The sequence below is a fragment of the Phoenix dactylifera genome, chromosome 8 (assembly GCF_051530095.1).
Source record: "Phoenix dactylifera cultivar Ajwa chromosome 8, Ajwa_hap1_PhDact_Kaust_v1.1, whole genome shotgun sequence".
Taxonomy (NCBI): Eukaryota; Viridiplantae; Streptophyta; class Magnoliopsida; order Arecales; family Arecaceae; genus Phoenix; species Phoenix dactylifera.
In genome coordinates this window covers 7,022,501-7,087,001 of record NC_143197.1, presented here as the reverse complement: position 1 = coordinate 7,087,001, position 64,501 = coordinate 7,022,501, and the positions used below count along the sequence as shown (strand labels likewise).

General features: G+C 37.9%; 6 protein-coding genes and 1 pseudogene across 16 annotated transcripts in view; 4 read left to right on the top strand and 3 right to left on the bottom strand.

Moving 5' to 3' along the window:
* The first annotated feature begins 4,324 nt into the window (after positions 1 to 4,324).
* On the top strand, positions 4,325 to 17,250 carry LOC103701015 (uncharacterized). Of its 3 annotated transcripts, none has more exons than XR_603121.6 (11): positions 4,336 to 4,715; positions 5,005 to 5,157; positions 6,041 to 6,256; positions 6,409 to 6,591; positions 7,721 to 7,942; positions 8,649 to 8,765; positions 8,857 to 9,000; positions 9,317 to 9,418; positions 10,451 to 10,519; positions 14,704 to 15,104; positions 15,451 to 17,250. XR_603121.6 is itself a non-coding variant. In XM_008782943.6 (10 exons), the coding sequence occupies exons 1-10, from the start codon at positions 4,536 to 4,538 to the stop codon at positions 14,935 to 14,937; spliced, it is 1,620 nt and encodes a 539-aa protein (XP_008781165.4). In that variant the 5' UTR covers positions 4,325 to 4,535; the 3' UTR covers positions 14,938 to 15,241. The 3 variants fall into 3 exon arrangements, 1 of the variants encoding a protein (XP_008781165.4); XR_016396135.1 differs by having other exon boundaries at positions 4,370 to 4,715; positions 5,005 to 5,138; XM_008782943.6 differs by lacking the exon at positions 15,451 to 17,250 and having other exon boundaries at positions 4,325 to 4,715; positions 14,704 to 15,241.
* Positions 17,251 to 20,014: 2,764 nt separating this feature from the next.
* On the top strand, positions 20,015 to 27,926 carry LOC103701018 (importin subunit alpha-4-like). The gene is made up of 10 exons (XM_008782946.4): positions 20,015 to 20,388; positions 22,745 to 22,841; positions 22,933 to 23,024; positions 23,118 to 23,249; positions 23,372 to 23,557; positions 23,688 to 23,851; positions 23,978 to 24,056; positions 26,040 to 26,168; positions 26,414 to 26,541; positions 27,291 to 27,926. The coding sequence occupies exons 1-10, from the start codon at positions 20,167 to 20,169 to the stop codon at positions 27,670 to 27,672; spliced, it is 1,611 nt and encodes a 536-aa protein (XP_008781168.1). The 5' UTR covers positions 20,015 to 20,166; the 3' UTR covers positions 27,673 to 27,926.
* A 3,574-nt stretch (positions 27,927 to 31,500) lies between these two features.
* LACS1 (AMP-dependent synthetase and ligase family protein) lies at positions 31,501 to 40,881 on the bottom strand. Of its 8 annotated transcripts, none has more exons than XM_039124382.2 (20): positions 40,556 to 40,881; positions 39,746 to 39,906; positions 39,150 to 39,213; positions 38,961 to 39,050; positions 38,789 to 38,845; positions 38,588 to 38,636; positions 38,303 to 38,379; positions 38,150 to 38,189; positions 37,955 to 38,049; positions 37,187 to 37,354; positions 36,900 to 37,010; positions 36,678 to 36,765; positions 36,509 to 36,575; positions 36,357 to 36,432; positions 36,036 to 36,153; positions 33,946 to 34,191; positions 33,735 to 33,874; positions 33,470 to 33,652; positions 31,930 to 32,049; positions 31,501 to 31,766 (listed from the first exon to the last, which is right to left on the bottom strand). In XM_039124382.2, exons 2-20 carry the CDS (start codon positions 39,892 to 39,894, stop codon positions 31,719 to 31,721), a joined length of 1,986 nt encoding a protein of 661 aa, XP_038980310.1. In that variant the 5' UTR covers positions 39,895 to 39,906; positions 40,556 to 40,881; the 3' UTR covers positions 31,501 to 31,718. The 8 variants fall into 8 exon arrangements, with proteins under 8 accessions (XP_038980310.1, XP_088558746.1, XP_088558750.1 ...); XM_088702620.1 differs by having other exon boundaries at positions 38,961 to 39,053; positions 40,556 to 40,860; XM_088702624.1 differs by having other exon boundaries at positions 33,735 to 33,862; positions 38,961 to 39,053; positions 40,556 to 40,693.
* A 3,963-nt stretch (positions 40,882 to 44,844) lies between these two features.
* LOC103717603 (uncharacterized) lies at positions 44,845 to 45,525 on the top strand. Its single transcript, XM_008806059.4, has one exon. It carries the CDS (start codon positions 44,845 to 44,847, stop codon positions 45,523 to 45,525), a length of 681 nt encoding a protein of 226 aa, XP_008804281.4.
* Positions 45,526 to 55,931: 10,406 nt separating this feature from the next.
* LOC103717604 (pentatricopeptide repeat-containing protein At3g62890 pseudogene) lies at positions 55,932 to 60,257 on the top strand (annotated as a pseudogene). The gene has a single exon (XR_015967861.2). The product of XR_015967861.2 is annotated as a pentatricopeptide repeat-containing protein At3g62890 pseudogene (transcript).
* Positions 60,258 to 62,169: 1,912 nt separating this feature from the next.
* LOC103717577 (insulin-induced protein) lies at positions 62,170 to 63,742 on the bottom strand. The gene is made up of 5 exons (XM_039124386.3): positions 63,343 to 63,742; positions 63,150 to 63,274; positions 62,860 to 63,048; positions 62,689 to 62,740; positions 62,170 to 62,584 (listed from the first exon to the last, which is right to left on the bottom strand). Exons 1-5 carry the CDS (start codon positions 63,610 to 63,612, stop codon positions 62,489 to 62,491), a joined length of 732 nt encoding a protein of 243 aa, XP_038980314.2. The 5' UTR covers positions 63,613 to 63,742; the 3' UTR covers positions 62,170 to 62,488.
* A 696-nt stretch (positions 63,743 to 64,438) lies between these two features.
* PGN (Tetratricopeptide repeat (TPR)-like superfamily protein) overlaps positions 64,439 to 64,501 on the bottom strand; it is a 3,155-nt gene continuing 3,092 nt past the window's right edge. Inside the window, exon 2 of the mRNA XM_008806061.6 lies at positions 64,439 to 64,501. This exon is cut by the window's right edge and continues 1,561 nt beyond it. The gene's annotated coding sequence lies outside the window, so the exon portion shown is untranslated.

The window sequence follows — 64,501 nt, the reverse complement described above, 5'->3', positions numbered from 1 at the left end:
TAGTATGGTGAAAGATTTGAATTAGACAAATTTTATTGTATAGCGAACCATGTAATGTTAAATAGCGGGCTGTATTCTTGTAACTTAATGTTTATTATAATGAAATAAAACGTATGCTTATATGCAAGCATGCATATATGCATGATTAATTATGTAAATTATTATAGTGATTATAACAATATAATGACTAATTTATAAAACCCAAGCTTTACAAACCAGACCTCGCTGGAAAAACCTCTCCCAACAAATGATGTGGCAGAGCCTTCTTGAAATGATTTTATTTAAAACACGATCACAATTGTGCCCATGCTCAGAATTCCAAGCATCATTACCATATCAAAGATGAACTTGGCTACTAAAATTTCCTTCCAAGCTATAGAAATTTCCTACAGCTTGGATACAAGGCAGGTGCTGCCCGGCTCACGTATTCATCCCCTCCATGTATGAAATCACAGCTCATGGGCTCCCCTTAACAGTCCAAGAACCCAGACCACAAATATTGACAAACTTCTGGATCACCCTGCTCCTGCTGCAAGTGCAAATGTTTTCTTTGTGTACTTGTTTCAACAAATAAGCCTGGATGGGTTGTCTTTGTTTCATGAGTCAACACAAACTGTAATCATAGCTTCAGCACTGTTCATTTCATCTGAGTCCTTGTGCTAAAAAATAAATCAAAATATCTCATGCATAAAACAAGTTACAACATCTTTTTAGTTATTAGGGGTAAAGGCATATGATCGAGTGAATTTTTAGCATCTTTTCTTCATCAATAAAGTAATAAATGGTAGAAACTAGAAAGAGACTGAAAGGCAGTCACTTTAAAAAAGAGAGAGAAAGAAACAGACTCCTTCAATTCTTTGAATCCCCAGATGGCATTCAAATACATCTCTAGTACGTACAAGTGTCCATACACCAAGAGACTTCATCAGCAGGCAAATTTAGCATCTCTAATGATTTCTGAAACAGTTGCTTGCTCCTTGTTTTGTAGCCCACCTACTTAAATTATCAACTTAAAATCATATAGTTTACATCTCTTTAATCAACTCTTTTAGATAAACAATGAATAAGCTGACCCATGACCTTTCCAAGATACTTAAGCGTGAAGGCTTTAGAAAGTTTGAAAGCTTTTACTTTGACGCTATATCATGCCTATATCTCATGGTATTAAATTCATGCCAATAGGTTCCGTATTTTGCATTCTCACTATATCTGTGCAGAGGAGGTGCCACCAAACTAATGCCATCTGCCTCACAAAGACTGACAGTGACAATAAAATTATATTGGAGGAACATGGAGTCTGGATAAATTATAATCTTTAATTTGGACTTGTCCATCACCCACACCACCATTCATTGGGAAACTGAGATCATTCCTCAAAGTGGATGGGATGGATGAAGATTTCTCTGCATCATATAATTTCTTAGTGTGACACAGTAGCATCCATTGGATTGTTGCCAAGGTTTTTTTTTCTCAAATCTTCATCACTAACATCAGCTTAAACCCAGTCATCAGAACTAACTCTGGACTTGAACTAATTTTGGAACGATAAATTCAGCAAACACTTTGCCGGCTAGTAGCGTACTCGAGTGAATAATTCCAAACTAAGCAGCTACAATGACAAAGCTGATCCTATATTTACAGTTCTGTATAAGAAAGGACCGAATCTGCTGCCATGATTTAGGAGTTCTAATGGCTATTCTTAACTCCTTCTGAAAGAGGGGATTTCAAACGCATAAAACGAGTCGCAGGCGGACAAAGTTGTCAAAAAAAAAGAAAAAAAAGAATAAGAAACAAACGAAAGCAAACACAAACAGTATTTTCTTAGGTGAGTTTGTGCCCCACCATTTGTGTTTGTTTAGAGCCTAGCTCAAATGCTGCAACCACAGAAGACAAAGAAGAGACACATGGTCACCACCAACGCGAGCGTCTCGAATGCGACGACAAAGGCCCACAGGATGCTGTCGATGAACGAAAAACCGATCCCCGGCCACCGTGACACCGTGCCAGCCCAGCTTGGGGCGAGCCCGGAGAGGTCGAACGATGGCCACCGGAAGATGGAGCTCGTCATGCTCCAATTAAGGCTGGAGACGGTAGCTCCCATTCATCGGAGTATTGACTGAGGTGATGAAGCTAGATCCTCCCATCTCTCGTTCTCACCGTCTTCTATGGGTCTTGGTATTGGTATATGCGATCGAAGGTTGGGTTGGGTCAATAATCACATCTAGGGGCTATTAAATCTGCGTCTGTGATGGTCCCTAGTTATAAACTAGCCTACATCCCATTAGGCAATCAACTCTAACTAATGTCAAGTAAAAAAAAAATTATTATTAACATTTATATTCACATGACAAATAAAAATCTCTAAATAAATTGATTTTTTTTTAAAAAAATTCATCATTAATACCGATCGAGTGTGACCACAAATTTTTTTTTTCTTTAACTAAATTTTGAAAATGCAACACAACAATAATATCACATTTTTTATAATTAATAGAAGGCTTATTTTAACTAATCGAGACATTAGCTTCAGAGCTAACTAACATAGCCTAGTTGAGCAATAATCTAACTATTAAGCAAAAAATAAACTAAACTTATAAGTAAAAAAGCAAAAAAAATAAAAAAATAAAAAAATCTCAAAAGCTAAAGAGAACTAAAGAACTAAATTATCCAGAGTATATATAAAACTTACCGCTTTGCTGGGCTTTGTTGATAATAAGAACTCTATCAAGAGGGCTTCGCCGACAATAAGGACTCCACTAACTTATGTTGCTGTAGTACTCCATAACTAAGGATTCCAAAAACCAGCCTCTTCACTGATCTCGAGAATTCACCAAGGCTTGCAACAAAATCCACCATGCAAAAAAATATTTGGAGCAAATATGAGTTAAGATGCACTTAGGAGAAAGCAATATTTGTTGATTGATGAATACAGGGGATACATAATGAGTATTTATGGACTTTGAGATCTCTTACCAGTAATAGGATTGATTACGTCCTCAAAATTTGAAAGTAAGTCAAAAGTAAGCTCACCATTGTTGAGCTTTTAGAAGATATTTTCTTTTGATGTTGAACTAATTACCCCGAAAGGGTTTAGACGGTTATTATATTGCCATCGAATGCCATCTAATGAGACCGATATAATGTTGAACTAATTATATTAACAATCGGATGCCATCTGATGGTGATACCGTCAAATGCCTTGATCTGCATCTTCGAGATTGGATTCAGCTCCATGATCCTTGAACAATGCTCGAGACTCTCCAGATGTTTGGCAGGATAAACTCATGTATAATGGAGTCCATCTTAGTTTTGATTGCTTCATGGGTAAGCCTTCCAAAAGTTTTTTTTTTTTTTTTTGACGATGACCTAGGTACCATCGATTGGCTTTTCAAGGTCTATTAGATTTGGATCCTCCTGGTTTTGATGGTGAACTGTGATAGTCGGGTTTTTTTCAAACAGTGAACATTGAACCATTGAATCTATACTAATGGTGAACTTCATGCCATTGTTTCAGAGTTTGGCTCGTTCGGCTTTGCTGTCGCTATCAAACCCTTCAATTTGGTTCCAAGGAGTTCCAGAATATAGCGTTGTTTTAATTGGAGCCAAGGTTGCTAACTACAAGATCAAACTTCTTTAGATCTTTGGCTTTCACCTCTAATTAGCTACACTTTATGATTTTAGGTCTTCTTTGGCAGAGCTTTTGGTGGATCAAAAATCACTTTCTAACATTCCAAAAGTACTTTTGAATGGAATAAAAGTGTTTGCTAAAAAAATCAAAAAGTTTTTTTAGCTTTGCAAGAAAACTTTAAAATGAAGCTTCTTCGGAAAATCACTTTTAGCATGTGTTGGAAAGCTATTTTGATTTATAATTTTTTGTTGAACCGAAATACCCATGATAAAGTATTACAAAAACAAAAAATGCCTCTGTACAACAAAGAAAACAAGAAACCCCAAAATTAGTTTCTAAAAAATATTAAAAAATTTTCTAATTTAATTAGAATGAAGAGATACAATGAAAAAAAAAAAAATGGAAGGAGGGGGAGGGATACAATTCATCTAGAATTGAATTCAATGCGAGAGGAATCAAATTTGATACGGTGGATCTAACATTCGGACACTGAAGGAGCATCACTCGTGAAATTCTAAACCAATCAATAGGAAAAAAAAAAAATCAAATATCAAGCCAACCAATCATAATAATTAATAATTTCCATCATTATTAAACTAAACTGCCTTTTTTTGCCAACCAATCAGAAAAATCAATGATTTCCAGGTCCCCTTTTGTTTTTCGCTTCCCTGAAGCCGAAAGGGCAGTAACTCCTGCGGGATCGGTTCAAGAGCCGATCGAGACGAGCTATGTGGCTTTCCTAAAATTTTGGGGTTTTAAAGCGGACTTTCCCGCTCCGGTTCATCCCTCCACCCGGTTCCCACGGCCTCTGCCCTAAAACACCTGAGAGCAGTCGCTCGGAGGAGACAAGAAGCTTTCCTTCTATCTTCTACAAATCCCAGGGGGATTTCCACTCCGATCCCCATCCATGGAAGCCCACGTGGCTCTCAGCTGCGGCAGGCCATACCTCGCCGCTCTCTCTTCTTCGAGCCTCCCGAGATCGGCGCGGCTCCCAATCTTTCCCATCGCTTCGTGTCCATCTATTGCTCCCAACAATTTATGCTGCAGAGCTTCTCTGGCTGCAGATCCCAGTGTGCCCGTGGCTGAGGTAAGCCTTCTTCCCGGTTCTCTGTGGAATTTTCACAAACAGAAGCGGTTGTTTCTATCTATACAATTCTTTTGATTAAAAGAAAATCATGTTTTTATAATCGGATTGAAACTTTATGCTTTTTTTTTTTAAATCTCCAATAGCAAATCTTATAGGAAAAACTCTTTGTTTTTTCGAGCTTATAATGTATCGCATGACCTACGGGTCTAGGTTTTGCTGTATGTTTAGCAACATGATTGAAATAAATTGTTCATGGAGGCTTTTATTTTTTTATTTTTCTAATTCTTAGATAAAGAAGACCCATATTGAAGAGACTGCAGACATGGAATCGTTCAGCTTGATGAATTTGTCGCCGTTGGATGGCCGTTATGTGCAAAAGGTCAAAGATTTGCGGCCAATCTTCAGCGAGTATGGGTTAATCAGGTATCGTGTTATAGTCGAGGTGAGATAATTGTTAAAACCTGATTTATTTTCGGAGTATTGGTTGTTGATGGTGGTGTATTTGTAGCTTGGTGGTGTTATTCTCTGTTTTGAGTATCTTGGAGCGCTGACAGCTTCGTACATATTTGTTTTTCCTTGTCAATTGTTCTTCTTCCAAGTGAATCGTTGATTTAGAAGGGCCTTGCGATTAATGGTTATCTTATCTCATATTCCTCCACATTTTTGCTACTGTATTAGTTAAATAAAGCCATCCCCTTGTTGTATTTGAGGCAGTTTTGCCAGCCCCTTTCTTTTTATTCTTCGAAAATAGGCTGCTAGTTATAGTGTTTTATTTTAAGTGGTCTAGAATCTAGTTTAGCCACTAACAAGGGAAAAATATGGTTTTAATATTTTTGACAGGCAGCATCTCTCACTAATTCAGAAATAACTTGATAGACACAATAATGCATGATGATCAACAAAGTCCTTTTAAGGAGGGTTTGCAATCTATACCTCATTACTTTCATTTATGACCTGTTTAGGACCTTTCAGTGATCTTTGGCTTGTTAGATAGAAAACAACAAAATATTTCAACTTTTGTTGAAGATATTCTAGGGACGGAACTGAGTTCTGATGCAATGAAAACATCCGGTTAATTTCTCAAAGTTTCATTTGCTATTGCTGGTATTTATCAGGCAATAATCGTTACCTATTCTTTTTTCTTTTTTTTTTGTTTTGAAGTGATAGATAGTAGATTCTAGATTCTAGAGTTCTGTTTGAAGTTCTCAATATCCTGTAATGAATGTGGAAGAAGGATTTGTATAATCAGTGTAACTTTGATGGGATAGCACTTCTTGAATTTGGTATGTACATTGTTTAAATGGCGTTGAATTGGCTCCTTGCAGGTCAAATGGTTGCTGAAACTTTCTCAAATTCAGGAAATCATAGAAGTCCCAAGCTTTAGCAGCGATGCTCAATCTTTCTTGGAAAGAATAATTCACGAATTTGATATGAATGAGGCCCTAGAAGTGAAAAAAATTGAAAAAGTGACCAATCATGATGTCAAGGCAGTAGAATACTTTTTAAAACAGAGGTGTAAATCCTGTCCAGAGGTAGCAAAGGTTAGCTTTCTGATTTTCTATAAAATGTCCATAGTTATCTCATTAATAAAAAAATAACTAAGATATGTTACCCATCATTTTCTTTTAATAACCTGAAATGGCTTAAAAATTTTTCTCTGTAATTTGATATTAAATTGTTTCTTTTCTATCAGGTACTTGAGTTTTTTCATTTTGCCTGTACATCCGAGGATATAAACAATCTAGCCCATGCATTGGCATTGAAAGAGGCTTTCAACACTGTTATATTCCCTGTTATGATTGAATTATGCAAAACTATACGTGACATGGCAAAGGAGAATGCACATGTCCCTATGTTGTCTCGCACTCATGGGCAGGTATGCTAATCATTCAAGATAAGAGAGTAATTTCTTGCATATGTTGTTACCGTTGGTTTTTTAAGAGTGCCAGTTTTATTTTCATGTTAAAAAATTGAAAATCAACATTAATTTTGCTTTCAACAACTAACGTTGATCTTGTCTTTGAGGCGCATATATTAGAAGAGGTATTAATGGAAGGGAGGGGAGGGGGGGGGGGGTGCGCTACTTACCGGAGCAAATGAGTGGAAATAAATAATAAAAATGTTCCAGCCAGTAGATGCACCTAGTGAACAGCAGATTCACGCTACGGTGTTGAGCTATAAGATTGTGGCTCACTTGTTAAGTCTGCAATGACATTGTTACTCTTTGATGTTAGGGTCTGAACCTCAGGCATGCACTATGTGGGTGAATCTAATAGTTGTCAAAAAGACAAAGTAAATGAATTCTGGTTAACTTGAATCCTTCCTTAAACAACATGTGTTTATGTCTATAAGCACATTCCCTACTAAGCTAAAACAAAATACAAAATGTAATAGTAGTAGCAGTAGAATTTTGCAAGTCATTTGTAACAATAATGGAATCTCTTGCAAAAAACTTATGGAGGAGAAGAAACTTCCTATCTCGCCATATATATAATGTATGACATATAAACTTATATACATTTTACTTCATCGTACTAGAAGAAGATTGGGTTTCACGCACTTTCCCTCCAAACTAAAAAAACATGATCATATTAGCTATAATTTAAGGGCCAATCCTATACTTGAAAAACATAATGCAAAATATTCTTCGTCCAACTGATTTAATTGATCAAGCAGGATTGTTGTGAACATATTCCCTATAACATTATCAGATCCAATGCAATAGAGTTTTTTCAACATACAAAATTTGATGGGCTCTGGAAACATAGAAATTGTACTGTAATAGAATTCAATTTGATGTCCTTCAGAAACTGTTTGTTGACACATTCAACTTTGAGATCTCTAATTTGTTAAAATATTACTCTATTTTGACATAATACTTGTTCAATCTCCCCAAGTAGATGGAATAGCTTTCTGATCATGGTGATAATTATTGTAAGGAAGATTTTTGCTTACCCGACTAAACATGTTTTGTAATTTATGATTTTTTTTTTGTCATCTTGTAGCCAGCATCTCCTACTACTTTGGGAAAGGAAATGGCAAATTTTGCTGTTAGACTAAGTGAGCTAGGAAAGACTTTCACTGAAGTTCGAATATTGGGAAAGTTTGCCGGTGCAGTTGGGAACTACAATGCCCACAAAGTTGCATATCCTAATGTCAACTGGCCAAGAGTAGCAGCAGAGTTTGTGAGATCTTTGGGAATAAATTTCAACCCTTATGTAACACAGGTATATTTTTCTGTCCATTTCTTTGTATATTTTGTGTTTAAGGATTTTCCTTTTGTTATTCGTGTCATTCACTTCATGTTTTTCATTTTTTTACACAATTTCTAGGACTTTAGGGGAATTTGCTTGCCAAAAAGGTAATGCATTAGTCATCCTCTCGAAATTATCATGAGTGAAACAATTTTAAGGATAGATGAATGATTCTTTCTCTAATGATACCCATATCAAATCTACAAATTATTGTTCAGATATGTCAGTTCTCAAACAGCAACTCTTACAACTCTAACCTAGTTGTCTACATCACAGAAATGTGGGCTTATCCATTTTTTTTAACTTCCTTATTTCTTTCCCATTTTCTCTGTGTGTGTGTGTGGAAAGGTTGCATGAGCTTGAGGCAATTATAAGATGCGCTGCCCTTTGTCTTGCCTTGTTTGTTGCGGTGTCATCGTTTTTAGGTGGGCCAAACTGGCTATTGTTATCGTGAATGGCCCAAGTTGGCTTTGTACATTGTTGAGCTTTCACTGCTACAACACTTCATCCTTATTAGTTGCTTTACTCATAGGGCTGAGGAGGTGGACTAGGCCTTTCATGTAAACCCATCTAGACATCCTTCATTACCGGAAAAGGGGTTGCATCATCCTTATTCCTTAATATAGTCCACATACTGCATTTATGATCCTCAGTTAATTGGTTGCTTTTTCATATGCAGATTGAGCCTCATGACTATATTGCAAAGCTTTTCAATGCAGTCACTCAGTTCAACAACATTTTGCTTGATTTTGACAGAGACATTTGGAGCTACATATCATTGGGTTACTTTAAGCAGGTATCTCTTTTGCTACTCCCACCCCTACGTTGTTAATCTTCTTTTTATTTCCCATGAATTTTTTACTTAGATCCTTTAATCTGCTACACAGATAACTAAGGCTGGTGAAATTGGTTCCTCCACTATGCCTCATAAAGTCAATCCTATTGATTTTGAAAATAGCGAGGGTAATCTATGTTTGGCTAATGCTGTTTTATCTGCCCTTAGCATGAAGTTGCCCATTTCACGCATGCAGGTATTGTTAAATGATCTTCTCTCTTTCTCCATTCTTTATTCTTAATTAACAAACATTAGCAACTGAGAAATAGGCATTATGCTTCCTTGAGCTATATTTTGGCAGTGCCGTACTGCCTTATAATCTGGAGCTACCAAATGTTTTGGGCATATGCTCCTGTCTGTAGACTTTGTTATTAGCTTAAACCTTCTAGATTGTGTCCAGTTCATCAATTTTAGGATAGGTTCGTTACCTATGCTTTTCACTTTGGTAAGACAGCTTTATTGGTCAATATTTACGGAGTGGTGTAATTCTTACTGTTTACAATGATTAACAGCGGGACCTTACTGATTCAACTGTCTTGAGGAATTTGGGTGTTGGCTTAGGGTATTCTCTCTTGGCTTATAGAAGTTCACTAGAGGGAATTAAAAAGCTACAGGTAAGCAATTGGCATTTTGTCTGATTGAGAAATTTAGACTTATGCTTTAATGATCTGGTTATCAACTGAACTAATATTGTGATTTTTTGCTCTGTACTTTGTTTTTATGACTATGTTCTGGAATCTGGCTTTGGTGATACTTCATAATTTATGTGTTCTGGTCATGTAATCAACAGCACTACACACCAATTTGCTGACTAGTTCCCTAGTACAACATCAATACTGTATCGTAAAGTGTTTATTAAAAATCTAAAACATCCCTCATGGTAGAAATGTACATCATGCAGCTGACACATCTAATCCCCCGTATGCATCCCTTGTTCAACACCCTATCATTTGGCATAAATGGCAAGCACACCAATTTGTGTTAAGAGGACATTTAGTTCCCCATTATGGTTATAGAATGTTCAAGTAAGAGGGTAGTGATATGACTAGTGGTGAGCATTTTCAGTGGCACCTCTTCCTCGTGTTAATCTTTATAGGTTGTACTTTAAGATGGATGAACCCATATCTGATAGTCAAATTATTTATTATTGTTGAATATTAAATTTTGTTTTACTGAAGCATAATGGAACATGTGAACTTTGACTCTTAATGTCCATAAATCTAATGAAGATTTTTCCAATATGTGTGAGGTACATGTATGCTTTACAAATTTCTTGTATGTGCCTCTATGCTTGCATTCTGTGCAGTCTTGCATGCTTACACATGCCCTTGCTCATGCATGCATGCATACATGTGTGTGCCTGCACATGCAGATACACACAGAGATAGCAAACGCTAATTTGGATCTAATTGTTGTACTTCCAATGATCGCATTTATATATTATTCTAACTGTTAATAATTGTTACAGGTGTATTATTTGGCATCCATTAGTGGCCAACCATGCAATAGCCTAGAACATAACTATTTATTCTATGCTTCTTCTTGAATTACTTGAATAACCTGTTGGGGCATCTTTCAATTCTATGAAACACTTGTTTTTTGAATTAGTCTAGCACAATGTAGAAATAATTCTTCATTATTTGCAGGTGAATGAATTTCGACTAAATCAAGACTTGGAGCAGACATGGGAGGTCCTTGCTGAACCAATACAAACGGTGACATTTTATATCACTTTTTTTATTTATTTATGATCAAGCAAATTTAGAATTGTAGCTACAGTGTCCAATGTTCTCAATCATTATCATTATCTATTGACAAAGATGGTTCAGTTTTTATCAAGAGATAAGCACTTAGCATTGCAATAATCCAACTCATTAAATATTTGATCAGCATCACCCATGTTATCAGTGAAACAAAATGCTGGATATGGATACATAAATATATTTCTATCAGCTATTTTATCACAATAAATTTTTCTGATTGACAAATAATTATAACTGGACTCATCTCATAATCATCATGCACAGACACCTCTTAGTCACATATAAGTTTCCATTAAGATAAGGAAGATTTACTACATTTGAAAGTGTTGATGATATGGATTTGTTTTCTGCGCTGAATACATACAGCACTTGAGGATCCTTACTCAGCTTAACTCAACTAAGCCTTAATCCCAAACTAGTTAGGGTCGGCTGCATGAATCCTTTTCCTCCATTCCGCATTGTTTAGGGCCACATTTTTTGAAAGATGTAGCAATATCAATTCCTTACTACTTCATCCTCTATGATTTTTGGTCCGCTCTTTTCAATTATTATGTATCAAATCACTTCTTTGTACTTGTGTATCTCTTGGCCCACGTTATGCATGTCCAAATCATCTAAGTTATCCTCTTAATTTGTCATTAATTGGTTTAACCTCTACTTTTCTACGAATGATTTTTTTTATTATATTTTCTTATATTACTACACATTCATCACAACATTCTTATTTCAGCCACACTCATCTTGTGCACATATCTTTTTCTAACTGTCCAACATTCTATTCTATAAAGCATAGCTAATTGTATGGCTATCCTATAGAATTTTCACTTCAACTTGGTAGGTGTCCTATGATAACGAAATATTGAGTTACACTTCGTTATTTTAATTAACTTGCTTGAATCCTATAGATAAATCCTCTTCAATTTTTCCTTTGTTAAATTAGTTGATCCAAAATACCAAAACTAATCACTCTTAAAAACTTCATGATTCTCAATTTTCAATTCCACCTTCATCTCTATTTCTAATTTGTCTAAAATTACAGTCCATGTATTATGTCTTGGTCCTACTGCTTAATATCCTTAAATTCTAATGCACTCCTTCATAATTCCAACTTATAATTAATTCCATCTTAGTTTCCCCACTAAGATTATATCATTTGCAAATAGTACGCATCGAGGGATATTATCCTAAATATACCTAGTAAGCTCATCCATAACTAATGCAAACTTAGAGCAGATATTTGGTACAAAACCCATTGTGTTGGAAAATCCCTAGTATTACCACCAGTAGTTCTTCCACTAGTAATCGCTCCATTAGACATACCTTCAATCACATTAATATATCTAAGTAAAGCTCCTATCTTTTCTAAAACCCACAATAAGACTTTTTTAGGGATTTTATCATATGTTTTCTTTAAATCAATAAAAACCTTATGAAACTATTGTCTTTTTTCTCTATATTTCTCCATTAACCTCTAAAGGAGAAAAATAGTTTTCATACTCAACCTTGTCGTAAAACCAAAGTGGTTCTCTAATATTTTTTAATCACATCTCTATCTGTGCCCAATCACCGTGTATTAAAATTTCATAGTATGGCTCGTAAGTTTGACACCATGGTCGTTAGAAAAATTTTGAGTATTTCCTTTATTCTTACAAATTGGTTCTATGGTGCTCTTCTTCCATTCATCATGCATCTTTTTGGTCTTTAAATAAATTAATCAATTAAGTTAATTCTACACTACCTAAATACTTCCAAATCTCAACCGGGATTTCATCAGGTCCAAGCTATTTTCATCTTTTTTATAGCCTCTTTTATCTTAGATATTCTAATTTTATATGTATACTCAAACATTTATATCCCGAATGGAACTAGATGATCCATGCTCCTATTCCATTATACAGATGAAGCATTTTGGGACTTGATGATAGCTAAGTTATACAAGTAACTAATAAGATTATTAGAATGAGGTTTGTAATATAACCTGACATTATCCACAAATACACACGAACACAAGACATGTTAGTTTAAAAGCACAAACATATTTTCCTTTTCTAGAAACGCCACTTGCTATAGTGAGATGTAGGATCCTACTTCTCTTCATGGCTTCAATGTCCGCAGTTGCGAATATCAAATAGAAATCCCATGTCTTAACCAACACTAAGGGGCTGTTTAGAGCCCTCTGGGTGGTGCCGTAATGCAGCAGAGTTATGGGCAATCCATTTGCAGGGGCTCCTGTGCCATTGTTTGGATGGTGCTGGTGATAGGGTAGGGGTAAAGGCAAAGGGTGGAGGCTTGGGCGGGAGAGCGCGATGACGATAGAGGGAAAGAGGCCAATGCAGGAGGCGAGGGGCTGAAGGGGTTGGCGATGGGCGATGGTGGTGGGGGAGGGAGTAGCAGTGACAAGGGGAAGGGGGTCAGGCAGGAGGTGGGGGAGATGAAGGGGTTGATTTTGAGCGGTTGGAATCGAAATGTGGATGGAGTCGAGGGTGGGTGGAGAAGTCGCAAGTGAGGGGGAATAGAGAGAGATCAAAGTGGCAGAGTAGCCTCGGATGCTTGTTTTGGAGGTGGAAATCATGTGACAAGAGCCTTGGAGGCATTTTGGTGAAGAGTTGAGAGGCTGGAGCTCGTCCTGTGCCCATTTTGGCCGCAGGTCAAGCTGTTGTATTTCAGCCCCAATTTGCAGCCTAGCTGCATTTCCACCTCCAGCATTCGAGATGCAGGCGGCCAAATAGGTGGGCTGGACTGCTCTTGCATATTGACCTGCAGGGATCCAAATAGCTCCTGAGATTCATTGAGCTGCACAGACAGATCATTTCAATCACTTTCAAAAAAAATTATGGATTATCTAAAATTGGACCCATATTCTGTAAGCATCATGCTGCTTTATATGCATATAGTCACGTACACATATAGGCATAGATATTGTAAATTCAAATATAATTTTTATTGTCATTTAAGTTGATTTATTGTTGGATAAATGTCTGTTGGAATGTTAGCCCCTTCAGCATGGTCAGGAGATGATAAGTGATTTTATATAATGCGGCAGTTAGATATTCCTTTTGTAATAACATATTTCAGAAAGGTTGCCATAAATACTTGCAGAGCAAATAAATCAAATGAGATGCAGAGGCCTGCTATCCTTGTAAAGCAGAGTAAAGTTGATGACAGGTGTTGATAGGTCTGGGTAAGATTTAGGCATGTTAACCAAGGGTATGATTAGCAAACTAGTTTTCTATCTATGCAGGTGAAAATTTGCATGGCTTCCATATAAGAAGTCTACAGATTTTCAATCAAACTCTCTCATTTTTCGGTAGATAGGTTAAAGTTGCTACTCCTTGTTGGTAATCTCAGGTAACTAAGGCCGTATCTGCTCATGAGCAGTGAGTTCGTGATGCCTGGTTTAGGTGATGTGGTGTTATGGAACAGCCAAAGGCAGTTTTTATGGTCTGAATAGCATCAATTTCCCTCTCTATTCTTATTTAATGAGCATGTTATAAAAAAAATGTTTACAATCTGAAATGCTGAAACAAGTCAGTTCGGATGTGCCAGCTTACCAAGCTAGCTAAGTCTCTTGGTGGTTGCACCACAGGCCTGGTTTCAGATTGCACCTTCACCAGGGTTTGTAGGGGTAGGGGTGTTGCGGGAGGGCTAACACAATGTATGTTGCAGCTCTGTGAATTCATTTTCTTTCTTTTTTGCCAAAAATTATCTAGTCTATTATTGGATATTACACCATGGATCTGTTGGATCACTTCATGCTAATGACATTGTACATGGACATGGACAAAGTTGCTGTTTCTAACCTGGCTTGCAGCCCAAACTAAAACATTTTTCTACCTGTTATTAGAACCTCATTTTTAATCCTTTCAGGAGGCAGTTAAGAATTGGAAATACCTTATTCCATTTATTAAGACTTCTCTTTGGATTCGTCCTAGGTATCGCTGCTTGACCTCACCCCAGGGGCACAACCAGCGACTCTCCATAGCCAATTGCAAACCTGTCACGCTCTTTATCATAGTGAAACTTAATCTGATAAAAGCTTTTGCATTAACCAGGGAATTTTTCTTTACCCTCCTGGCTTTGTTTCAGAATGACCATAGTAATTCCCTGGTGGGATGTGTCTGCTTTCGTTTTTGCAGGTTATGAGGCGGTATGCTGTTCCCGAACCATATGAGAAGCTGAAGGAGTTGACAAGAGGAAAGGATGTTACCAAGGAGAGCATAAGAGAGTTCACTGAAGGTCTGGATTTGCCCCAGGAGACCAAGTCACTTCTTTTGGATTTGGCTCCTCAGTCCTATCTTGGAGAAGCAGAGAATTTAGCTAAAGTGATCGACGATGCTGTGGACTTAGAGAATGGATTTAAGCTTCTATAGATCAGTATCGTTGGATGTTACTGTAGTCCTTGACTTCAATAAAGGAGCCAGGCTGGTATTCACAATCTACCCTGCAACCATAGGTGAATCTTTTCGGTCTGTTTTTCTTCTTAAACTGAGAATGTCAACACAAAGAAACAATCACGAGCTGCAAGCAAATTGCTAAGGTGCAATATTTATCCTTCATTATGTTTTCTTTTTTCAAAAGAAAAAACTGTAACTCTTGTTAGTAAAATGAATCGAGGTTCTCTATCCACTTACCACTTACTTCGATGTTTGCTGGAATATATATATAGTTTTTATATTTCTTGACGCTGGTATTATCTGAATTTTTGCTATAAACTAAGGCAATGAAACTTGATTATGTTTTAGTTACATTGCATGATATCATCATGACTGTTAAAAGCGCAGCTAGATGGCCTGAAGAATATACATGTGATTGTTCTTGTTGCGCTTAATTCATTCACTTCAACTGATATCGTTGGCTATTTGTGTACATGAAAATTTCAACAGCTTCTACTGCATGGAGATGGAGGACCGTGTGTTGAGCGTCGATTCCCAAATTCGAATCACCATTCCGTGTGGGCCCGCGGACACTCGGCGCGCAAAATCAATGGCATCAATCACTGACCCAAAAAAAAATAAAAAAAGAACTGGTGATACGAACAGCTTCAAAACAAGACAAGAAATGTGGGGGCAACAAAGCAAAAAAAAAAAAAAAAAATCCCATCTAACACATCAATCACTGGGCGTTGGTCTTGTAGCAAAGATTTTTGTTATACGATCTCAAAGTCTAGGGTTTGAGATCCTTTCAGTGGTCTATATATGGTGTAACCAGAGATGAGGAAGAAGAAGAGGCACACGAGTGAGTGCTGGTTGGATCTTGCCACCGAGGTCAAGCCTAACTTGTTCTATGCATCGGTTCAACATCTTTAATTCCAAGCTTTACTGTCAAGAGTCATGAACACAGTTGGGCACTTATGGTCAATTAAATTTACAGCATTTGTGGAGTATATAGATTCAATCTCTGGTAACCTGTCCAAACCAAACTCAATACAAAATTATAACCATTCCAATTCACACCCTATCTGATCCAATACGTTACACTGATAGATTAGAGCTGCTTCCAAATTCTACTCCTGAACACAAAATCAGGATCCGAAGTACCTCTTGATGGGACCCATAAAGAGTAAGGTCTACTGATACCATCATAATAATGTACGACAGGCGTCAGAAAGTAACAGGCTAACAGCTCACAAAACAAAAAACGAAATGTGGAGGAGATTAACAAGCCTAGGCATGTTTCCCACGAGTCCACGACACGTGCCACATACCCCGGTCGGGCGCCACCTAACACTCCTATCCGCTAGTCACCGCCACCAGTTTGCCATTATCCCGCGGCAAGACCACCGGAGAACTCAAGGCCAGTGCTCCCATGGTGCTTTCGGAAACAAGAAAGGAAAAGAAAAGAAAAGAAAAGAAAGAAAAATGGAAGCAAAGCAAGAAAAATCCATCATTTGATCTCCGGAATTTGAGACAGTGAGTTACAACTCGCCGAGTAAAGATTAATTGCACCCCTAGCAATAGCCTCATATGGTGCAACCGCAGAAGACAAAGAAGAAGCACAGCATGGCAACCAAGGCAACAGACTCGAAGGCGGTCACGAAGGTCCAGAGGATGCTGTCGACCATCGAGATCGGCGAGAAGTTGATATCCGGCCAGCTTGGAGTGAAGAAAGAAAAGTCGAACTCCGGCCAATGGAAGATGGACCACGACATGCTTCTGGTGAGGTTGGATAGGTCGAACTCCGGCCATCGGAACATCGACACCGGCGAGGATAACAGGGTCCTCCCCATCTCTCTAGATATCTAAAGAGGATACATGATGCGTTGTAGGTGGATTGTGCTTATCTTATATGGGAATGGGGACACAGATTGATGTAGAATTTTCCAGTTGCGTGGTTATGTTTCGAGAGGAGAGGGTCCCACCTGGTTCCTTTTCAAACATGGTGATATTTTTTTAAAAAAATCTGGGCCCTGGTGGGTTTTAAAATTCTCCGCAGGCTACCACACCAATCCTAATATGTCGGGCTTTGTTTGTTTTAAAACGCAATGGTGTGATGGCCCACAAGTTGCCAAAGTCTCTTAGAAGTCTTCACAATCACATATCGATGAAAATCTTTCCAAGTTGATTAGGTCTACCTTTTAGATATTTATCTTTTAGTTGTTCTTATCATTTGTAAAGCTACTACAATAAATATCTGTTGATTCTCTTCGGTATGTGCTGTGGTCAAGGTTAATAAAAGTTTTCTTTTAATTTCTCCTCCTTTGTAGTTTTCTCTCTTTTCATGTTTGTGAGTTTACCCCATAAAACTAATATTAGAGCGAATGACTCCCTTTTTCCCACTACTAGAGCTTTATGTTTTTTTTTTTGCCACTAGAGTGTAAAAAAATATAAAATATATAAATAAATCTACCTCATTCTATCAACTTAAGTTTTTGGGATAAGTGGTGATTTTAACATATCCTATCAACTCCTACTAGTTAACCTGGATATGAGTGGCTTAAGAACCTTATTCATCATTTAGAAGGAACAAAGATGATTAAGTCAAAAGACCAGGAGAAAACTTTTTAGAGTACTGACCTGAAAGGAGCCAATCACTGATCCAAGCCCATTGTATATATTTGCAAATTAGAATTCCAAGTGCACCATAAACCATAAGGGTGAAAAGAGTGTGTGTGGGGCAGATGTAATGCAGCATGTAATCATTTTTAAGCCACAAAGAAATTAAGGTGCCACATCATCTGTTTAACATAGAACTAGTTAGCAGCATTCTATTATAATATGAAGGAAACCACCAACTGCAGTACCATGAAAAATCAAAATTGCAAAGGGGGGGAAAAATAGTTGACATATGTTACCTGAGAAGTTGTGGTACATCAAAAACAGTACCTGAAAAGGAGAGGATAGCTAAGCTCAAGTCACATACCTAACTACTGATGCTAATGAGTCATTTCTAGTATGCTAGTTCAGTTCACGTAGCAGAAAATTTAGATAAACTTGCAAAACAACTTTTTTAATAACTAGCTGAAGGAAAAGAAATAATGATTAGCACTGGATCTTGTAGTTCTCTTACACATTTTCTAGTGCAAGAAAGGGGATATGCTAAAAAGTCCTCCAAAATGAAGAAGCCATGCACAGGTGCACCTTTGAGTAATTTTATGTTATATACCTTGTTGAGACCGAAGCCCAACGCATCTCTGACGTAAGAGTTGTAACATTTAGGATTGGAGCCAGCCCCATGTCAAGAGTTTTAGTCATAGAAGGGATGACCTGTGGAAAGGGCTGCCTCGAGGAGGGCAAAGGATAGAGTGTTTTAATATTAAGTAATGTTTCTTAAGAACCAAAATTTCTTCTAAAATTAATATTTTAATAAATCAAATATCTTATTTGTTGGTACATAATCAAATATTTATTTTAAAAAATCATTCAGCTAGCATGTAGCTAATGTGTTAATCATTTTGAATTAATATTGTGGTGTGTTCCAGAAATTGACTCAATTGCTTATAATTAGAGCAACTTTCCAACAATCAAACATCTATAGTTGGGCCACATGCAAAGTAACTCATAGCAACTAGACTCGGATGTTGCACAATTATAAATTATTAAATAGTTTCATAATGAGGCAAAGTAAAATGCCAAAGTCAACCAAGCCAGACATGTCTTAGTTTTATGCTTGGTGATCTAAAATTTATGCTGTTGTTTTAGCTTATTAATATGTAACATAAAATGGCAATACTAGGATAATATATATTTCATGCAAAAGGTGCACTCGTCACTCGCCAAAAATCACTAATTGAGAAAGATATGAGCAATCGACAAGGAAACAAGTGAAAGAGTGATGTACCAAAAAAAAGAAGAAAAGAGTGACACAAGAATCCACTGAAAGTTTTCTATCATATTTTTTTGTCACCTTATTATTTTTCCAATTTGAAATATCAACATAAACTTCAGGATGTTTTGCTCAATATTTGTTGCTAGCATTGCTTACTAATGCTCATCCATATCATGTTAAATGTGTATGATGCTAAATATTAGGATTTGTTTCTTCACATATAGATTACTTCGAATGATTGGTGTGAGCATAACATAAAAGATATAGTTTGTTATACAAAAGAAATAACATATAGTGTAAGATTAGCATGGGTATATGGCGATTAAAAAAAAAACTTGTAGGAGTCGATATGCAAGGAATAAGCATCATGTAAATGGTGATATTATATATTTGTTGGTGAGCTTGAAACAAATAGGACTAGCACGCATGAAATGCAAGGAACGGGCACTATATAAATAGCGAGATTTGGGGGAATATGACATGATATTTCATGACAAAAAAAAAGAAAAGATATCCACTTCAATAAACTTATGAGTAAGATTTAAATGTAAAATCAAGAAGATATCCACTTCAAATGAGATATGTCATATAATTAACAGATACGAAAAATATCCACTTCAAATGATATGATCACAATATGCGTCAAAGATAAACGTTTCAATGGGAGAGGAAGCATCAAATCTGGATTCGATGAATATTTGCTCATAAATAAACAATCTCGCTTCTGATTTCATAGCCAACCTTCACTATATCTTTCTTTGCATAGCCTTTCTACAGAGATTGATAAAAAGAAAAGATCAAGGGGAATGAAGAAAAAAAAAAGTTCAAATGATATATTAATCATAGCTATCAGATATTCTTTTTCTCTCATTTTCACATCTTTCTTAAAATATATTTGGATAAAAAAATGTGAAAAAAGAATTTTCCCTTGATAATTCTCATTGCTGATGATAATAAAAGCAAGAACAAGATTTGTTGCTATTTTAACCCACCCCATGGGTATACCAATGAAAGAATTTTGGCCCATGCAATCGGCCCAATGGGACTGGATTTGAAGGAACTAACCCAACTGATAAAGAATGAGGCAGAGGCTACGCGCGTCGAGAATAAACCTAAAAACAATTTAAAAAATCTTTAATATTTCAAATATTTTTATCCGACGCCACCCCACTCCCTGGTCCCAATCATTGCTTGGCTTCAAATACTACCCTTCCGGAATGAACTCCCGAAGGCCATAGAAAAGGAAAGCTCTCCTTTTCTCTTCTTCTTCTTCTCTCTCTCCCCCTTCGGTTGGACTTCGATATCAAGAGAGGGAGCGCGAGAGAGGGGAGGCGATGTCTCTGCGGCCGACGACGCGGATGGAGGGCAGGAAGAAAGCGTACAAGGCGGGAGTTGACGCCGACGAGGCGCGGCGGCGGAGGGAGGACAACCTGGTGGAGATCAGGAAGAACAAGCGCGAGGACAACCTCCTCAAGAAGAGGCGGGAGGGTCTCCTCCAGGCTGGGCAGCAGGCCACGGAGACGCCTTCCCAGGCCCCTTCCGGGATCGAAAAGAAGGTGCTTTCTCTTCCTTTTGCTCGATCCTTTTCTTATTGCCTACGATTTCGATCCTATTTTGTTCTTCCTGGCATTTTGTTTGGTGGGATCTTGCCGTTCTATTTGGAGTTGATTTATGAGAATCTCTCTAGGATGATTTGACCCCGAAAGATCGAATTTTGGACCTCTTTATGCATTCAAAATCGCAACTTTTTTGAAATTGTTGAGCTTGATAGTGATTGCGGCAATCTCCATTAGATCCTGAGCGTAAAGCAGGTTTATTTTTGAGAAAAGTGGTAGTTTTAATGTTCTCTGTGCTTAACGTTCTGTATCTTGATGAGGAAATCACCACGTTGGTCTGACATCATAAGCTTTTTATGCGTCTGTAAAGCATTGATATTTCTTCTTTTACAATGTACGCTTAATATTTAAGCTGATGAACTTCGATAATATGCACGCTGGGGAGGGATAATATTGATATCAACAGGGAAAATTTGGTGGAGATGCAGCACTAGATATAGAATTTTGTAACTGGCTTCTCTGTACTATAGTTTGATGGACAGTTTATACAGTTCTTTTTAAATTGTGTGAATGGCAGGGTGAGATAGGGTTTATTGACTATAAAAACTTTATTTCATGCTAGGGCTGGAAACTGGTTGGATATAATCCAATTACATCTGTTTGCATATCCAAATTGGATTGGATTCGGATAGAAATTTGATACGTTGTATGACCTTGGGAATTGAATTAGCATTCTCAGGTTTGAATGGCAAGCCTTCAACCACCAGGTCACCACATGGATTCTTACTTTATATAAGTAGTTTATCTTATTCAAATATCATTAATATCATTTGATGTATATTGTGATATTTCATGTTTTAATCATCATTTTATAACAAAGATCCTTTTCTCTTTGATAAAAAATGAAACATGAATATATTTTACTTTATTCTTTATGATATTTTCAAAGTTTTATTGTTAAAAATATTTAAAAATATTAACAGCTTTTATGTATTCCTATACTTATATATAATTATTTCTTACAAGCCCTCTAAGAATAGACAATATGGATGTAAATAATATCCGACCTATATCGGTATTCATTTAGAACAAAAATGGATGTGCCTATCTGATTCATATCCGTATTCGGTTAGAATGAAAATGATTATTAATTTTGGTATCTGTGTAATATCCATATTTGTATTCGTATTTGTTTAAAAACATGGATACATATATTGATATACTAGTATCTTGTCCATGTCCGATCTATTTTCAGCCCTATTTTGTGCTTATTTTATTGTTTAAAATGGTGGTATACTTTTAAGAGAGAAGGATGTACCTCTCGCCCTGAAAGCATATCATACCTAATATGTGCAATAAGTGAAAAGAAAAAAAATAAAAGGAATCTCCTAAGATTTTGGAGGCACAAAAAAGTGTCAAAGCGCAAGGGACATCATAAGAAGCTATTGTAATGCAAAACATGACTCCTTTCAATGAATTGTATTAAGCTGGTCTCAATAATATTAGGATAAGTAATGGAATTTGTTTATAGATGTTTTCTACCAATGTCACGGGCTCAGATCCCAAAAGCTAAAGTATGGCACTTTTTTATTAGTCAGTATGGAACTATGACAATATCTCCTACCCCAATCTTATAACGCCCTCGTCATAGTTGGCTCCTACTCGAGAGAGGGGCCTATCTATGACTCTAGTCCTACTCAACCCTATCGGTGCTCCTTGAACGTGATATGCCCTATTGAGGGGCTCACATGACTAGTAAAGGCTGTGATACACATTGGATTTGGATCCGATACCACTTATCATGGACTCGCAATTCAAAAGCTTTAAGCTATTTAGAGGAGCACCGGCCCAGGCTAATAAACCCATGGGGCACCCCTTTAACTAGTCAACATGGGATCGTGACACCAAGCAACCTAACCTGCACTTAGAGGTTTAATATCGACAAACTTCTCTATTCTCCTATAATCTAACCTAATTCTCTTTTAGCATAAAGGTCAAAGTGGCATATGTGGTAACTATCATAAATCTGAAGGCCATTCATCTGGGAAACTCCCTTCCCCAACCTTTCAGGCATCCTCATGAATCATCATCAAAATGGGAAACACCTACTAAATTTCACAAATATTTAAACTGCATTCTTGTATGTTCCAAGAAAAATTACTTTAAAAATCAATTCACCATGTATTTTTATGCATCACATAGAGTCCAACTTCAGAAATCTCCCATTGGTCTCTTGGTGATTTTATCGTTAGTTGATTGTTTTAGTAACTTACAGAATGCATAACTATCATTTATTTCTATCTGTTTTTTTTTTGTCCATATTCTTGATGTTGATGGTCTCTATATGTTCTGCCAGCTGGATAATCTACCTGCAATGGTACAAGGAGTATGGTCTGAGAATGCTGCTATGCAGTTGGAAGCGGCGACTCAGTTCAGGAAGCTTCTATCAATTGGTATTTATACATAAGTGCTGGACAAAATGGTTTGTTTCCATCAGGAAACTGAGTCTATCTGTTATATATGATTAACATACTTTATTTGTAGAGAGGAATCCTCCAATCGAAGAGGTCCTTAAGGCAGGTGTTGTCCCCCGGTTTGTGGAATTTCTTTCAAGGCATGACATACCTCAGCTGCAGGTATGTTTTAACTGTTTTTTTACGTATTTCATTTGGGGAGGGACCCTTTTTAATGTTGACAATAAACTTAGCATTTTGGTTTTTTCCACCCAGTTCGAGGCTGCATGGGCACTGACCAATGTCTCTTCGGGCACCTCTGAACATACACAAGTTGTTATTGAGCAGGGCGCTGTTCCAAAGTTTGTGGAACTTTTGAGTTCACCAAATGATGATGTTAGAGAGCAGGTTAGTTTGTATTTGTTACGTTGTTTCTCATATGCTGATGCAGGGGTTAATCACTATGGACGCTTGCTTTTCATGTGCAATGTGAGATCAGTGAAAAACTATTTTTTGTTATCTTCAAACAGGCTGTTTGGGCTTTGGGTAACATAGCTGGTGACTCGCCAAGTTGTAGGGATCTTGTTCTGAGTCATGGCGCCCTCCCGTTGGTAATGGCCCAGATAAATGAGCATTCAAAAATATCAATGCTGAGAAATGCTACATGGACGTTGTCTAATTTTTGTCGTGGGAAACCGCCTGCATCTTTTGAACAGGTTTGGGAATTATACTAAATGGTCCTTTTCTGAGATAGATACTAAATATCCATTACTGTTCTTAGAAATCTATAATTGTTGGTATGTACATTGGCTCTTTTTAATTGTTTCTTTTGGTTGATTATATTAGACAAAGCCCGCACTGCAGATACTTCAGCACCTTATTTATTCCACTGACGCAGAAGTTCTAACAGATACCTGTTGGGCCCTATCTTATCTTTCTGATGGAACTAATGACAAAATTCAGGCGGTGATAGAAGCAGGTGTTTGTCCACGTCTTGTTCAGCTTCTCCTGTAAGATGCTAATCAGCTTTTGTACTTCTTTGGTTCATGCGGTCTTCATATGCTCTCTTTCTTTCTTTCATTTTCTGCTCCTTTTTCTACTTACATCATAACTGATCATATCTGTATTCCTTTTAGTCATCAGCCCCATACAGTTCTCATTCCTGCCCTCAGAACAGTGGGGAACATTGTCACTGGTGATGATGCTCAGACCCAGGTATGAACTGTGCTACAGATTCAAGAAAATAAAGAGAGGCTAAAATTATTTTTGGCTTGTTTATTTTTCATGTCTAAGTTGGTTGTATCTGTCTTTCCTGCTTCTTTTCAATTATAGAATAAGTTGGTTTGCCAGTCCATTCAGTACTTAACAGAATGTTGTCATTGCAACTTCAGGGAATTGATGGGAGATCAGTTTTTTGTGTTATTCTCAGCTGTAATAGGCGTTTGGTTCAATCCTTTGAAATTAAGGAACATATACTTGCAGATTTCTTGTGTATTTTCACTACATGAAAAGTGCCCATGGGGCCTTGCTGATAGATCATTCATTCACATATTTTGTATCTAAGACTAGGATCAAAGTGATTCCTTAAATATTGAATTAACTTTCATAAGTAGTTTGCTGATAGATGTTCATGCCCATTACGAAGAAGGATATTGTTAATGTGCAAATTCCCCTCACAGCCTGTTCAGATATAGGTTAGAGTTTAGTAACAAAGTACATGCTTGGAGGTGATGGCTTTGCTCAATAAACCGCTAGAATTAATTACGTGTGAGGTACGACAAAGCATGGAATGCCGTACCGGCCCGTACCGGCCGGTACGGGCCGGTACGTACCGGTCCGGCCGTGGACCGGTACCGGAACGGATAAAAAACCGGTATTTTCCGGTTTTTTATCCGAACCGGCCGGTTCGGAGCCCGTACCGGCCCGTATCGGCCTCGTACCGGTGCGAACCGGCCGGTTCGCACTAGTACGATTTTTTTTTTTTTTTAGAACCACAGCACCGCGCGCTGTGGTTTTTGAAACCACCGCGTACCGGCCGGTACGGGATCGGTACCAGCCGGTACGTACCGGACCGGACCGGTACCGTACCGGTCCGGCCGGCCACCGGTACGCCGACCGGTACCGGTACGGCGGACCTTGCGACAAAGTGATGAGACCAGGCATGTATCTCTAATGATGAAAGTGGAAATTAATTTACTTGTCTGGCGCCAAAATGAATAGCATCACTACATAGTTGTTGGAGAAGATCGATATGTGTTAATCTAACTTGCTGACCTGAACATCAATCTTGTAAATTTGAACTCAAATGCTGGATTTGTTGTTGGGATTTGGTGATTTGGTGGAGTCATAACCTTAGTCGCTATTTGGTTGCAAACCTGAATTGAACTTCCTGGGCCTTGGTGCCTTTGCAAATATCCAGTGATTAGTTTTCACTTGATTGCTTGTAATGGAACTTTGGAGTGGTATTAATCATACTTCTTCCCTCTTATTTGCATTATAATAGCTACATGTAGAAAATGATTAAAATCTTATGTTTGAACAATCAAATGCTACTTGTAAAATCAGTAAGTGTTATCTTTATTCAAGTGACCCTTGGTTTTCTTGTACGGTCTGTGCTCTAATGATGGGTATTTTAGGTACTAGAGTATCTTAGATACCTACTGAATAACTTACTCCTAATTGGGATTTAAGCCACAACCTTCTTATTCCCTACCAACTGTCCATGATATCTCAAGAACCAGTAATACTAGAGCTGTTTGACCTTAGAGTTGGTTAGAGTAGGTCCAGGATTCAGATGTGCCCCCAAGGTGGGGGAAAGGATTCCTTGAGGGGAGGGGTTTTGGGGTTAATGGTGTGCCACTTAAGTGCAAGATTCATCAAATTTGGTTTCACCTATTTAAATTGGACCATTTATTTAAACCTATTGATGATTCCGATGATACATATCAGTTTGATACCATGTTTCAAGTGCCAAAACTGCCTTTATGGTGCACGCTTTTAGAAAGCTGACACCAAATAGTTGGGTCACGGTTTATTGGCTAAAGTTATGCTTATGTATATACATGCTTACATGCACATATGAGCATGCATCAGCTTTCATATCTCTGTATGCATATTTGTCCATACCTTATTGATTATCCCTTTTCTTAATTTTTCTCTATCTTATCATTAAGACTAGGATGTGAAACATGTTCACAGTTTGTAATAGACAATGGCGTGCTACCTAATCTGCTCCAGCTTCTCACACAACAGTACAGAAAGAGCATAAAGAAAGAAGCTTGCTGGACAATTTCAAATATTACTGCTGGGAATAGAGCTCAGATCCAGGTAGTAAGCTACTATTTTTATATTTTGTCACATGATTCTTTTATATTATCTGCTTGCTGAGGTCTGACTGAAGAAATGTATTTTCATAATGGGCTTAGCCTCTAAGACTATACTGGCTACGCTATCATATGATTTGTTTTGATTTATCTTTACTGACACAAACAGTTGACATCTATTGCTATATTGAGCTCTATCAAAAGGACAAATAGTTTGAGTATTTATATGTGCATCCTTTTTATGTTCAGGCTGTGATTGATGCAAACATCATTGGTCCTCTGGTACAGCTACTACAACATGCAGAGTTCGATATCAAAAAAGAGGCTGCATGGGCTATATCAAATGCTACCTCAGGGGGTTCCGATGAGCAGATCCAGTATGGTTCTACTTTTTCCTTCAGTTCTAAAATGCCTTAGCCTGCTATGATGTTGACCGCAAGATTATGTATCATCAGTTTAGCATTCATAGTACAAAAAAATTGGTGAAAACAGCTGGATACTGAAAGTCTATTCCATCTTCAGAAGATATAGGGCTGTTCTGTTTATGCTTATTTTGCTTTCCTTATTCTCAAAATCTAGACTCTGTCCTAATTTCTCAAGGTGTTTATTCTTGACCTTCTACCCCTTGATCATAGCTGGTAAGACTAACGGACATGTCTTAGACATGAGTATGTATAACTTAGTGTGCTATTAATTTACCTAAGTATATTACATCCTTCATACTTTTACTATCAAAAATGTTTAGATGATTCTTTTTTTCTCCTTCTAACAATGTATGATTACCTTCCATCCACTGTGGCAGAACTTTCTATTCTTGATGCATCTTCATCATTACTTTTTTTTCCTTCTTTTGTTTTTTTTTTCCTTTTTGAGTAATGTTTGTAAATCATGCTGACTTTTTTGGCTATTTGCTTTTTTCCTTTCCTCTTTTGGGGTTTTTAGGTTACCTTGCAGCTCCTAGACTTCTGCCTTTTCAGTTTTCATATGATACCTTCGCTTGCCACACCACACCTACACATGCACGAAAGAAAGAAAGAAACGAAGAAAAATATGGTGTAAATTTGCAAAAGATTGACCTTCTGGGCATTCTCTCACAACAATTGCTTTTTCATGGCATTTTTTGCAGTTATTTGGTGAGCCAAGGGTGCATAAAGCCACTTTGTGATCTTCTTGTCTCTCCAGACCCTCGAATTGTGATTGTATGCCTTGAGGGCCTTGAGAACATACTAAAGGTGGGCGAGACAGAGAAGGAGCTGGGTAAAACCGATGGCATAAATCTTTATGCACAGCTTATTTACGACTGCGAGGGTTTGGATAAAATCGAAAATCTGCAGGGCCATGGTAACAATGAGATCTATGAGAAGACCATAAAGATGTTGGAGAGGTATTGGCTCGAGGAAGAAGATGAAGCACAGAGTGCGCGAGGCTCTCTTGAGGGCACAGAGCATGCATTTGAATTTGGAGTTAGCAAGTCCTCTCTCCCTCCTGCTGTCTTCAAATTTGGCTGAAGAGTGGCAATTTTACCATTCTTTTTTTGGTTTGTTTTTTTTGTGCCTCAGATCAATAGTTTCTTTTTCAATGTAATCATCCCCAGGGGGTTCTGTTTTCTCTGGCTGAGCCCTTGGTAATTGAAGTTATGCAAATCGGGTTGATGCCAAACCTAGTATATACATCATGGCTTGTGTTTTTGTTTCATTTTCGTTGAGGACAAATCACAACTTAACATAGGATATCTCTTATCATAATTTTTTCCTTTGCTTTATAAGGTTTCGTGCACGTATTCTCACTTCACATACGGGTCAGGGTTGTTAATCTTACTCGGTGGCTACTGTATTGCTGAAAATTCATGGATATTGTTCTGGTTGTAGTCATTTGACTAATGCTTTAATTTTAGCTTTGTGAGGAATGCAACTTCTAGGTTTTTCCTGCTGATAAAAATTTCTTGCAAGTTCTATAATGTCATGAATCTTATTTCTCGAAGCCACTAATATCGTATGTAGCAGATATGGCCTTATTATGATGAGAAAATTATAGAGAAAATGCTTTGGAGTTATATTTTTTCGGAGCTGCTTTCTGCAGACAGTCATCCTAGAAACTCTGTATGGTGTTTTCTTCTGAGAATCTTTCATTTCTCTTTCCATTTGATATTTTGGTTATTTTTCAATCATCTGATGTGTGTATTTTGGAAGCTTTGAGTATCCATGGATGCATGCAGGGTAGCATATTATGATTACTTAATGGTTGCTAGCCTTGTTCCTCTATCTTCACTTCTAGGGGCGCTGATATGAGAGGATGCAAGAATGACTACAATCATGTGAGATAGGGATTTATCTAATAAATGCTTTCATACTTGTAGCTGTAGCTGGTTCTCTAAATTTTTGGTTTTTCTCTTTAACAAAGGGCTAAACTATTGGGTTGCATGTGTTAAAAAAGTGATAATGCGTAGACTGATTGTGGTGTTTCAGCATGGAGGAAGGCTTGGGGATTATGGATGAAAATTTGAAATAATTTGCATCATTGTAGCATAGATGTACAAGGAAAAGGGTGAATATATATTTTTCTTTAAGTCTTTCACTCAATTTCTTCCAACATCTCCTTTGGCTCATCCATGCTTGGCACCACAGGAATTGTACTATGTGCTGTGATAATCACCATGCTTTTGTGATGGTCCTAATATCCTCTTTCTGCATCATTGATAAAAAAAGGTTTTCTGAAGAAGGCAGAGAGTGCTTGAAGCTCCTGATGTGTGGAACTGGATGATTCAAGAGAGATGTATGCCCAATGTCATTGCATTTAATATTCTTGTCCATGGTCTTTGCTTTAATGGAGATCTAAAGATAGCACTAGATGTCTCTGTGGGATGGAAAAAAATGGCTGTCCTCCAAATGTCAATACCTATAGTAGTCTTATTGATGGTTTCTCAGAAGTTGGAGGCCTGGAAATTGCTGTCTGGAACAAGATGATGACCAGTGGTTGCAAACCTAATGTTGTTGTGTATACCAGCATGCTGGATGCTTTTTGCAGGAAGTCCATGTTTGATCATGCTCATCGTCTTATTTGAAATACGCTGTATGAAAATTGCCCTCCAAATACAGTCTCATTTGACGCAATAATAAAACGTCTTTGTGACAGTGGAAGTCTAGGCTGGGCCATGAGACATTAGATGAGATGAGAAGGCATGGTTGTCAACCAAATTGCAAAGGAGGACAGTTCATGCACACCATTAGTGAAATGAGGTGTTGGAAAGTGAGACTGAGTTGAATTTGGTGGCTTAACAACACTTATGATACATGGTCTCTGCTGGGTGGATAGTATCAAGAAAGCTTTACTACTTCAAGGAAAGAAGATAGTTCAGGGGTGTCAACCTGATTCAATCACTTTTAATTCCATTATTCATGCTTGCAATAAGGAAGGTAAAGATGGGGTTGCTGCTCAACTTTTAGGTGGAATGGCTACAGAAAATTGTTGCAGTGATGTGATGGAATACACTGCTCTAATTTCTGGTGTGTGCTGTCAACAGAGACTACAGGATGCTCCAGTAAACCTTCTCAAGATGTTAAGTGAAGGCATTTCTCCAAACATTGCCACGGGGAATGTTTTGCTACGTGGCGTTTTTATGAAGTTGTGTTATTCTAGGAAAATTCAGACAATGAATTATATTTGTCATGCCTTCGCCTGCGCGGGGTACGTGAGGCACTTACTGCCCACGTGGGGGCCATATGAGGGGAGAACATGGGGCTCCCCTGTCAGATATTAAAGTAGGAGACACTGGCCTCATATAACCAGGCTCTAAAGGCGCCTGTGCGGGGCACATGTGGCACCCAGTGCTCACGTGGGAGCCACATGAGGGGGAAACACGGGGCTTCCCTGCCAGAACGCGTCTGCAGGATTTGAAGACACCCGACTCATATGCCCAAGCTCTGAAACGAGTCTTTTCAATGAGAGACTATTGAGCCTCACAATATTTTGGGTAAGCATGAAGACTATAGGAATATAGATGGCAGATTATTTGCTAATGTATCACTGAGAGCGATGAACTTTTGAGATGAGAATATACTGATGGGAAGTTTGTGATCTGCCAGCAATTTCAGGTAATTCCTTAGGCATTTTTCTTCGCTTTACCGCTGTTGCTACTGGCATAACTTGATCCACGATCTGTCACAGTTGCAAAGTGTTGCAGTAACCAAGGTCACGGACTTAAAAATTTAAGTTGAAAACCCTCCTACTTAAAGTTTTGTGATAGGCTAAAGATTCTACGAGGTGCAGAATTGTTGGAGCTTTTGTTACGTGATGGGACCAAAAAGAAAAGCCTCTTACTTGAAGTTTGTGATAGGCTAAGGATTTCACGTTGTTCTACACAGGCGCAGCAGTGTTTGAGCTTTTGATGCATGATATAACCAAAGAGAGAGAAAGTCTTTGGCAAGAGGTTGCAATGTGGAAGACCGGCAAGCAATCCTACACTTTATGTGAATAAAAGATCTCAAACTCAATGTCTCCGGTCGAGAAGAATTTTATCCACTAGAAGCAATTTTTCTGCCACAGTTTGGCTGGTGTTGCCAACCAACAAATTTTTAACGATTGTTGGTCCTATCAAAGAGTAGTGCAATGGTTTTGAAAGGTAGTAGAACTATAAACTATTTGATGGATGTTTATATTTTACGATATGGAGGAGCTCCAGATCGGCAAAATGGTGGACAGGTATTGGTAGGTATTAGGATACACTGGGGATAGGCTAAGGTTCCCTAAACAAGAACCAGTGTTGAAGGTTGTAGATCAGCAAAGCTGGGCATGGGAAGGGGTAGAACGAAGTTGCATGGCTGGAGAAGAGGAAGCTGAGCCAGCGATAAAACCAAGCTAAGGAAGCAGGAGGAGGAAGAAGAAGAGAGAGAAGCGGCAAAATGAGAGTATGAGGAAGCAAATCTCGAGCAGTAGAGGTTAGCCGGCAAAGCGCACTGAACAAGGACGAATGGACGATGGTAGCTGGGAAAAGCTAGAGCGGTGGACCAGTGCAAGCCAGAAGAGGAAGTTTTCCTGTATGAACTAACCTTAAACAAGCCTTTAAACCTCAACAATTGTGGTAGTTGAAACCTCAACAATTGCATCTTCTCAACTGCAGTTATTTACCCAAATCCATTCCAGCTTCCATCATTCTTCAGAATAGTTTTTTCATGTTCTACCTGTTTCTCTCTTTCAGTGTTGTTCCCCGCTCTGTACAACTACAGTCTGATCTAAAAGGAGAGACTTCATTCATGGTATTCTGATAACGCTTTATTTGATGAGCATGCGTAGGTTGCTCCCCTTCTTTTTCCCTTAATAATGATTTTTATGAAGCTAAGTTTGGTACTGAAATAGATGTAAGTCATATTTATAATGTTATTTTAACACATGAAGACAGTTATTTGGATAACAATTCTCCTTATAAAGTAGGAAAGCCAAATGCATTATTATCCTCTCTAGACCTTCTACTGGATATCAGATGATCTAATTAAGTGCACTCTTTTTGCCATTCAACTGATATATGACGACTATAGGTTGCACGAACACATACCAAGCCTTATTTCCTCCCTTCTGTTAGAGTTCTGTAAAGCTTCTCAATGTCCGACTGCAAATGAAAAGCATAAATCACAAAATGAGGGATCGACGGTCGCAAGAAATGAGAAAGAAAAAGTAGTACACACATGTTTCATCTACATAAGATAGGCCTTGTAGTCATTCAAGCAGAGCGAAAAATGGAAGTTGCCATTTGTTTGCTCTATCTTGTTTACCTGATAGTATTTGAGCAGCTGGCCTCTTTTCTTCTTCATTGTAGGAGTCACCAGATCTCTTTCAATGTCGAAGGGTAGAGGATCCACCACAATCCCTTTAATATACTCAAAGCCTCTCAGCTGCTTGTAAACAGGTAATGCGTCGAGTTCATTACATGAAACATATTCTCATCCATAAAACTTAAAAAGAACACCTAAATCAAACTATAGTCTGATTTCCTCATCTTTTTTTTTTAATTTTAGGATCAACTATGAAAAATATCAGAGAGGCGTACTCTTTTCCTGTAGTCAAAAATTGAAAGCCCATAACAAATTAGCTTAATTAATAACAGCAGCTGTGCTTTTTCTTTTTGTTTGCTTGGGTGGGTGGGTGGGAGTGTGTGTGGTTGACCATGGAAAAATGACAGATTTTTAGAGGGCTTATGTTTGGTTGACCGTTCATTTTCCTGAAAAAGTTATGTGTAATTCCTATTATCTTCTTAATAAAAAATTAGGTCTTGAATACTTTAGATCAAATAAGGTAGCTGAAGGGCCTTTTTGGAAAAAAATAAAAATGTTTCGATACAGGAAGTAACTTTCCCATGTTTCTTATGGAAAAGACTTTTCCATGAAATATGAGAATCATATTCCCATGAGAATACAATTTTTTCGTCTCTCTCCTTTAAAAACTCCAACCAAACAAGAGGCATCTCTATACTTTCCCGTTGACCACACTTTCCCCTCTTCTTTTCCCGCGAACCAAACGAGCTCTAAGTAATCATTGTACATTATAGGTCTAAAAACTCTAATTCACCAAGTTGTTTCAGAGGAGTAGAGAATGTCCAAGTTTGTAGTGTTATTTTGAAGTGATATGGGTTAGACTGAGATTGATTTCATTCATAAAAGTTCTACATTTCTCTACTTTGTAATTGATAAGATTAAAAAGGGCAAAAAACACCGCTGAGCTAAGAATGGCAGAAAAAATTGCAGATGCTGTTAGTCTAATTTGAAAATTTGCAAATTTTCACAGGTAAACACAACCATTTCTATGGAAAAGTATGGAACGGATCATCAGCTATCTTTGTAGATGGTTTCATCAATCATTTTGAGAGCATTTCAAACAAAGGCTAAAAGTACATCAAATAAAGTTGGTCAATCTTCAAATATGATGACTTAAATGAAAGTGGCATATTCAAATTTAGAGGACAATATTTCCTTCTCTTTTTTTGAAAATAATGGTCAAGATTGCCACCAGTTGTTTCCTAAGAAATGATGCAAGAACACTTGGTACACAGTACTTTGTAGTTTGTACCAAACACTTGGTGAAACACTAAGTTGAGCCACAAAAGAATTCCATTGCCAGCATTCCTGGGTCTCTTGGATAAGAGCCCAGTATCCTAACCAACTAGACTACAATCAATCATAAATTGAAAGAAAACATCAATCCTAATACTTTGCAAAAATAGAAGACCGAGATTGTTGAATTTTCACGGGAAGAAGCAGAGTAATCGCATGCAGTTGCTAACTAAAGAATGACTTTTATTAGAAGAAAGTAGCTTACCTTATTCTTTTCAGCAACTGCCCTCAGCTGCTGGAGAATATACTTCTTTAGTTCCTCAAGCGCGCACAGCTCAGTGAAGGAACCCTTGCGGCCATTTAACTCTGCCCACCTTCTGGTATTATCTTCATGCGGTGCGACTACTGCTACCAGCATTGATTGGAAGCTGTCCCCGTAGACCCAAATCTGAACAGGGAACCGCATTTATACAGAACGAGCCTGAGAAAAACCCCTCCAAGTATAATGAAAACAGGAGAAAAAGACTTACATCTTCGACAATAGGAGTGAAACTGTATACTTTCTCCAAGTATTCAACTGCAACATATTCCCCCTGAGAGAGCTTGAAAATGTTTTTCTTTCTGTCTATAATCTTTAAAACTCCATCAGGGCTCATCTCTCCAATATCACCTAAAAGTATCAGCACAAGTTCAAACATTTGCATTTCTTTTTAATGTCTTGTATGAAGTAACATAGTTCACCTGTATGAAACCAGCCATCTATCATCACTTCTTTTGTCAACTCATGATTTTTGTAGTATCCTGCAAAGACAGTCTTCCCTCTAATGCATATTTCACCACGCGAAGGAACAGCTAGCGGATCATAACCCATCTCAGGTACTTCTTCTAGGCGCAACTCAGAGTATGTGGAGGCAACACCAACGGTTCCGACCAAAGAAAGATCATCAGGAAATCCAATTGAGCTTAGACCACATGTCTCTGTCATCCCTGAAGGAATGTAAGTAAATTAATATTAGATGGTTCCGTGCTCCTAATTTTATACTTTTTTTTTTTTTTGCTGAAAAGGGAGAAAAGGGAAAGCCTCTGCAGCATCTAGGATTAAATCATTCTTGTCATTTATAGAGAAATCAAATTTCTCGATGAATAATATTTATCAAGTTTGAGCATTGCAACTTTACTGCCTAATTTCAGAAGGCTTGAGATCACAGCTGGATGAAAAATGATACCCATTTTGGTAATCCTACAGATCTGAAGCAACATTTAATTGAAGTAATGAGCCATTATTGGAACCACTTAGGAATTGAAGCAGCAATCACAATGGGCTGGAAGGAGCAAAGATGAATTATCACTGTTCAGACACGTTGTGATACGCCCTTCTAATTACCAATTCATGAAACTTTGAAAATGTTAGAATCATGGTATACCGTACCGGCTCGAATCGGACAGTACGGAATTTACCGTACCGTACCAGTTCGGTACCGATATCCGGTACAGATGGCGTACGGACACTCCGTACGTCAAAAAAAAAACTCCGTACCATACCGTACCGACACTGCGCTAGTGTGGCATCGGTATGGAGTCCGGTACCGAGACGATCTTGGTTAGAATGATAATAAAATGATTCTCTAAACTCTAAAAAGTTAATAAAATAATTCTCCTATCTAGGAAATCAATGAATGAAGACATTTCACCAGTCTAACAGTGCCTCTTGACACCAAAATGACAGCACTCTTGGAACTCTCCCCCATCAACCCAGGTAGCCCTCCAGAAAGTTTGTTGATGATAGTTATCTTTTGAAATGGAGCATTCATCTTCGTCTCATATAACGCACAATATGTGAGCAGTTTAAACTGGCCTAATGTTCCCGGAAATAAGCTTAAAAGTTAAAAAAGCATCATGGATGTTATTTCTCCCAGGGCATGAAAGTTTCATTATGATCAGCGAAGATATCTTTCTGTTATCTCTTATTAAACAAGATCAGCATGCATAATTAATATCTCAAAAAAAATCAGCATACAGAATCTATTCATACTCAAATTTGCACAGTGCCTTCTGCCACCGTAGGGTGGTGTCATTTTGAACAAAAGTGAAGAAATATAGCAGAAAACCAAGAAGACTTCTGTTCTCCTTTGAGGCAATGTTAAACAACTAGAAGTCTAGATTTTATCATCTCTCCACACAAAGAAGCTATTTGACATTCCAGTGCAAAATAATCTTCCCTATTGTACTTGCTTTATTTTTCTCTTTGGACGTTGAAACAGCTGAAATATGCGTCATCATTAATCTTTGTCTAAAGAATTTGCTTCTTAATACTAATGGAGAAATAGGAAGATAACCAATTTTTTCTTTCCTTTTTTTTTCTAAAGGTTAAGCTGAGGAGTGTTTATGTTCGTTGAATTGGTAAAAGGTATGGTAATACTCGTACTTTCTTGAGAGCCGCTTAAATCAAATAGAGGAGGAGGAGGGAAAGGAAGGGAAAGAAATGTCCCTCATGCTTCTAGACATATTTTACAAAATTTATCTAGCTTGCAATTAACTCCAGATTTCTCATAACCAGTGTACCATGGGGTGATTCCAAGGCTTAACTCATTTAAATTATTTCTTCTGTTCTAGCTGAGAATCATCATTCTGAGATAAATACCAAGCATCGAACAAGACAAAACAGAATTCATAATCTTCTCACGAGCCTTTGCTATCATAACTTAAATATCTTTCAATATTAGAGAGGAAAACAATATAAATTCAACCATAGTGAACAGTGATAAATTCAATGAATATTTAGTTAATTTGGTCTCACAGAAGAATTCTGAAAGATGCCTTTTATACTTTACCATAGCCTTGAACACAATAAGCACAGCTAGTGACTCTCAAGAATTCCTCAATTTCATTACTTAGTGGAGCACCTCCAGATATTATAAGGCGAATTCGACCTCCAAGCCTGGCTTTGACCTAAATAGACAACACAATAAATCAGATGCGCTAAAACAATCAATAGCAAGGATCTTCACAAGCAAACATCTTAAAGAATCAGCTTTCAAGATGGATTGTTACCCGCCCCCATTTTTTTTAAAGGAGATATACTTTCATACAAGTACGACAGAGTTTTTTTATACATTTTATTTTTTTAATTATAGAAGTGGAGAAAGCAAGACCTTATGAAATGCCAACATATCTGCCAATGGGGAAGCTGTCTTATGTGAATATCCTGCTCTCATCCATGATAATTTGCTGACATGTGACAAAGAATAAACAGATTGCTTTTTAAATATTCCAATAAAAATTTAGAAGTGATAGACCAACATACTGGTTGTACAGAATATTAAAAATCATCCTTCTCAGAGGTCTGAGTTCTGCTACTGCCTTCAATACACCTAAAGCCCAATTATTCAACTAAGTTAAAAAAAATTGAAATCAATATTGTGAAAGACAGAAATGGACAGTTACAGCCAACTTATAGGATAATATTTCAGTACCTTCATGTATTCTTTCAAAAACTCGAGGGACGCCAGCAAAGAATGTTGGCTTCAGTTCCATGAGATCATCTCTCAAAGCAAGAATATTCTTATATAATTCAAAAACATTAGCAAGATTTTCAATAGAAATATAGGCTCTATTAGAAGAATTTGATTTTAAAACAAGAAGCAACTAAGGGGAAAAGGACTAACAAAACTAGTAACCAAAGAAAATTGCCATACCCCTTGAAAGTATCCCACAGAGGCCCCCTTGTGGAAAAAATATTCTTCAATCACGCGGTCAAGAATGTGAGCAAGTGGAAGGAAAGATAGATATACGTCGTCCACTGTCATCTAACAATCACATCAAATGTAAATCTCACAATTATATAGTAAACCATATATACTTTTGAGAGAAAGCAAACCATAATGAACAATGCAAAAACTACTGTACATTAGATGATTTCATGTGATTCACAGCACAGAATCAAACATATTCAGTTTCAAAAGAAGAAAGCCAGGACATTTACCTTGTCATCAAATTGTTCCATGTAGAGGTCAACCCCTTTTACGAATGTTGCATGGCTTTCATGAGTCAAGATTACACCCTTGGGATTTCCACTGGTACCACTTGTGTACATTATCGTGCATATATCAAGAGGTTGTGGAGGCAAAGGGTCTGATGGATATTCTTTTCCCTGGTAAACATTATTGAGCTCAAATCAAAAAAACAAAACAAGAAACTTGCGCATCAGAGAAACAGGGTAACTGACATACTATTGAAATAGGATGGTCAATTATTAACACACAGAATATTGAGTCACAAGAACCTCTATGAGCCAAGCATTCCCTTATAAGCGCTATTATGCTCAAATCAAAAACCAAAAAAAGAAACTTGTGCATAAGAGAAAGAAGGTGATTAACATACTTTTGAGAGAGGATGGTAAAGTATTAACACTTGGAATATTAAGTTACAAGAACTGCTATGGGCCGAGCATTAAGTGTTACGAAATAATGCACGATGGAGATGACTGGTCTAGTATGAATTTTATGATGAAGACAGTCAAGCAGAATATGTGAGGGAACCTCTATGAGTGGTCATGGGATCCGAGCGTTGAAATTATTTTGATGAAGATTGTTGGTTTGATGTAAATTTTCTTCGATGAAGATGATCGAGCAGATGTTAGGAAGCTTTACAGTAACTTTCTCTCAGTTTTGGTAGTAAGAAGGGCCACCAAGATGATTTCTTGATTGCTAGATATAGTTAATATGTGTAGACAAAATCTCAAGAGACTAACCATCTGGAGGAATTCATTCCAGGAATGCACTTTCACTCCAGAGTTAGTGGCAGCATCAATCTGTTCCCTTGTTGTTGAAGCAAATGAAACAATCGCTGTGATCAGATAGAAGTCAGCAAGATGTCAGCCAAAGACGTTTAAACAACTGGGTTACTGGAGTACACAATATCACTATTCAGAAATTTTAATTCTCACATTTCAGTCGCTGAGCAGATTTGCAATCGGCAGATAGAATCTGCAAAACGAGAGTTGGTTTAGAGTTCAAGAACAGAACATGCCATATGGTCGAAAAATAATGCTCAATGCCAAAGGAACCAGAATATTGGAAAGAAAGTACTAGATGCTCACTTCTTTCATGTTCTTATCTTGGACAAAAACAACATCAACTTCAGCATGCTCTATTATGTAATTGATAGCCCCTGACCCTGTTGCCATAAAAAGGCTGAGAGGCATTATGATAGAATATGTTGAATATTTAAACAGAATGCTATGGAAAACTGGATGCTTTTTTTCTTTCTTTGCAGCAACAAAAGCGGAACATCCATCAATGTAAAAATGGATTAATTACAACATAAATAACATCTTCTCAAGTTATAATCTTAAGCTTAACACAAAGCATCTTGATCAACCTACCTAGAGTATCATAGAGTGGGACACAAATTAAGCTGTATCCGTTGCAAGCCTGCACAATGTCCAATCTATCAAGTGGTTAAGGCATGCAGAAAAAAAAAAGAAAAAAAAAAAAGATTTGAAGTATGTATTAGCTAAAAAACCGAAGAAGAATAAGTTCTGATTTGAAAAAGAAGAATAACTCGAACAGAGATTTACACAAACCTCCATGGCCACCATCCATTGCGGGCAGTTTGCTCCATAGATTCCTATCCGTGAGCCCTATCAACGATCAGATTCCACCATAAATATTTACATAAAAAACTTGAAGGAGAAATAGCTACCAATTGAGTTGAAACATTCTTAAGTGAAAGGATAACATCAGTAACATATTTACAGGTTCAGCCCCCAGTTGCCGCAAAGCAGAACCAACATGCAGTACTTCTTCATAGATCTGCTTATAAGTTTTCCATAGATAACGCCCTGCCTGCTAGATGTCGAACGCATACAGCTTCACTTGACCCCATAAAGAATCAAAATTTAGAGGAAAATGATTTAATCTACAGCATGACAATCATATCCAGACCTTTCCACTGGTAAACTCACGCCATCCGAGCATCCTATTTCCAGGATATTTCTCTGCTGCAACTCTGCAGTAATAAGAGCTTAATACATCAAGAATCTATACAAGTTTCAATTTCCTGAAAACAATTAATTAACTTATTGTGGTGTATTTCCTGTCGAACTAGAAGTATGAGATTGTGTCTCAAAACCTGCTCAAATTGAAGTCATATCAATACTGCAGAACACATACTGGCCGGATATACATTCTATTTATAACATCTTTAGAATTAGGTAACGCTGAAACTGTGATATACTCGTACACTTATTGTTCATTCAAAACATTCCTACAAGGGGAAGAAAAATCCTGCCACCTAAGAATATAAAAGAGAAAATTCATGACTGAACAACTGTGACCATAAATCCAACACCCTATAAAACAGAAGATCATATAGAACATAATGTTAAAGCACATGAAAAGACTGCTCGGCTAATTTAGATTATTTAAGATAAACGAAGACAAAGATGGATTCAGTACTTTTTGCCAATAAAGATGATGCTTGCATGTTTGTAAAATATTACAAGAACAACAACCATTAAGTATGATGCTTTTCTCGTTACCTAAACACATCCCATGAGGTGGCCATGCCAGGGTCGAGTGGTGGAAACCCATTCTTGGCCAATTTACTTCGGTATACTGGACCGACGGATGGCATCCCATCTTTGCCAGGCCTTCCACTCTCCACTTGAACAGTATGATTCTCCGCCATTCTCTACCTCACCTATGTGCACACCAGAAAACTCTATAAAGATTTTTGAAAGCAAATGGACTAAAAGATGACAATTTTTTTTTTTAAACTCCATAAACAACCATGAACCATGTCCTCCACACAAAAGGCCAGGAAAGTGAATGAGCAATAGCCATGAGACTCACTGTAACATTACTGATAGCAAGGAACAATGGAATAAATCAACAGTGAATGAACCCCAAACCAGCTTGAAAATTCTGCCTTTTGTCCTTTTTGCGCCACAATTTTCTTTATTTATTACCTAATTAAGTAAAAGACGGCTTTTTGTTTAGGAGATATGACTTAAGACGCCTGTCATGATTCTTACATGTAGAAAAATGCTGCTAAGATAATTTGAAAAAAAAATTCAGACCGCTGAATCAACCTTATACCACTGGAGCTCCCAACTCATCATTCACTTGGTGAAAAAAACTACAAGAAACATTTAATCTTTTGTATACAAAACAACGTTAAGAACTTTGCTCCATTAAAGGAAGGACTAACAAACCCATTTTTTTATAAATAAAAACACCGAAACATTGCTCATCCTAAAGAAACACATAACGTCCATCAATATAACCATCAAGAGCTCCAAAAACAGTGCAGAGAGAGAGAGAGAGAGAGAGAGAGAGAGAGAGCTTACTTCTTGGTGCTTACAGAGAGTTTCAGAACGTAAAGCTTCCTTGATCTAGTGAAGAAGTTGCAACTCCCATGCAACTGTTCTTCATTGGGAGACTTGTCCCATCGGCTTTAATCTCTTCTTTTTTTTTGGTCAACATCGGCTTTAATCTTGGGGGTGAGGCAGTTGGAGGAATCGCCCATAGATAGAACAAATCATTTCAACATAATTCCAGAATAGGACGGGCTGCCATTTCGTCTATTTAATGTTCGATTTTTTCTCCGAACTGCGACTCACAGTGCTACCATCAATGAGGCCAGCTATCCCGTAGGCACACAAACGGGCAGGACGGTTGGCATTAAAAAGCCAAATTAAGTACGGCACTGGTGGGACCAGGGGCAGTAGCGGCCATTGGGGTCTACGGCGAACTCATGGAACGGGCCTTTTTCCATACTATTTTGAAGCCTTCCATCCAATGGGCCAATTTAAAGCAGACTCACTAAGGAAATTTTTAATTTATTTATATTTTTTTATTTTTTTTAGGCCTCATCTGCCATGGACTTCTTTTGCGCGGAGTCCTTGGGCGACCACTTCAGTCATCTAAAGTATTGGACTGGCCCTAACCAGTGGGGATGTAGCGTGGAAAGCTGAAAGTATTCTACTGATTTGGATCCTTCAAACATATATTTTTGAGTTATTTAATATTAAATAATAAATATTTCAATTATTATTATAATAATAACATAATAAAAAATAATAAAAAATAATAATAATACTCTAATAATGTTAGCCACATGTAAAAATTTATATCCATATTTATTGTAAACGAATATGAATACAAAATCGGATACCAAAAAAATAAATCGTGATATGGACATAAGTCGAATAATTGAACTTTATGACTACAAAATCAAAGATACCAGTGAATAATAAACCAACTTAATAGCATATTAATATAAATATTTATTTTTAAAAAAAATTATGACCGAGTACAAATAGAATTAGATATTCGGGTACTGACCGAGTAGTTGTCTATCCATATTTATATTCATTGTTCTTTAACAGATATGGATACAAATATAGATATTAGTCAAACACTTAAATTTCTATCTGTAGCTGATATATTCAAATATAAAAATAGATTGGATGGATATTATCTGTATCCATTTTCACTCTTCCTTTGAGATCTCGTTGGAGGTGGTGAGTGAGGCCCTTATTGGCCTCCTGAGACAAGATTTTCTATGGAGGGTTAGGCCATACAAGCATAGATCTGTAACCCTAGACTAGATGGATCGGCTCGAACCAAAGTCGGCGGTCCATCTGGAGAGTTTTGGGAAGGAAAGGCGATGGAGATCGGCAGCTGTTGAGGCGGTTTTAACCGCCTAACAGTCGCGATTCCCACCCCTTCGAGCTGGATGGAGGGCTATAAAAGCCCGTGGAGTCACAGAGGACTCCATCGACCACCCTTCTACCTTCCTCACCCTTCTTCCTTCTGTGCAAGGAGCCAGATTGGGAGCAGCGGCGCCGGAGGAGGAAGGATCTCCAGCTCGTCATCGCACTGCACCGCCGGAGCAGACACAGTAGCTCGTCGGAACGCCTCACAGCTCCTCGGAGCTAGGTAAACCCTTAACCCTTTCCTCCATTCATGATTTACATGCTATTAGCTTAGATCTAATCTAGCTAGGAGATGATTAACAGAGGAAGAAGGGTAAGAAGAAGATGAAGAGGAGGGAGGGGAAAGGTCTAACCAATGATCGGCTGTGATCCGACATTGATCGAGGATCTTCCTCCTTCACCCAATGGTGGCTTCCCCTCCCATTAAAACCCTAGATTTAAAAATCCAAAGATGCAAACCTACCTCTCGATTCATGGGGAGGGTCCTCAGCTCGTGCAAATCCGGTTCCCATGGGTGGAACCGGTTTGATCTCGGGCGAAGGTGGTCGGAGCAGACGAGCCGAAGGGGGATTTTCCTGTTTTGGCCATAAACACCTCAGCTCGAGACACCGTGGACACCGTCGGGCCGACCGCAGGCGTCGGCCGCACGCTATGCTGGCACCACTGGCTTCGGCCGGTTCTGCCGCTCCTCGATAGGTGGCCGTGAGGAGAGCGGCCAGGCGGGCCGCGGCTGCTGCAGGTGCGACCGCGGCCACCGCAGGCATTGCCGGTTGGCCGCAGCGCCGTCGGCTTCGGGTCGGCCTCCTCCCGAGCGCTCCATCGAGTCTCCTAGCTTCATGGGGGAAGAGGAGAAGAGGAGGAGGAGATCGGGACGGAGAGAAGAAAGGAGGAAAAGAAGGTTCGGGAAGGGAGGAGAAGAAAGAAAAAAGAAAAGAAGGAAAAGAGAAGGAAAAATAAAATAAAGGTTGTTGTGGGCCGAATTGGGCCCGATTCCGAAATGGGCCTCAAATAAATTTGGCTTTAGAAACCCGAAGCCGAGCTAGGCTCTGGTCCAAGCCTAATAATCTTAAACCTAGAATTTACTGGACCAGTATATAATTAACCTAGGCCTGAATTAGTAATTGGGTCAGATCTGAACTAATATGCAATTGACCCAGACCTGAATCAGAAACTTGGGTCATACCTGAACCAGAAATTGTTTAGACCAAAATCAGACATTAGGTCAGACCCAATATGAGGATCTTCAGAAATTGAACCAGGTTAGAGACCTAAGAATGAAATTGAGTCCTATAGATGGATTGTAAACTGGGTAATTAAGAAAGATTATAATTAAATAAAGTTGAACGTGCAATTAATAAGTAAGTTGATGATGTTGTTAGGTAATTGAAGAATTGGCACTCAAACTGAAGGTTGGTGGGCAAACTAAGGTAAGTAACCTGTCTTAATCTTATTATGGATCGTGTATCATGTTTTATATGATGAAAAAGTATTATTTATGCAATTGGAATTGTGTATATGAATTGAGAAAAATATAAGTACTCATGATATAATCTTATGTTTTATCAAATACTTGTGACTATTTGATTATGAAATTGTATATGATTATTTATGTTTTCACAAAATTAGGATCAAGCATGTGTTAGCAAATGATTGCATGATTTTGGATAAATAGCATCCATCGTGATTATTATATTATTTACACATGATTATGATGATGTTGAAAGATGCATGGAAAGCAAAAAAAAATAAAGTTTTCAGCATAATCATAAATTTTATTCAGCATGATGCCATTATTCACTTTCCAAAGTATCTATGAGAAAAGATTTATGAAAAGCATGATATATTTTAAAGAACTCTCAGATTGCTATGTATGACCCCTGCCAGTGGGTAACAGTAACTAGGCATATGACCCCAGCCAGTGGGTAAAAGTAACTTGGCTTTACAACCCCCGCTAGTGGGTAATAGTAACTGAAAGATGACCCTGCAGTGGTAAAGGTCTTACCGTGAGATTAAGAGCGGCCATAGCTACACTACCATCTAAGAGTATGGATTTCAAAGTATGGAATAATGGTAAAAGTTTTATGATGCATAATCGTATTTATGAAGTTGCATGAATGGACATGCATAGTTTTATGACTGGTTTGATTATAGAAAATGCTTTCTTTATTACAACTGTTTTTTCTTCAAATAGTACATTAGCATACCGAACACTATGCTTGATCCGATAAGATTATGCTTGTTTACTTACTGAGCTTTATAGCTCACACCAATTTATTTATATTCTTATAGAAGAATAGGAGATGCTAGAAACAAGGAGCGCGACATGCTTCTGGGTTATGGAGAAAAGAAAATAAAATATTAAATTTTGCCATTTTTAGATGCTTTGTAATATCTTTTACTGATGAAACATTTGATGACATTTAAGAATATAATTGTTCATAATTGATTTGAAGTTTTAAAGTGGCTGCGTGTTATTATATGTTTAATTTTGCAATAGCACGGCCGTGTCACGATCCGAATTCGGGATGTGACATTTAGTGGTATTAAAGCAATAAGTTTAACCATGATTTAAAAACTTTAAAATTAATCATGGGAATGGGTAGCTAAGTCAGCTTTCACATAATTGGAGTCACAGTAAGAACAATAATGATATTTTAAATAATAAATAATATATATATATATATAATGTGATGAAATGGATAATGATTAATACTATATTTTGATAGGTGACGATGAGTGATAGCGAGAATGAAGTTCTGGCTAATTATAAAAGATCCAAATGCTGTAACCACCCGACGGATCTTGCTGGGGTATGCCAAGTGATGGCTCAGCTCCTTCAACAGCAACAGTAGATGCAACAATTCATGCAACAACAGATGCAACAGCAGGTGTAGGCCGCTGTCCGACCTGCACAGTTTATGGACTCCTATTATGAACGGTTCCGGAGACTGAATCCTCCTATGTTTGACGGTGGAGCCGATCCGTTGGCTGCTGAGACATGGATTCAGGGAATAGAAGAGATGTATGATGCTCTGCAGTTTCCTGAAGATGTCAAGGTTAGGTTGGCTATTCCCATGCTGAGAGGAAATGCAAAGTTTTGGTGGACAACCATGAAAGCTGCAATTGGAAATGATGATAATATGCCGACTTGGGATGAATTCAAAAAAATGTTCTATGAACAATATTTTCCTAAGTCGGTCAGAAGGACTAAGGAAAATGAATTCTTATCTTTGAGACAGAAAGATAATATGACCGTGCTTGAATATGCTAATAAGTTCAATGAACTGGGCCGGTTCTGTCCCCAGTTTATGGAGGTTGAAGAGAGCAAGGCTAATAGATTCGAGCAGGGCTTGAGGGATGAGATTCGATCCCAATTGTCAGTTCTGATCTTTATCAGTTATGGAGATGTCCTGGAGAGAGCATTGAAAGTAGAAGCAGATCTGAAGAGGTCAGAGAAAGAAAGAAGTGATCTGAAGAGGTCCAGGGAAACTAGGGATCAGAGTGCGAGGCCAAGAAATTTCGGGGAAAATGCAAACAAAAAGAACAAATTCGGGCCCTGCAATTTCTGTGGCAAGCTACATGGTGGACTTTGCCTTTAAAAGATGGGAGCCTGCTTTAACTGTGGTCAGATTGGGCATATTGCACGTGATTGTCAGCAGAAGAAGAATGACCCTAGGCCTACTGGATCAGGGGATCAGAAGCAGAAGGGGACTGCTCGGTTCTTTGCATTGACTCAGCAGGATGTCAGTGCAAGCGATAGTGTGGTGACAGGTACGATTCCCATCAACATAGTTGACGCATCTATATTATGTGATTCTGGCTCTACACATTCTTTTGTATCTACCAAATTCTTTAGCTTTTTACACTTCATACCTGAAAAATTAGTGGAGCCATTATATGTTGCCACACCCCTACAGAAAATAATAATTGCTGACATTATCTTCAAGAATTGCATAATTCAGTTAGGAGAAAGAGAGTTAGAGGCAGACTTATTACAGCTAGACATGCAAGATTTTGACATCATCTTAGGAATGGATTGGCTGTCCAAGTACTATGCTCATATAGACTGCTTTAGAAAGAGAGTAGTGTTCCGAATACCAGAAGTGCTGAAATTTTTCTTTCAAGGTGATGCACCTATGCAATGTAAGTCTTCTTTACATATTATTTCTGCTATGTGTGCACGCAAAGCATTAAGAAAAGGGTGTCAAGCCTATCTAGCCTATGTCGTAGATACTCAAACTGAGACAAGACTAGATTATATTCCTATTGTGGGAGAATATCTTGATATTTTCCCTGATGACCTACCTGGACTGCCTCCTGATCGGAAGATTGATTTTAAAATTGACCTTGTACCGGGAGTTGGACTGATCTCCAAGCCTCCTTATCGGATGGCACCGGCAGAGTTGAGAGAACTGAAAAATCAGCTACAAGAACTTCTAGAGAAGAACTTCATCCGGCCTAGTGTTTCCCCATGGGGTGCTCCGATATTGTTTGTAAAGAAGAAGGATGGGAGCATGAGGATGTGTATTGATTATAGGGAGTTGAATAAAGTAACTGTGAAGAACAAGTACCCATTGCCTCGGATTAATGATCTATTTGATCAGTTGCAAGGGGCTCAAGTGTTCTCGAAGATAGACTTGCGGTCCGGGTATCACTAACTGAAAATTCAAACAGAGGATGTGCCCAAAACAGCATTTCGGACTAGGTATGATCATTATGAATTTTTGGTTATGCCTTTTGGATTAACCAATGCTCCTGCTGCCTTCATGGACCTGATGAACAGGATCTTCAAGGAGTTTCTGGATCAGTTTGTTATTGTTTTTATTGATGACATACTGATTTATTCCAAGAGCAAGGAAGAGCATGAACATCATTTGAGGTTAATGTTGCAAACTCTGCAAGAAAAGAAATTATATGCCAAGCTGAGCAAATGTGAATTCTGGTTGGATAGCATTGCATTTTTTGGGCATGTGATCTCCAGAAACGGAATTTCAATGGACTCAAAGAAGATTGAAGCAGTAGTGAAATGACCTCGTCCTACTAATGTGATGGAGATCAGAAGCTTTTTGGGTCTAGCTGGATACTACAGGAGGTTTGTGGAGGGATTTTACTGGATAGCCACCCCTTTGACTCGTCTGACTCAGAAACGAGCAAAGTACGACTGGAGTGGAGAATGTGAGCATAGTTTTCAGGAGTTGAAGCAGAGATTAGTATCTGCTCTTGTCCTCACCCTACCAAGTTCGGGAGGTTTCACTATCTTTAGTGATGCTTCCAAGAAAGGACTGGGTTGTGTTCTAATGCAAAAAGATAAAGTGGTGGCTTACGCTTCTAGACAGTTGAAGCCTTATGAGCAGAACTATCCAACACATGATCTGAAACTGGCAGCGATAATCTTTGCTCTGAAGATTTGGAGACATTATTTGTATGGAGAACCATGTGAAGTCTTCACTGATCATAAAAGCTTGAAGTATATATTTACACAGAAGGAGCTTAACATGAGACAAAGGAGTTGGCTTGAACTGTTGAAAGATTATGACCTAAGTATTAAATACCATCCAGGAAAGGCTAATGTAGTGGCTAACGCTCTCAGTAGGAAGTCTACAGTAGACACCACAGCTCTGCTCACCACTCAGAAACATATTGTAAGAGATCTCGACATGATGAATATCGAGGTGACTACTATGAGTACTGGGGGTATGCTGGCTTGTTTGATGGTGCAACCAACATTACTTGAAAAAATTAAGGCTGGCCAACAGACGGATGCTCACTTATGTTAGCTAAGAGAAGTTGTAGAAACTGGGTTGCGACCCGAGCTTAGAATTCATCAGGATGGTACTCTTCGATTTGGTAGCCGCTTATGGGTACCAGATGATATCGAATTGAAGAGAAAAATTATGGAGGAAGCTCACCAATCCCGCTTTTTCGTCCATCCAGGTAGCACAAAAATGTACAGAGATCTGAGGGAGCATTTTTGGTGGAATGGTATAAAAAGAGAAATAGCCGATTTTGTGGCTCGATGCTTGGTATGTCAACAGGTGAAAGCTGAACATCAAAGGCCTGCATGTTTGTTGGAATCGTTGGAGATACCAGAATGGAAGTAGGAACATATCACTATGGATTTTGTTATTGGACTTTCCAAGACAGTTAAGAAGAATGATGCAGTATGGGTGATTGTTGGTCGTCTCACAAAGTCAGCTTACTTCTTATCCTTTAGGGTTGGCACTCCTCTTGAGAAGCTGGCACTGAGATATATTGAGGAGGTTGTGCGCTTACATAGCATACCGGTTAGTATTGTATCTGACCAGGACCTACGATTTGTATCTAGATTCTGGAGAAGCTTTCAGAATGCTATGGGAACGGAATTGAGGCTCAGTACTGCTTATCATTCTCGGATTGATAGTCAGTCAGAGCGGACGATTCAGACTTTGGAGGATATGCTGAGGTCATGTACAGTTGATCTTGGAGGCTGTTGGGATGATCATATAGCCCTGGTAGAATTTGCTTATAATAACAGCTATCATTCTAGCATCCAGATGGCATCTTATGAAGCCCTTTATGGAAGAAAGTGCAGATCTCCTGTATATTAAAATGAGGTTAGAAAAAAAAAGTTGCTGGGTCCTGAGTTAGTGCAGGTTACCAGAGAGAAGATTTTATTGATCGGAGAAAGGCTCAAGGTAGCTCAGGACAGACAGAAGAGTTAGGCAGACAAAAGAAGAAGAAAATTGGAATTCCATGAGGGTGACTTTGTTTTCTTGAAGGTGTCTCCCTCAAAGGGAGTTATGAGATTTGGAAGACACAGTAAGCTGAGTCCCCGCTACATTGGTCCCTTTGAAATTATGAACAAGGTGGGAGAGGTTGCTTACAGATTAGCCTTACCACCAGAGCTATCGAGTGTACACAATGTCTTCCATGTCTCTCTACTACGAAAGTATATTGCAGATCCCAGTCTGTAGTAAAGTATGAACCATTGCTGGTTGAAAAGGATCTGACTTATGAAGAGTTTCCTCTACACATCATTGATCACAAGGAGCAAGTTTTGAGATGGCGCACCATTCCCTATGTGAAGGTTCAGTGGATTAACCATTCTGAAAGGGAAGCAACTTAGGAACTCGAAGACGAAATGCGTATGAGGTATCCACAGCTTTTTGCAAGCTCTGGTACGTAAAATTTTGAGGATGAAATTTTTTTTAAGGAGGGAAGAATGTAAACCCCAGACCAGATGGACCGGCTCGAACCAAAGTCGGCAGTCCATCTGGAGAGTTTTGGGAAGGAAAGGCGGTGGAGATCGGCAACTGTTGAGGCGGTTTTAACCACCTAACAACCGCGATTCCCACCCCTTCGAGCTGGATGGAGGGCTATAAAAGCCCGTGGAGTCACAGAGGACTCCATCGACCACCCTGCTACCTTCCTCACCCTTCTTCCTTCTATGCAAGGAGCCGGATTGGGAGCAGCGGTGTCGAAGGAGGAAGGATCTCCAGCTTGTCATCGCACTGCGCCGCCGCCGGAGCAGACACAGTAGCTCGTCAGAACGCCTCACAGCTCCTCGGAGCTAAGTAAATCCTTAACCCTTTCCTCCATTCATGATTTACATGCTATTAGCTTAGATCTAATCTTGCTAGGAGATGACTAACAGAGGAAGAAGGGTAGGAAGAAGATGAAGAGGAGGGAGGAGAAAGGTCTAACCAATAATCGGCTGTGATCCGACATTGACCGAGGATCTTCCTCCTTCACTCGATGGTGGCTTCCCCTCCCATTAAAACCCTAGATTTAAAAATCCAAAGATGCAAACCTACCTCTCGATTCATGGGGAGGGTCCTTGGCTCGTGCAAATCCGGTTCCCATGGGTGGAACCGGTTTGATCTCGGGCAGTGGTGGTCGGAGCAGACGAGCCAAATGGGGATCTTCCCGTTTTGGCCATAAACACCATCGGCTCGGGACATCGTGGACACCGTCGGGCCAACCGCAGGCATCGGCCGCACGCTACGCGGGCACCACCGGCTTCGGCGGGTTCCGCCGCTCCTCGATGGGTGGACGTGCCCCATCTCCTCCACCGAAGGTGGAGGAGGAGAGCGGCCAGGCGGGCCGCAGCTGCTGCAGGTGCGACCGCGGCTGCCATAGGCACCGCCGATTGGCCGCAGCGTCGCCGGCTTCGGGCCGGACTCCTCCCGAGCGCTCCATTGAGCCTCCTAGCTTCATGGGGGGAAGAGGAGGAGGAGATCGGGATGGAGAGAAGAAAGGAGGAAGAGAAGGTTCGGGAAGGGAGGAGAAGAAAGAAAAAAAAAAGAAGGAAAAGGGAAGGAAAAATAAAATAAAGGTTGTTGTGGGCTAAATTGGGTCCGATTCCGGAATGGGCCTCAAATAAATTTGTTTTTAGAAGCCCGAGGCCGAGCTAAGCTCTGGTCCAAGCCCAATAATCTTAAACCTAGAATTTACTGGACCAGTATATAATTGACCCAGGCTTGAACCAGTAATTGGGTCAGGTTTGAACCAGTATACAATTGACCCAGACGTGAATCAGAAACTTAGGTCATACCTGAACTAGAAATTGTTTAGACCAAAATCAGACATTGGGTCAAACCCAAATTGAGGATTTTCAGAAATTGAACCAGGTTAGAGACCTAAGAATGAAATTGAGTCCTATAGATGGATTGTAAACTGGGTAATTAAGAAAGATTGTAATTAAATGAAGTTGAACGTGCAATTAATAAGTAATTTGATGATGTTGTTAGGTAATTGAAGAATTGGCACTCAAACTGGAGGTTGGTGGGCAAACTAAGGTAAGTAAGCTGTCTTAATCTTAGTATGGATCATGTATCACGTTTTATATGATGAAAAAGTATTATTTATGCAATTGGAATTGTGTATATAAATTGAGAAAAATATAAGTACTCCTGATATAATTTTATGTTTTATCAAATACTTATGACTATTTGATTATGAAATTGTATATGATTATTTATGTTTTCACAAAATTAGGATCAAGCATGTGTTAGCAAATGATTGCATGATTTTGGATAAATAGCATCCATTGTGATTATTATTTTATTTACACATTATTATGATGATGTTGAAAGATGCATGGAAAGAAAAAAAAAAGTTTTCAGCATAATCATGAATTTATTCAACATGATGTCATTATTCACTTTCCAAAGTACCTATGAGAAAAGATTTATGAAAAGCATGATATGTTTTAAAGAACTCTCAGATTGCTATGTATGACCCCCGCCAGTGGGTAACAGTAACTAGGCATATGACCTCAGCCAGTGGGTAAAAGTAACTTGGCTTTACGACCCCCGCTAGTATGGAATAATGACAAAAGTTTTATGATGCATAATCGTATTTATGAAGTTGCCTGAATGGACATGCATAGTTTTATGACTAGTTTGATTATAAAAAATGCTTTCTTTATTACAACTGTTTGTTCTTCAAATAGTGCATTAGCATATCCAACACTATGCTTGATCCGATAAGATTATGCTTGTTTACTTACTGAGTTTTATAGCTTACACCAATTTATTTATATTCTTACAGATGAATGGGAGATGCCAGAAACAAGGAGTGCGACATGCTTCTGGATTATGGGGAAAAAAAAATGAAATATTAAATTTTGCCATTTTTATATGCTTTGTAATCAATCTGATGAAATATTTGATGACATTCAAGAATATATTGTTTATAATTGATTTGAAGTTTTAAAGTGGCTGCGTGTTATTGTATGTTTAATTTTGCAATAGCACGGCGGTGTCACGATCCGAATTCGGGGCATAAAATTTTTTTATAATTATTTTTTAGATAAATAATTTTTAAAAATTATAAGATTACCCTCAGGTCTGGCCAATGGGGATGATGGTGAGGTGCCGTTATAGAGTTGGTTGCCATTATGGGGGGTTTCGTGGGAGAACGTCCTTAGGACCACATTTATGAGTTATTATGGACGTGTATCAAACTAGCTTCCAGTTGAGTTTAATTGGTCTATCCTTCCATGGGTCATCTGATCGATCACTGTCATATTATCTGGGATATTCCTTATGCCTTGTAAATGTTAGCTGTTTATGTGAACTGGGATCATACAAATCATATTTGGTAGAATTCTTTACACTTTGATCCCAAGAAACAACAATTTTTCCTATGATCTCGTACAGGTAAATTCTCGATTTTCCATCAACCATTTAACTCGTTTAAATTGATTTGACTGCTGAAAAATTAGGTTATGTTAACTGTTTAATAAAATGCTTAGATTTAGATTAAATTTTTTGATTCATATAATAAATAATTTGGATTTGGATTGATAAATATTTAAACTATTTTATATTCGATTCTGTATTCGACTCGACACGATTACCACCTCTACCATTTGAGATGCCTGAGGTCCAACCTATTTTCAAGTGGACAGAAGATTTAAATAAAAAAATATGAATGAATAGAAAATGCGAATAATGGTTGTCATCCTATCATGTAATGACCTTCAACAGATAATTAACAGTAATTACTTGAAACATATGCGCTCTATTTTTTTTGGATAAACTTTTGTGCTCTATAGAAAGCCAAAGAGTCTCAAAATTATTATAACGGCTGTAATTTTATAACCCGCTTAAGATAACAACGGCTGTAATTTTGGTAGCTTGAAAGAATTGTTTCAAGCTACCGAGATAAACATTTCACTTAGAAGCCTTGAACTTAGTGCCTGCAATAGTTGAAGCATTCCAAAAGATACTTTGCAAGATTTTTGTTTACATAATCTATATTGTTTGACTTTATAAAATGCAAGCATGATAGGCTATCGGTTCTTAAAAAAAAAATGAATAAATTAAACCAAACGAGTATCCATGAAGTTGAACCTGTACGTGACATGCATCTTTAACTACTCAGGAAAAATATAATGCAAGAATGTGACATGCATCTAAACCACTATTTAAGGACATGGATGTATGAAGTAAGGTAAATTCAGATTAGCAAGCCAGGTTATTACTTGGTTTAGGAACAACTTGGTGCTGAATCGGGCTTGCGTTGGCGAACTTGACCCAACTCGTCTTAGATTGAGGATTGCAACGAGTTTGTGAAAACTCTTTATCAAACAATTTAGCTATAAAAAAAAATAAAATCTTGCCACACTAATTAGGTGCACGTCCCATTGTATTTATTGCAGTGCTGTATTTTCCCGTTGTCTTAAGTACAAAAAATGAATGAGCCAACTAAACTTCTCATATTAAGGCTGCACGACCTCGTCGGTAGACTTTATTGTTCCAATTTATGGTGCCATTAATGAATGTTGATCTGACACCACGTTTTCATTGGCATGGGTCAGGCACCTATAATTGGTTGGGCCAGAAAGAATGGGCAAGGTTGAAAGGATGCATGAATCCCATGCACTAATTAATTTACAAAATTTTAGAAAGCATGGATGGAATGGAATGAAAGCATTGCCCATCCATCTTGCTCCACTAATTTTTATTTTCGTAAATTAAAAAATATATAAAAATGGATAGATGGAGCATATAAGAAATAACTTTTTACATTAATAAAGTTATATTTTATTATTATTATTATTTTTACAAAACTCTTATACCTTTTTTACTTTCTTAACCGGGCAAGAGAAACCCCCCTCATTAATTAACTATTTAAATTAAATTATGGATTAATTAGTTATTTATATAATTAGTATTTATAAATAAATTAATTCATATATAATTAGTTTATAAAATTATTAATTTAATTTAATTTAATGAAAACTAAATATTTATATTTTTTATATTATTATAAATTTAAAAATTATAAGTTTATATATTGCTCTATTTTTTTATTATAAATAAATGTTATGATTTGATAATAATAATATGATTTATCAAAGTATAGATTAGTAAAAATATTATACAAATATCATTTATATACATCCTTTCATATTTTATCAAACATATCAGAGAACCGATCCATCTGACCATCCATCCTTTTTTTCAATCCACCATTCATACCAAACAAAGAGTAAAAGATCTAGCGTCAATCATTGATAATGCATTAGCTTTCATTCGGAAGCATCACATACATGGGCCCTCTATCGTTACTATCATTACATTCCCTGAAGTTTATCACATAAAGATTGGTGCTTAAGATAAACAAGAAATACAAAGCATTGGCATTGATAAAAAAACAAAAAACAAAAAAAATACAGCATGAAAAGCTCAGAGTTCAGCATATACTCCGGGACTTTTGCATATAAAATGAGTAGATGTTTAGTGCTATATCTCTGTGGTACTTCCATGGAAATCATTCGTTTGAACAATTCCTCACATATTTCTACGTTCCACTTATCCATCTTCAAATGTGTCATGTCCAACACCTCTGGATAAGAAATGATTTAAAACCATGCAACTCTGTCCTCTCTATTAAAGATGAGAAATTTTACGTATATACTGATTTTTTTATAGATGAAAATGTATATTGAAATTAATAATACAGATATGCTTAATTGGATATGAAGCATTTTTTTGCTCAAGTCTTGGTTATCGGGTCCATGCGTTAGGCTTTCTTACCAAACAAGTACGTGCACTTAGTGATGAAATGCATTAACGAGCCCCTTCTAGCATTGGGCTGTCGAATGGACCTAATGGCTTGAGCTCAGCTCTAGGGGAGCTTGAGTTAAGCTTGGCTTGAAGCTAAACAAGCCAAGGTCGAACTAGTAAAATAGGCTGAAAATTAATTTTCAAGCTGAGATAAAAATTGACCTAGCTCGGTTAGACTCGATTGCATAAGATTTAAAAATATTTATATTATAATATATATAAAATATATAAATATATATATATATAGCTAATATTCAACGAGTTGGGCTAAATGAACTAAGCTAAGTCTAAACATAAAAATTCCACTTTATAGGGGTTCATGTTCAATGGGTTTGACTAAATAGGTTGGACTAAGTCTAAATATAAAAATTCTATTTTATATATAAGAGAATATATAAAAAAAATTGAAATATATGTATACACACACATATATAGGTTGAATCAGATCTGTTTGAATTGATTGTCTAAAAATACAACTGAGACTGAACCGAACATTTTTAGTTAAAGACTTTCTCAAATCGACACCAAACTTAGTTTTAAAAAAATAACTATAAACTGAATTGAAGAGACTAGTATGGATCGGGTTCACAGTTTGGTTAATTTTTTTCACACCCCTAATTGATTGTTGTTTGAGCTATATTCACTTAGGATGATGCTTCTAGGGTCATGCTCCATAGAGCGTAGTTCTTATTTTCTTGAGGTCGCTAACCACCTACTGTACCAATAAAAAAATCCTATGGCTTGTAGTGTTAGTAGTAATTTTACATAAATAGAGTTGTCCATAATAGTTATCTTATATGAGGGTTTATCTGTAATTGTTTTTTTTTTTGGACAACAACCAAAATTTGCCTATTTTTGTTCCATTGCGATACTTATACCATATGAAGGATTATATGCAAATGTGTAACTTGGGTGGAAAATGGTATACCAACTTTCTGGACTTTAGTTTAATTATAATATTTACATTTTATGAGGGTTATGTGTAAGTATATTTTTTTTTCATTTCAAATTGACAAAGTTTAATTGTAAATATTTATATGTCATAAGGAGTTATGTGTAAATATGTAATATTCCATCGGTAGCTGGCAATCAAATTAACAACATTGCCGACTTCAGTTTAATTAAAATATTAACATTTGATGAGGGGTTATGTGTAAATGTGTTATTTTTCATCTAAAGTCGGCAGCCCAATGCCCCCTTCGACGACTTTTCTTAACTGTTATATTCAAACTTTATGAGGCGTTATGTGTTAATGTGTAATGGAACATCGTAAGTCGGCAACTTCGGCGCCGTAGTTGGCTCAACGTGACCGGCCTTTGCGGTCTATTACCGGATCCGGTTCGTGTAAACCAAATTCGACTGGCATGCCGAATTAAATCAATGTAATAATATTACGTTCCTCTCGAACTTAAACTAAAGTCAACAATCATATTGCCGACATTTGATCAGTTTTAATACGAGTTTAAAGTCCCTTCCCGCTTTCTCCCTCTTACCATCCCTCTGTTCGAGTCCTTGATCTCTATTTATCTATGACTTTGGGGAGAATCCATCTCTACTCGGCCCTCAAATCCTCCCTAAATCGAAATCCTGGCATTAAACCCACCATCAATCTCTCCATCCTTGAATCCCGCCTTCAAAGATGCCGGAATCCCAGAGAATTCCTCCAAATCCATGCCCAAATGACTATCACCGGCTTCATCAAGGACACCTTCGCTGCAAGCCGTCTCCTTAGTTTCTCCACCAACTCCTTCTTCTTCGATCTCGACTACTCTCGCTGGCTCCTCCACCAGATTGAGAACTCCAATGCGTTCATATGGAACACCCTTATGAGAGCCTACATGCAGAGGAATTCGCCCCAAAACTGCCTCCACTTGTACAAATTGATGCTGAGGAGCGATTCAGTACCGGATAATTATACTCACCCAATTGTAATCCAAGCTTCGGCTATTCGATTTTCAGAATTTGAAGGAAAGCAGATTCATTGCCATGTTTCAAAATTTGGTTTCGATTCAGATATCTACGTGTTAAACACTTTGATCAACATGTATTCAGTCTGTGGGAACCTGTGTCATGCTCGACTCGTGTTTGATAAAAGTCTCATCTTGGATTCTGTTTCTTGGAACTCGATTCTCGCAGCATATGTCCAGGCTGGTGATGTTGAGGAAGCGGTTCAAATATTTAATCAGATGCCAGAGCAGAACACTATTGCTGCGAATTCTATGATTGCTTTGTATGGTAAATGTAATAGGGTGGATGATGCTCGTATGTTGTTCGATGGAATGGATGCAAGAGATATTGTCACATGGACTGCTATGATTTCTAGTTATGAGCAGAATGGGTTGTTTGCTGAGGCATTGAAGATGTTTACTCAAATGAATAGTTATGAAATTTTGGTGGATGAGGTTGTGATGGTGACTGTGCTATCAGCTTGTTCGCAATTGGAGGCAGTTAAAGAAGGAGAAGTGATTCATGGGCTGATTGTTAAAGTTGGGCTTGACTCTTATGTTAATCTTCAGAATGCTTTGATTCACATGTATTCAAGCTGTGGAAATATTAATGCAGCGCGACAATTGTTTGAGTTGGGTGATTACTTGGACCAAATATCTTGGAATTCTATGATATCTGGTTATTTGAAGTGTGGGCTCGTGGAGGAAGCTAAGGAATTCTTTGATGCAATGCCTCAGAAGGATGTGATCTCATGGAGCACTATGATTTCAGGTTATGCTCAACATGATCAATTCTCAGAGACACTGGAACTTTTCAATGAGATGCAAGTTAGAGCAATTAGGCCAGATGAGACTACTTTGGTGAGCGTCATTTCAGCTTGTGCTCGTTTACATGCTCTAGAGCAAGGAAAATGGGTTCATGCATATATAAGAAAGAATGATTTTAGGATTAATGTGTTTATTGGGACAACTCTTATAGACATGTACATGAAATGTGGATACCTGGAAACTGCATTGGAGGTTTTCAATGAGATGGAGAAAAGGGCCACTTCTACTTGGAATGCAGTTATATTAGGGCTTGCTATGAATGGGCTTGTTAAAGAATCTCTGGAGAAATTCTCAGAAATGGAAAGGTGTGGAGTGGTGCCAAATGAAATAACTTTTGTTGGAGTTTTGGGAGCTTGTCGACATGCAGGCTTAGTAGATGAGGGGCGGAGGTATTTTAACTCAATGCAGCAAATTTACAAAATAATACCCAATATTAAGCACTATGGATGCATGGTTGATCTCCTTGGCCGTGCAGGCTTGCTTAATGAGGCTGAGGAGCTGATCGAGAGCATGCCTATGTCTCCTGATGTAGCTACTTGGGGTGCTTTGCTTGGTGCTTGCAAGAAGCATGGTGACACTGAGATAGGAGAGAGAGTAGGAAAAAAGCTCATTGAACTCGAACCTCAGCATGATGGGTTCCATGTTCTCTTATCTAATATATATGCTTCAAAAGGGAGGTGGGATGATGTCATGGAGCTCAGGGGCATGATGAAACAACGAAGGGTCATAAAAACACCAGGCTGCAGCATGATAGAATCCAATGGTGTTGTTCATGAATTCTTAGCAGGCGATGGATCTCACCCACAAATAAAAGAGATTGATGAGATGCTTGATGAGATGGCTAGGAGATTGAAGATGGAAGGCTATCGACCAGACACTACAGACGTCGCCTTTGATATTGAAGAAGAAGAGAAGGAAACTACTCTTTATAGGCATAGTGAGAAGCTTGCCATTGCCTTTGGGCTTATCAGCACATGTCCGCCAATCCCAATTAGGATAATGAAAAATTTAAGGATATGCAATGATTGTCATGCTGTAGCTAAGATCATATCCAGAACTTTTCAACGTGAGATTGTGGTGAGGGATCGCCAACGCTTTCACCACTTCAAACAAGGTGTATGCTCGTGTTCTGATTATTGGTAGTATGTAATTAATTGAGATGCATATTTAAGGAGGCAACAAATTGGTCTTGAAGACAAGCATGGATTTCATGAATGAGATAAAATCAATGATATATTCAGTCCATTCATGGTAAAAATGAAAGAAAATCTTCCATGTTTTTTGGTAGGACAGGATTAAATTATCCAGAATGGCAACATGCAGAGTAAATTGACTGCTGGTGCAGGGTTAGCATTCTTCAAGCTACTGCTGCTGACCGTCAAAGCTGCAAAACTACTTGAAAGTTAACAGTGCACCTGAGTTTCACCTTTTCAGTGCCACCAAATCTCACCCTGTCTAATCTGAGGCTCACAAAAATGGGATGCCTTCCCAAATTTGAGATGCTCAAGGAGAAATGATGTGGCTCATCTTCTTTGGATGCTTATGGCCTGCTGGTGCTCACAAAGATCACTGGAGAGATGCTGTACAGGACAACGTTGTCTAGCTTTCAACAACTCCAGTTAGAAAAAAATGATCCAATGAGAAGAAATTGATAGCTAGGGAAGCATTTTTTTCACTAAATAATGCAGGGAATTTTGCTAAATAATTGCAGCAGAATGTACCGAAAGGAGTTTACTCCAGTATAGCAAGCAGCTCTTGAAGCGTATAACATGGTGTAAAGAAGAACTGGGGTTTGCCACAATTGGTTGGGCAGCTCAGGGAAGGGAAAGGAGAGAATTCCAATTTGTTTTGCAGGCATTCTGATGTGACTATTTTCTGTGTTGACGTTCAGAGGTTGCTACAGCAACTATTGCAGCAACTAGTCCAGCAACAATTGAACTGCTGGCTCTCTCGAGGTGCACTAAATTCTGCTAAATTCCTCTCAAAACCTAGTTGCTGAAACATGATATTGTTTCATGGATATGCATCCGTGAGTGTGTATATGACATCATGATAAATGGTCACATGACCTGGAGGCCTAGTTTGCTCTGCTTCCAGGAAGAAATAGAAAGGAGGATAACCTGGAAGCCTTCTTAAGCTGACAAATTTCGGATGTCACTTTTACCCTTGATTTGTTCATAATGGAAAGATTAGTCTGGTGGCATGTACAAAGTGCAAACCTTATTATGTAACAAGTGCTGAAGCAAATGCTCTTCATTTAATTGCATAAGAAATTATATCTGTCCCTCTTTCCTATTCAAATTGACCTCATTCACTCTATATCATTGTTACCTTAAGCTCTGCTCCTTGATGATTTTATTTTTTTTGTCTATATGTGCTGTCAAGTTATTGCTGCTTTGGTGATGCGACAACTTGCTTATGGTTATTAGTAGATTCTAAACCGCCCTAAACCTTACTTCAGGACTTCCCACTATTTTTGTCTACCATGGTACATGAGCGCTAAACTAACATTTGGTTGTGGAATAAATTTTGAACGAAGTATCACTTTTGGAGAGATATAAGCTTACTCTGTGAAATAAGAGGATTTTGGTATTTAGAAAAACAAATGCAGAAAATAAATAGAGAGAATAAGATGCATTCAATTTCAAGATATTTTGAATTTTATCATAAAGATAAAATTGCCCTCCTTTTTTTTTTTTGAGGTAGCAGCAAAGGCCCTATCGAGACTTTTGAAAAATAGACTCATTGCACCTCAGCTTCATGGATTTGCACCAACTGAGTAGGAAAGGCTTCATGGATTGGCAAGATGGTCAGCTACTTTGATTTCCTTCTCGAAGCCCCATGCTTGCATGAAAAATTTGAAGCAATCGATTGCATTGATTTGAGATTTCTTTGGAATGTAAACAATCTATGTTGTTATTTATCCAGGAGACCACTGTAGCTGACTCTCCTTCGAGAACAATGCCTTCTAAATGAACCGAACTGATTGCATTCTTCATGTGGAACAGAGTGCGAACATAGAGCAGCATATAAGGTCACGGCTTAGTAATCCCAAATTACATATCCTGCCGCTGCGCTCTCTTGCCCTCCCACATCTGAAGGACATGTGGTCTTGTATCATAATCAGCTATCAAAATCCTGGAAGCTAATTACTTATTGTTCCTCTTTTCTGAAAAAAAATGGATGGGTGAAAGCTGACACATAATAATGTTATAGAAATGGGAATTGTACCAACTCAGCTGGCTGGCACCCTCCAAATACTCATGAATTCTAATATTTGATGCAAAAGGATGTTCAAAAATAATTTTTTTAAAAAAATAAAAAAAAAATCCAGGCTTGTTATTGTTGTGTGCACATTTTTCATGACCTCTTAAAAAAGCCATACTCATGCACCTTGGGTGCTTGATGACTTTATTCAGACTATTGAGATGACAAAGTACAGCTAAATTGCTTTAGCGTTAATTATCATCTTAATAGTTAATAAGAGTCAACAAGAAAGATGGCTCACAATTAATTTACCAAATTCAACTCAAAGGTTCTTATCTTAGGTCTTGTCTATGCTGCATTTAAGAGTCTTTAATTTGAGTACGTGAGTTTATCTTTTTTCTTGATTCAAATTTTAGAGTTTGAGAATTAGACTTTTCTAATTTTTTAGAAACTAAAAGGAAAAGTAAGGGGATAAATAGTGAAAATCAAGAAAGTAGGACTTCCCCTATTGGTATGAAGAACTTGAGAAATCTTATAAGAACAAAAATTCCTAATTCTATAATTGCAGAAATTTTATTGATATTTAATGCAAACTAAATGCCCATTCATATGAAATCATAACTCATGTATTCAAAATGCTTAGACAATCATAAAATTATTGTAAAACAATTTTATATTTTGATTTGGCTTAATTAATGGCATTAAGATACTAGAGAAAATCATTTACAAACGAGCTTATCCATTTACAAATGTTAATATTACTACAAACAAAATTGAAGTGTGCTGCTGAGCTTTGGAAGAATGGGCAGCTAAACCAAATATAGAAAGAAAAGAAACTGTTCAAAGAAGACAAAATAGTTGATCAAGTCAGCTGCTGCCCATAAATTCTACAACAGACCTAAAGGTTTGTACATAAATAGTCCGCGATGTTTGTACCAAAAAAATCTATAGTTGAGTTTGCTAAGCAAGCATTTGATATTAAATATCTAATGATGTATATGGTTTTCATTGTTTATTTTTTTTTTTTTTTGCTTTCTGGTATATTTTCTTTTCATTTATAATATTGTACTTTATCATAAATAACTATCTTTTTGAATAATAAACAATAATTTATGCACTTCATTGATTTTGATTGGAGTAAAAAGACAAAGAAATATGCAAGAAAAGAATATGGAAAGAGGATTAATAAAAATATTATTTAACCTGCAAGGTTCTTTAGATTTATTGTTCCATTGATTTAAAAATTGCAAAATATTTTATATCAGCGATATAAAATTACCTTCGGCAAACAGGTTCAGAGGATATATAGCTCTAGATTTATTTCAAAATACTTGATAGTGGCGTTCAAGAAAAAGTACCTCACACTAATTCCATTCTTATTTATAGCTTGATTATTGCTTCGGTCGAGTTCCAAAAACTACCTTCCACCAATATCATTCTTGTTTATAGCTCAATTATGGTTCACCATGCAGACTGTTAACATATTGCTAAAAATTATTAGAGATCCCCCTATATGGATTCCCAAGGAATAGTTGAGATCATGGATTCTCTGGGCTCTTCCATCCTCTATGCCAACTTCCCAATGAGTCCTTGTATAAATCCTCCTTGGTGAGTTCTAGCAATGCTCCATCACTGCTCCTGATCAACAGCTGCTTTGCATCTCTCTCTCTCTCTCATTCTCTTTCAATCTCTCCCTTCTTCTATGTTTCCATTTCTCCCACCTCTGATTAGTTGCCTATATTGCACAAAATTAGTTGCCTTTTGAGTTCAAACTCTGAGATCAACAAATGATAATTAGCACTTCATTCGCAACAACAGCTTCTCTATGGGGTTGATGTCCTCTTCCTCAAGGAAAAGGAACCAGAGGAAATTCTCTTCCCAACAGTATCATAATGGAGCTTTTTAAACTTTGCAAGGATGGAAACAAAACTTACACTCCCAACCCCAAGAACAAGCCTCCAAAATCCAGCACATCTTACAGTCCTCCATACTTGCAACAATACATAATTTTCACTTGTATTGGACTACTTAGCATCAGCTACGACTTTCAGCCATCTTGACAAATTAATCAAGAATGGCACGTAAACAAAATAACATGTGGCGGTCCAACTGATTAACTCCTGCAAGTAGTGGAAAATCGTTTATTTCAGTCCTTGTACAAATCAATCGTAGGACCAGTCTTCCAGAAACTTAGCAATCTCTTACTGATTACAAGACTGCTTACCTCTCCGAATAGTTGGATGTCAGCGCTGGGGTAATTCCAGAGGTGAAACAACCTACGAAAATCCAAAGATTTAGAAACACCAGTCAATGTCAACATGATCTGCAGCAGTCTTTCATTAAGGAAAAAAAAAAAAAAGGGATTTGAGCATGTTGTTAGAAATGTAGGCCTCACTTGATTAATGGGACCTCAGCAAGAATGCATGCAAGACCAACAAAGCAAGCCAAAGCAAAACCTTGCCATGTACCATCCAGGAATAACCATATAAACTCTGCCAGAGCAAATAAAATGTAGGCTTCGATATTGCTGGGGACTCCACCTTTGTACATTTCAGCACTTAATTCAATGAATACCACGAGTGTTCTGATCATCAAAGAACAGTTAATTGAATAGACCATGCTCCATGTTTTTGCTTCTTCAAAAAGGTTGAGAGATGGGGGGAAAAAAAAAAACTAAACACATACATCAGAGAAAGTGCAGTTCTCTCCAGGTTTCCCACTGGAGCCTTTGATCTGGAAGGGAACCTTTCATCCAAAAAGAGTTGCAACAGGCCAACAGTGCAGTAAAAGGCTCCAAGCAAAGGAGGAACCTAGTCAACTAGATGAATGAATGAACAGAGTAGAATCAATGCTAGAATAGTAGAGAAGAATTTCTTACCCAGATGTTGGTATGCAGAGAACCTATATCAATTGCTCCATTTTGGTACATTAAAAGCTTCACCCTCGAATGGAGACCATCAACAAGAGGACCCAAGATGAAACCTGATCCGAATAATGAGAAAGAAATGGAAGGCCAGGTATCCTTAAGGCCCTTCTTGTTCACCTTCCTCAGACAGCACAGGGTGTTGTGGAGAGAGCAGGACTTGAAATGGCGAAAGGAACTTGGTGGGAAAGAAGGATGGGAGGTCAAGGCTCCGAAGGATTGCATTCTTCTCTTTCTTCAAAGCCTCAGGCATCTCAAGACAAGGAGAAAAAGAAAAAAAAAATACAAGAGGTGGCCTGAGCTCTTTGGCTGTTATTCAGGAAGACCAAAAGATCCAACTGACCACAAGGGAAAGAAGATAAACGAGAGGCTGTCGTTTCCCTTGAACTTATCTTGTGTGGTGACCACCCCATGCCCATCATACATGGGGGCCAATTGCATTTCGAGCTGAGCTCAGAGCCAAACTTAACTCAGAAGTAGAAGTCAAGAGAGTCGACTAAGACTTGGGGAGTTCTTTACTGCCTGACTACCACACTATCGTTTGTTTCTCCCAGACCTACATCAACCACTCCTTATCCATACATGACAGAAGGCTTGAGTTGCTTGTTTCTCTATATTGTTTTCTAAGATATGATCATAGCAAGATACAAGGCCCTCTTCCCAAGCCAACAACAATGTATCACTCCCTGATCTACTCCACACCCCTTCAAAATTCCAGCAGGCCACTAAAGACCACTTCCCAGCCCCTCCAGATATATTAACACCACCTCTAACTCTCAGCCACCCCATCCTATCCAAACTGGAGTTCTGCCCAAAGCTGCACCAGGAAATACATTAAATTAAGCTTAAGCCAGAATATAGCTGAAATTATACATGGTATTGCCCCAGAGTTCCGTAATTTAGCAGTACTTGTTAAATGGATCGGTGCTTTTTTGAACATTCAGTTTTACTTCCAATGTTCTTGTTACTTGGGCTGTGTGGTGCATAAGAATCATCATCTCAGCTAAATACCTCATCAGATTAAACTGCTAATGATACATCTCAACAATTACATTGGAAAGTAGCAGGTATTGGGAGTAGATTTATATAATATCTTTAACATGAGTAAACATGA

Bases quoted from the DNA above. Each gene is read 5' to 3' on its own strand.
- LACS1 (XM_088702620.1), bottom strand. From the start codon at position 39,894: ATGGCGGAGAATCATACTGTTCAAGTGGAGAGTGGAAGGCCTGGCAAA. The intron at 39,214-39,745 runs GTAACGAGAAAA...TTATTACTGCAG, and splicing joins ACCTCATGGGATGTGTTTAG to AGTTGCAGCAGAGAAATATC. The intron at 31,767-31,929 runs GTAAACAAGATA...TTTCATTTGCAG, and splicing joins AGCTGCTCAAATACTATCAG to TCGGACATTGAGAAGCTTTA.
- LOC103717603 (XM_008806059.4), top strand. From the start codon at position 44,845: ATGGACTCCTATTATGAACGGTTCCGGAGACTGAATCCTCCTATGTTT.
- LOC103701018 (XM_008782946.4), top strand. From the start codon at position 20,167: ATGTCTCTGCGGCCGACGACGCGGATGGAGGGCAGGAAGAAAGCGTAC. The intron at 22,842-22,932 runs GTATTTATACAT...CTTTATTTGTAG, and splicing joins CAGGAAGCTTCTATCAATTG to AGAGGAATCCTCCAATCGAA. The intron at 26,542-27,290 runs GTATGGTTCTAC...CATTTTTTGCAG, and splicing joins GGTTCCGATGAGCAGATCCA to TTATTTGGTGAGCCAAGGGT.
- LOC103717577 (XM_039124386.3), bottom strand. From the start codon at position 63,612: ATGCAATCCTTCGGAGCCTTGACCTCCCATCCTTCTTTCCCACCAAGT. The intron at 63,049-63,149 runs GTATGTGTTTAG...TTTGATGATCAG, and splicing joins AGAACTGCACTTTCTCTGAT to AACACTCGTGGTATTCATTG. The intron at 62,585-62,688 runs GTAAGCAGTCTT...CACTACTTGCAG, and splicing joins ACATCCAACTATTCGGAGAG to GAGTTAATCAGTTGGACCGC.
- LOC103701015 (XM_008782943.6), top strand. From the start codon at position 4,536: ATGGAAGCCCACGTGGCTCTCAGCTGCGGCAGGCCATACCTCGCCGCT. The intron at 7,943-8,648 runs GTATATTTTTCT...TTTCATATGCAG, and splicing joins TCAACCCTTATGTAACACAG to ATTGAGCCTCATGACTATAT. The intron at 9,419-10,450 runs GTAAGCAATTGG...CATTATTTGCAG, and splicing joins AGGGAATTAAAAAGCTACAG to GTGAATGAATTTCGACTAAA.